Source organism: Arachis hypogaea, chromosome 17 (genome assembly GCF_003086295.3).
Source record: "Arachis hypogaea cultivar Tifrunner chromosome 17, arahy.Tifrunner.gnm2.J5K5, whole genome shotgun sequence".
NCBI classification, from domain to species: domain Eukaryota; kingdom Viridiplantae; phylum Streptophyta; class Magnoliopsida; order Fabales; family Fabaceae; genus Arachis; species Arachis hypogaea.
This window is the reverse complement of record NC_092052.1, coordinates 60,412,992-60,485,080: the sequence shown is the minus strand read 5'-3', so window position 1 is coordinate 60,485,080 and position 72,089 is coordinate 60,412,992. Positions and strand designations below refer to the sequence as shown.

Here is a 72,089-nt window from a genome sequence, read left to right as displayed (position 1 = left end):
GAGGGCGAGCAACATTCTAAGTTTGGTGTGGAAACAATTATGTGAAGGATCTATAGCTCAGTGGTAGAACATGTGACTGCAAATCAAGAGATACCTCAGGGGATGCACTTCCCTCCACATAATTATTGGAAGCAACTGAGGATAGAAATACCAAAAATCACTAGGAATCAAGCCACAAAGGCAAGGAAGAGACATAAAAGAGCTCAAGAACATCATTGGTGCCTCAAGAAGAAATGCCATCATCACTAAGGTGGACTCGTTCCTTGTTCTTACTTTCTCTGTTTTTCGTTTCTCTATGCTAAGTGCTTATCTATGTTTGTGTCTTCATTACATGATCATTAGTAGTAATTAGTGTCTAGTTTGATTTTATCCCCAATTAAGTTATAGTCTATTTTTCTATCATCACAAACATGAATAAAATAGTAGATCTTTTGAATAAGAGGTAATAAAATTTGAGTTTTTAATAAGAAAAATTCTAATTAGTAACATGTGGTGGCAATGCTTTCTGTCTTCTGAATGAATGCTTGAACAGTGCATATGTCTTTTGAATTTGTTGTTTAAGACTGTTAAATATGTTGGCTCTTGAAAGAATGATGAACATGAGACATGTTATTGATAATCTGAAAAATAAAAAATGATTCTTGAAGCAAGAAAAAGCAGCAAAGAACAAAGCTTGCAGAAAAAAAAATAATATAGAAAGAAAAAGAAAAGCAAGCAGAAAAAGCCAAAAGCTCTTAAAACCAAGAGGCAAGAGCAAACAGCCAATAACCCTTAAAACCAAAAGGCAAGGGCAAATAAAAAGGATCCCAAGGCTTTGAGCATCAGTGGATAGGAGGGCCTAAAGGAATAAAATCCTGGTCTAAGCGGCTAAACCAAGCTGTCCCTAACCATGTGCTTGTGGCGTGAAGGTGTCAAGTGAAAACTTGAGACTGAGCGGTTAAAGTCAAGGTCCAAAGCAAAAAGAAGAGTGGCTTAAGAACTCTGGACACCTCTAATTGGGGACTTTAGCAAAGCTGAGTCACAATCTAAAAGGTTCACCCAATTATGTGTCTGTGGCATTTATGTATCCGGTGGTAATACTGGACAACAAAGTGCTTAGGGCCACGGCCAAGACTCATAGAATAGCTGTGTTCAAGAATCATCACACTGAAATAGGAGAATCAATAACACTATCTGATTATAAGTTCTATAGATGCCAATCACTCTGAGCTTCAATGGATAAAGTGAGATGCCAAAACTGTTCAGAAGCAAAAAGCTACTAGTCCCGCTCATCTAATTAGAATCTGAGCTTCAATAAAAACTCTGAGATATTATTGCTTCTCAACCTATTAGTCTTCTATTTTATTTGTCTAGTTGCTTGAGGACAAGCAACAGTTTAAGTTTGGTGTTGTGATGAGCGGATATTTTATACGCTTTTTGGGGTAATTTCATATAGTTTGAGTATGTTTTAGTTAGTTTTTAGTCTATTTCCATTAGTTTTTAGGAAAAATTCATATTTCTGGACTTTACTATGAGTTGTGTGTTTTTTCTGTAATTTCAGGTATTTTTCTGGCTGAAATTGAAGGAGCTGAGCAAAAATCTGATTCAGGCTGAAAAAGGACTGCTGATGCTGTTGGATTCTGACCTCCCTGCACTTAAAGTGGATTTTCTGGAGCTACAGAACTTGAAATGGCATGCTTCAATTCATTGGAAAGTAGACATCCAGGGCTTTCAAATAAATAATAGTCCATACTTTGCACAAGGATAGACGAGTAAACTGGCGTTCAACGCCAGTCCTCTGCCCAATTCTGGCATCCAGCGCCAGAAAAGGATCAAAAGCTGGAGTTGAACGCCCAAACTGGCACAAAAACTAGAGTTCAACTCCACAAATGGCCTCTGCACGTGAATCTTAATCTCAGCCCCGCCCAGCCCCAGCACACACCAAGTGGGCCCCAGAAGTGGATCTCTGCATCATCCATCATAGTCCATCCATATTTTGTAACCTAGGCTACTAGTTTCTATTTAAACAACTTTTAGAACTTATTTTGTATCTCATGACATTTCAGATCTAAACTTTGTATTCTCTGATGGCATGAGTCTCTAAACCCCATTGTTGGGGGTGAGGAGCTCTGCTGTGTCTCGATGAATTAATGCAAGTATTTCTGTTTTTCATTCAAACACGCTTGTTCCTATCTAAGATGTTCATTCGCGCTTAACTGTGATGGAGTGATGAGCTGTGACACTCATCACCTTCCTCAAATCATGAACGTGTGCCTGACAACCACCTCCGTTCTATATACGATTGAATGAGTATCTCTTAGATTCCTTAATCAGAATCTCCGTGGTATAAGCTAGAACTGATGGCAGCATTCATGAGAATCCGGAAAGTCTAAACCTTGTCTGTGGTATTCCGAGTAGGATTCAAGGATTGAATGACTGTGACGAGCTTCAAACTCCTGAAGGCTGGGCGTTAGTGACAGATGCAAAAGGATAGTAAATCCTATTCCAACCGGATCGAGAACCAACCGGTGATTAGCCGTGCTGTGCCAGAGCACGTGAGCGTAGTTTTCACTGGAAGGATGGAAGGTAGCCATTGACAATGGTGATCCACCAACACACAGCTTGCCATAGAAGGTCGTGCGTGCGTCAATCAGAAGATAGAGGAAAGCAGAGATTCAGAAGACAAAGCATCTCCAAAACTCCAACATATTCTCCATTACTGCACAACAAGTAACCTTTAATTTATGCTCTCTTGGTTATTCACAATTCAACTGATAAACATAATTGACCTCCTGACTAAGATTTACAAGATAACCATAGATTGCTTCAAACCAACAATCTCCGTGGGATTCGACCCTTACTCACGTAAGGTATTACTTGGACGACCCAGTGCACTTGCTGGTTAGTGGTACGAGTTGTGAAAAGTGTGATTCATAATTCGTGCACCAAAGCGACACGTCGTCCATAGGGAGGACACCATAAGGGCCGATTTGTTGATCTACAAACTCGACCGCATCAAAGTTAGGAGCATCAAGGTTGAAAGGCTCAATTGTTTTTTGCTTCTTACTAGGAGGGGCACCAGAAGCTGCAGCAGAAGATTGTGGAGGATCGACCAGACGAACCCGAGGAATAGGAATTGCTCTCCTCAGTTTGGGAGAACTCGGCACAGGAGGCATCACTAGAACCTGAGAAGATCCCTCTCCGGCCGCCTTGGCCGAGATGTTTAGAGCAGTAGTTGTCTTCTTCGCCTTTTTGTAGGCCTTCATAGAATCATTATTTTTCGACATCTCTGAAAAAATAGAATCAACCACAAAAGACAAGTTACAACATAGGAGAAGAAAAGCTCAGAAGCAAGTATAAAAACAAGTCAGACAGTACCCAAAGCAGTTCGAACCAAAGATAGATCACTCAAGAATCTCTTCGTATCTAGATGGGGAGGTTTCCCCCACAAATCTTCAAGAACAACTACAAAGGCCCGCTCAACCTCATTAAGCATCTCCCATGTATAACGCGGCACTCTCACATTCTTTTGCCACTCTAGAGGAAAAGCGGGCTCATCATTTTTATCAAGAAAAAAGGGGCGGACCCCCTCAACAGCACGAACTCGGAAGAAATAGTTCTTAAAATTTTTAAACGACTCATCATACATGGCAAAAGCTTTATGCCCCTGGGCCGGTCTGAAAGAGACCCAGGAAGCTTTCTTTTTGGAGGAACCTCCGGGCTTGGCCGAGACAAAAAGATAAAGAAAAAGAGTTTCAGAAGGTGTTATGCCTAACTCTTGGCAAAGCAGTTGAAATATTTTGATAAAACCCCAGGAATTCGGGTGAAGCTGGGACGGAGCAATGTTACATGACCACAACAGGTCAGTTTCAAAAGCAGTAAAAGGAAAAGTAACGTTTAATTGGCTGAAGAAGTATTCATAAGCATAGAAGAAGGGACGCTCCCCCTCGATGGAAGTCGGAAAACAAACTCTCTCATCAGAATCAGGGGCAACAAGCTCATAATCCCCCTCACGGGCACTGTTACCACAAATCCTATGGTGCTTCCTCAGCTCTGTGCAAAATTCAGCATCCACAACAGAAACACACAACAAGACAAGGGAGTCCAGCCAATCGGACATCGCCTCAGGAACTCTGGAAGACATCTCTACAATGTTATTGCGAGAAGACATGAGACCAACTAATCCTACAAGTAAGAAAAGAAGATGGGATTACTAAAAACATCTCGAACAAGGGAGAAAACAACTCAATACGATACAGGCGAACACACAGAAAAGGAAAACCCCAAGACTCAAACCAAAGTCCTGGGGTATCCTTTGGAGGCAATAATAAAATAAGGTTCCTAGTAAAAATCTACTTCTCGCACCCCATCACCTCTCAAAACAAGAAAAAAAGGCTCTAAACAGTAAGCATTTTCCATCAGATTAAAACACAAAAGTCTTCAAAAATATTGCCTTTCAGTCTAAGCCAGCAAAAACCATCCCCAAACATCAAGCACGCCAAACAGAAACCATTAAAGATACAACCTTTTTCAGAATCAGACAAAAGCAACCGTCAAATAAAGCAAGGAACAGATGCGGATAGCAATACCAGAACAGAAACAACAAGGAACATGCAAAGCCTTAAAAGCATCAAGCAAAAACAAAAAGGATCATGCAGAAGGTGGAGAAACCCCCAGAACGCACATTTCAACAACAATAAGGCACGATGGAAACAGAAAGATCCAAACTTTGGTGAAAGGAAAATCAAAATCAAAACCTCATCACAAAAACAAAGACAAAGCACGAAATGGGACTAACCTGGAGACGAAAGAAGCTTCGAGGAAGAAAAATAGAGGCGCAGAAATAAAAGCTGCCCAGAAAATCGCCAAACAAACGCCAAAACACAAGAAAGCAGAAAGTGCAAACGAAAAATAGAGAGCGAAGAGAGCGGAGAAAAGAAGTTACGAAAAGGGCGAAGGAGAGAAACCGTTTCTGGGTTTTCAAAATCAAAAATAAAAAAGGAGAAACGGGGCAATTAATGTTAAAATTAATGAAAACATTAAACCCTCGCATGTTCTCGAAGCGCCGATATAAAAGCGCGCGCATTTAGAGGAAAAATGTTCTGCATTCAAAAGCTTCTACAAAGAAAGCGACAAAATGCTTGAGTTCGACTTCAAAGGACCAAAGTCAAAGACTTGACCTCGACAAAAGACCGAGCTCAAGCAGGGGCACTGTTCATACCCTGGGTCGCGCTACCCGACCTGGGATGATTGGTGACAAAGCGACCGACCTCTTCAGGTCAGGCTATCCGACCTCTTCTCAAAGAGGTCGGCCAAATCGACAAGAAAGCCCAACAAAGGGCCCAAATAGAGGAACACGACCCACATCCACAGGCAATCCAAGCCTATAAAGATAAAAGGTGGTTTCCTTGAAGATAAGCTGACTTCACCCCAAATAAGATAAGATAAGATAAGATAACTAACTTATCTTATCAGAAAGGTCAGCACACACTACTATAAATACACTGGAGCACCCAGGTATAACTCTTACTCTGATTCTACAATAAACCTGCTTAATACCCGTGCTAACTTAAGCATCAGAGTCTCTTGCAGGTACCCTCCACCCTCCGGTGGCCAAGGATCAGCAGTGCAGCAAGTCCAACAAGTCGGACACAACAGCTCCGGCAGCCACCTACCAGCCGGACACGCCATCTCTGACCAGTACAGAAGATCTCATCCGAGATCGACCTACAGTTTCAGGTAACCCTCGGAACATCGGGTATAATGCAAAAGGACCAAGAGAGTTTGTATGAGTATTAGACTCAGTTCAAGAGGCTATTGGAGTCTTGTCCACACCATGGATTGGATACTCAGTTGCTCATTAGTTACTTCACCGGAGGTCTTTGTGCGGATGATAGAAGATTGCTCACCGCCGCTAGTGGTTGTTCCCTTTCCAAAAACAAAACGGTGGGAGAAGCTTGGAGCTTGATAAATGATGTTTCCGAGGCTACACAACATGTAAGGGTAAGAAGCAATCCCTTCAAGGGTGTGGTAGAACCATCACCTTCCGAAGCAAGCTTGACCAAAGTGCTTGGAGATATGACCACCATCCTTACGAAAATGCATAAAGAGAAAAAAGCATTCTATTTGATCCAAGCCATCCAAGCCCCACCCCAAGTTGCCCAACTTGAAGGCCCTCCTAGAATTTGTGGCTTGTGCTCTAGCACCACACATTACACCGATCAATGTCACCAAATTCAAGAGGAGTATGCCTGGTATGCGAAATTGTTACTCTGAGGTTGTAAAATTTGTTGTTCGTTCTTTCCCTAACAATGGCGCCAATAACTGGTGCACAATACCATGGTCCAAACATAACTTCACAACTTCGCACAACTAATCAGCAAGTGCACTGGGTTATCCAAGTAATAAAACTTTATGTGAGTAAAGCTCGATCCCACGGATATTTTGTTGGTATGAAGCAAGCTATGGTCATCTTGTAAATCTCAGTTAGGCGGATATCAAATGGTTATGGAGTTTTCGAATAATAATAATAAATAAACAAAAAATAAAGATAAAAATACTTATGTAATTTATTGGTGAGAATTTCAGACAAGCGTATAGAGATGCTTTTGTTCTTCTGAATCTCTGCTTTCCTGCTGTCTTCATCCAATCAATCTTACTCCTTTCCATGGCAAGCTTTCTGTAAGGGCATTACCATTGTCAATAGCTACATCCCATCCTCTCTGTGAAAATGGTCCAAATGCTCTGTCACGGCATGGCTAATCATCTGGAGGTTCTCGATCATACTGGAATAGGATTTACTATCCTTTTGCGTCTGTCACTACGCCCAGCACTCGCGAGTTTGAAGTTCGTCACAGCCATCCCTTCCCAGATCCTACTCGGAATACCACAGACAAGGTTTAGACTTTCCGGATCTCAGGAATGGCCATCCATGGGTTCTAACTTATACCACGAAGATACTAATAACTCGGACTCGGTCCCCTGTATTAGATATCTAAGAGATATTCACTCTAGCTTGTTTGCATGTAGCACGGAAGTGTTTTTCAGGCACGCGTTCATAAGTGAGAATGATGATGAGCATCACATAATCATCACCTTCATCATGTTCTTGGGTGTGAATGGATATCTTAGAAGCGGAATAAGTTGAATTGAATAGAAAAACAGTAGTACTTTGCATTAAATCATGAGGAACAGCAGAGCTCCACACCTTAATCTATGGAGTGCAGAAACTCTACCATTGAAAAATACATAAGTGAAAGGTTCAGGCATGGCCGAATGGCCAGCCCCCATGATCTAAGAACTAGACGTCCCCAGATGTCTAATACAATAGTAAAAAGTCCTATTTATACTAAACTAGCTACTAGGGTTTACAAAAGTAAGTAATTGATGCATAAATCCACTTCTGGGGTCCACTTGGTGTGTGCTTGGGCTGAGCTTGAAGTTTAAACGTACAGAGGCTTCTTTTGGAGTTGAACGCCAAGTTGTAACGTGTTTTTGGCGTTCAACTCTGGTTCGTGACGTGTTTCTGGCGTTTAACTCCAGACTGCAGCGTAGAACTAGCGTTCAACGCCCTTTTGCATCGTCTAAACTCGGCCAAAGTATGGACTATTATATATTACTGGAAAGCCCTGGATGTCTACTTTCAAACGCAATTGGAAGCGCGCCATTTTGAGTTCTGTAGCTCCAGAAAATCCACTTTGAGTGCAGAGAGGTCAGAATCCAACAGCATCAGCAGTCCTTCTTCAACCTCTGAATCTGATTTTTGCTCAAATCCCTCAATTTCAGCCAGAAAATATCTGAAATCACAGAAAAACACACAAACTCATAGTAAAGTCCAGAAATATGAATTTAACATAAAAACTAATAAAAACATCCCTAAAAGTAACTAGATCCTACTAAAAACATACTAGAAATAATGCCAAAAAGCGTATAAATTATCCGCTCATCACAACACCAAACTTAAATTGTTGCTTGTCCCCAAGCAACTAAAAATCAAATAGGATAAAAAGAAGAGAATATACTATAAATTCCAAACTATCAATGAAACATAGCTCCAGTCAGATGAGCTGGACTTGTAGCTTTTTGCCTCTTGAATAGTTTTGGCATCTCACTTTATCCATTGAGGTTCAAAATGATTGGCATCTATAGGAACTCAGAGTTCAGATAGTGTTATTGATTCTCCTAGTTCAGTAAGTTGATTCTTGAACACAGCTACTTTATGAGTCTTGGCCGTGGCCCTAAGCACTTTGTTTTCCAGTATTACCACCGGATACATAAATGCCACAGACAGATAATTGGGTGAACCTTTTCAGATTGTGACTCAGCTTTGTTAAAGTCCCCAATTAGAGGTGTCCAGGGTTCTCAAGCACACTCTTCTTTTGCTTTGGACCTTGACTTTAACCGCTCAGTCTCAAGTTTTCACTTGACACCTTCACGCCACAAGCACATGGTTAGGGACAACTTGGTTTAGCCGCTTAGGCCAAGATTTTATTCCTTTAGGCCCTCCTATCCACTGATGCTCAAAGCCTTGGGATCCTTTTTATTACCCTTGCCTTTTGGTTTTAAGGGTTATTGGCTCTTTGCTCTTGCCTTTTGGTTTTAAGAGCTTTTGGCTTTTTCTGCTTACTTTTTCTTTTTCTATTTTTTTTTCTCCATTTTATTTTCTTTCTCTCTTTTTTTTTCAAGCTTTTGTATTCACTGCTTTTTCTTGCTTTAAGAATCATTTTTATGATTTTTCAGATTATCAAATAACATGTCTCCTGTTCATCATTCTTTCAAGAGCCAACATATTTAACATTCTAAAACACCAACTTCAAAAGACATATGCACTGTTCAAGCATTCATTCAGAAAACAAAAATTATTGTCTCCACATCAATATAATTAAACTAAGTTCAAGGATAAATTCGAAACTCATGTACTTCTTGTTCTTTTGTTTTTAAAACATTTTTTCATTTAAGAGAGGTGATGGATTCATATTCACTACTTTAAGGCATAGACACTTAGACACTAATGATCATGTAATAAAGACACAAACATAGATAAACATTTAACATAAGAAAACGAAAAACAGAAAATTTAAGAACAAGGAATGAGTCCACCTTAGTGATGGTGGCGTTTTCTTCTTGAGGAACCAGTGATGTCCTTGAGCTCTTCTATGTCTCTTCCTTGTCTTTGTTGCTCCTCCCTCATAGCTCTTTGATCTTCTCTAATTTCATGGAGTATGATGGAGTGCTCTTGATGTTCCACCCTTAGTTGTCCTATGTTGGAACTTAGTTCTCCTAGGGAGGTGTTGATTTGCTCCGAATAGTTCTGTGGAGGAAAGTGCATCCCTTGAGGTATCTCAGGGATCTCTTGATTTGCAGTCAAATGTTCTACTACTGAGCTATAGACCCTTGAGATGAATCTCTCCATCTCCTATGACTTGGAGGTGGAAGCTTTTGTCTTCTCTTTTCTCTTTCTAGAGGTTTCTCTGGCCTTAGGTGCCATCAATGGTTATGGAAAAACAAAAGAGCTATGCTTTTACCACACCAAACTTAGAATATTACTCGCCCTCGAGCAAAAGAAGAAAGAATAGTAGAAGAAGAAGAAGATATGGAGGTGAGTTGATGGTTTGAATTTGAGTGGGTGGGTGTAGGTGGGTTGTATGATGGTTTTAGGGGAGTAATGGATGTGAGTGGTGAAGGGTTCTTGGGAAAGGGTGATATAGGATTATAAGGAGGTAAGGTGAGTGGAGGTATGTGGGGATTCTGTGGGGTCCACAGATCCTGAGGTGTCAAGGATTTGCATCCCTGCACCAATTAGGCATGTAAAACACCTTTGCATGCAATTCTGGCGTTTAAACGCCAAACTGATGCTTGTTCTGGGCGTTCAACGCCCAGATGTAGCATGTTTCTGGCGTTGAATGCCAGCTCCATACTTGTTTCTGGCATTCAGCGCCAGCTCCATGCTCTGTTCTGGCGTTGAACGCCAGCCAGATGCTCCTTACTGGCGTTTAAACGCCAGTAAGTCCTTCCTCCAGGGTGTGATTTTCCTTCTGCTGTTTTTTATTCTGTTTTTAATTTTTGTAATTATTTTGCGACTCCACATGATCATGAACCTAATAAAACATGAAAGAACAATAAAAATAAAAATAAAATTAGATAAATAAAAATTGGGTTGCCTCTCAACAAGCGCTTCTTTAATGTCAATAGCTTGACAGTGGGCTCTCATGGAGCCTCACAGATGTTTAGAGCATTGTTGAGACTTTCCAACACCGAACTTAGAGTTTGGATGTGGGAGTTCAACACCAAACTTAGAGTTTGGTTGTGGCCTCCCAACACCAAACTTAGAGTTTGATTGTGGGGGCTCTGTATGACTCTATTTTGAGAGAAGCTTACTGTGCCTCTTTTCCATGTTTACAGAAGGATGACCTTGAGTTTTAAACACAAGGGAGTCCTCATTCAATTGAAGGACTAGTTCACCTCTATCTACATCAATCACAGCTCTTGCTGTGGCTAGGAAGGGTCTTCTAAGGATGATGGATTCATCCTCATCCTTCCCAGTATCTAGGATTATTAAATCAATAGGGATGTAAAGGCCTTCAACCTTTACTAATATGTCCTCTACTTGTCCATAAGCCTATTTTCCAGAATTGTCTGCCATCTCTAATGAGATTTTAGCAGCTTGTACTCAAAGATTCCCAGTTTCTCCATTACAGAGAGTGGCATGAGGTTTATTCCTGACCCAAGGTCACATAGAGCCTTCTCAAAGGTCATGGTGCCTATGGTGCAAGGTATTAGGAACTTTCCAGGATCCTGTTCCTTCTGAGGCAATCTCAGTTGATCTAATACATTTAGTTCATTGGTGAATAGGGGAGGTTCATCTCCCCAAGTTTCATTACCAAATAAATTGGTATTCAGCTTCATGATCGCACCAAGGAACTTGGCAACTTGCTCTTCAGTAATATCCTCATTCTCTTCAGAAGAAGAATACTCTTCAGAGCTCATGAATGGCATAAGGAGGTTCAATGGAATCTCTATGGTCTCTAGATGAGTTTCAGATTCCTTTGGTTCCTCAGAGGAAAACTCCTTATTGATCACTGGACGTCGCAGGAGGTCTTCCTCCTTGGGATTCACGTCCTCCCCTTCCTCCTTGGATTCGGCCATGATGGTTATATCAATGGCCTTGCACTCTCCTTTTGGATTTTCTTCTGTATTGCTTGGGAGAGCACTAGGAGGGGTTTCAATGATCTTCTTACTCAGCTGGCCCACTTGTGCCTCCAAATTTCTAATGGAGGACCTTGTTTCATTCATGAAACTCAGAGTGGCCTTAGATAGATCAGAGACTAAGTTTGCTAAATTAGAGGTATTTTGTTCAGAGTTCTCTGTCTGTTGCTGAGTGGATGATGGAAAAGGCTTTCTATTGCTAAACCTGTTTCTTCCACCATTATTAAAGCCTTGTTGAGGCTTTTGTTGATCCTTCCATGAGAAATTTGGGTGATTTCTCCATGAGGGGTTATAGGTGTTTCCATAAGGTTCACCCATATAATTTACCTCTGCTATTTCAGGGTTCTTAGGATCATAAGCTTCTTCTTCAGAAGATGCCTCTTGAGTACTGTTGGATGCAGCTTGCATTCCATTCAGACTCTGAGAAATTATATTGACTTTCTGAGTTAATATTTTATTCTGAGCCAATATGGCATTCAGAGTATCAATTTCAAGAACTCCCTTCTTCTGAGGCGTCCCATTACTCACAGGATTCCTCTTAGAAGTGTACATAAATTGGTTGTTAGCAACCATGTCAATGAGTTTTTGAGCTTCTGCAGGCGTTTTCTTTAGGTGAATGGATCTACCTGCAGAAGTATCCAATGACATCTTAGCTAATTCAGACAGACCATCATATAATATATCCAGGATGGTCCATTCTGAAAGCATGTTAGAAGGACACTTTTTGGTCAGTTCCTTGTATCTCTCCCAAGCTTCATAGAGGGATTCACCTTCTTTCTGTCTGAAGGTTTGAACATCCACTCTAAGCTTACTAAGCTTTTGAGGAGGAAAAAACTTGGCTAAGAAAGTCGTGACCAGCTTATCCCAAGAGTTCAGGCTGTCTTTGGGTTGAGAGTCCAACCACACTCTAGCTCTGTCTCTTACAGCAAACGGGAAAAGCATGAGCCTGTAGACTTCAGGATCTACTCCATTAGTCTTAACAGTATCACATATCTGCAAGAATTCAGTCAAGAACTGAAAAGGATCTTCAGATGGAAGTCCATGAAACTTGTAGTTCTGCTGCATCAGAGAAACTAATTGAGATTTCAGCTCAAAGTTGTTTGCTCCAATGGCAGGAATGGAGATGCATCTTCCATGTAAATTGGAATTAGGTGCAGTAAAGTCACCAAGCATTCTCCTTGCATTATTATTATTTTTGGCTGCCATCTCCTCTTCCTTTTCAAAAATTTTTGTAAGGTTGTCTCTGGATTGTTGTATTTTAGCTTCTCTCAGTTTCCTCTTCAGAGTCCTTTTAGGTTCAGGGTCTGCCTCAACAAGAATGTTCTTGTCCTTGCTCCTGCTCATGTGAAAAAGAAGAGAACAGAAAATAATAATAGGGATCCTTTTTAACAGAGCATAGAGGTTCCCTTGTTGTTAGAAGAAAAGGGAATAAGAGTGAAGAAGAATGGATAATCCAAACTCAAGGGTGAGGATAAGAGCAATGGTTTGAGATGGAGAGAAGTGTTAGTAAATGAATAAATAAATAGAAGGAGATGAGGGAGAGGAAATTTCGAAAATAATTTTTCAAAAGGAGTTAATGATTTTCGAAAATTAAAGGAGAATTAAAATTAAAATTTATACAATTAATTAATTAAAAATAATTTTTTGAAAAACAGGGAGGTATTTTCGAAAATTAGAGAGGAAAAGTTAGTTAGGTAGTTTTGAAAGAGATAAGAAACAAACAAAAAGTTAGTTAGTTAGTTGAAACAAATTTTGAAAATCAAATTTTTAAAAGATAAGAAAATAAGAAGTTAGAAAAGATATTTGAAAATGATAAGATAAAAAGATATTTTTGGAAAGATATGATTGAAATTAGTTTTGAAAAAGATTTGATTTTTAAAATCACAATTAATGACTTGATTCACAAGAAATCACAAGATATGATTCTAGAATTTAAAGTTTGAATCTTTCTTAACAAGTAAGTAACAAACTTAAAATTTTTGAATCAAAACATTAATTGTTGATGATATTTTCGAAAATATGATGTAAAATTAAGAAAAATAATTTTAAAAAATATTTTTAAAATTTTTGAAAATAAATAAGAAAAATGAAAAAGATTTGATTTTTGAAAAAGATTTTGAAAAAGATAAGATTTTTAAATTGAAAATTTGATTTGACTCATAAAAACAACTAGATTTTAAAAATTTTTGAAAAAGTCAACTCAAATTTTTGAAAATTTATGAGTGAAAAAGGGAAAGATATTTTTTTTATTTTTGAATTTTTAATGAAGAAAGAGAAAAACATGAAAAAGACTCAATACATGAGAATTTTTAGATCAAAACAATGAATGCATGCAAGAACACTATGAATGTCAAGATGAACACCAAGAACACTTTGAATGTCAAGATGAACATCAAGAACTTATTTTTGAAAAATTTTCAAGAAAAGAAAAGATGCAAGACACCAAACTTAGAGATTTTTCATGTATAGACACTATGAATGCAATAATGCATATGAAAAACAAGAAAGGACACAAAACAAGAAAATATGAAGATCAAACAAGAAGACTGGCCATGAACAACTTGAAGATCATGATGAATGCAATGCATGAATGCAATTTTTGAAAAATGCAAGATGAGTATGCAAGCGACACCAAACTTAAAAATTGACTCAAGACTCAAACAAGAAACACAAAATATTTTTGATTTTTATGATTTTATTAATTTTTTTGGATTTTTGTATATTATTTTCGAAAAACATATAGAAAAAAGAAAATAAGGATTTCAAAATTTTTAATATGAATTCTAGGAATCTTGTACTCTTAGTCTAAAGCTCCAATCTGAGGGTTAGGCATGGCTTAATAGCCAGCCAAGCTTTAGAAGATACAAATCAGGCATACAACAGCTGAAACTTCATCCAACTTCATATACTTATAAGTGGAAGCCTCAGTCTAAAAGAATTAGACATGGCTTTACAGCCAGCCAGGCTTCTACATGCTTCATGAAACACTAGAATTCATTCTTAAAAATTCTGAAGAAAAATATAAATTTTTTTTAAAATATTATTATTTTTTTTTCGAATATTAATTGGAAAAAACGAAAAAAGAAGAAAATATTTTTGAAAAATTTTTGAAAACTTTTTGAAAATAAAATAAGAAGAAAATTACCCAATCTGAGCAACACGATGAACCGTCAGTTGTCCAAACTCAAACAATCCCCAGCAACGATGCCAAAAACTTGGTATGCAAAATTGTTACTCTGAGGTTGTAAAATTTGTTGTTCGTTCTTTCCCTGGAAATGGCGCCAATAACTGGTGCACAATACCATGGTCTAAACATAACTTCACAACTTTGCACAACTAACCAGCAAGTGCACTGGGTCGTCCAAGTAATAAAACCTTACGTGAGTAAGGGTCGATCCCACGGAGATTGTTGGTATGAAGCAAGCTATGGTCATCTTGTAAATCTCAGTCAGGCGGATATCAAATGGTTATGGAGTTTTCAATAATAATAATAAATAAACAGAAAATAAAGATAGAAATACTTATGTAATTTATTGGTGAGAATTTCAGACAAGCGTATAGAGATGCTTTTGTTCCTCTGAATCTCTGCTTTCCTGCTGTCTTCATCCAATCAATCTTACTCCTTTCCATGGCAAGCTTTTTGTAAGGGCATCACCGTTGTCAATGGCTACATCCCATCCTCTCTGTGAAAATGGTCCAAATGCTCTGTCACGGCATGGCTAATCATCTGGAGGTTCTCGATCATACTGGAATAGGATTTACTATCCTTTTGCGTCTGTCACTATGCCCAGCACTCGCGAGTTTGAAGTTCGTCACAGCGATCCCTTCCCAGATCCTACTCGGAATACCACAGACAAGGTTTAGACTTTTCGGATCTCAGGAATGGCCATCCATGGGTTCTAACTTATACCACGAAGATACTAATAACTCGGACTCGGTCCCCTGTATTAGATATCTAAGAGATATTCACTCTAGCTTGTTTGCATGTAGAACGGAAGTGTTTGTCAGGCACGCATTCATAAGTGAGAATGATGATGAGTGTCACATAATCATCACCTTCATCATGTTCTTGGGTTCGAATGGATATCCTAGAAGCGGAATAAGTTGAATTGAATAGAAAAACAGTAGTACTTTGCATTAAATCATGAGGAACAGCAGAGCTCCACACCTTAATCTATGGAGTGCAGAAACTCTACCGTTGAAAAATATATAAGTGAAAGGTTCAGGCATGGCCAAATGGCCAGCCCCCATGATCTAAGAACTAGACGTCCCCAGATGTCTAATACAATAGTAAAAAGTCCTATTTATACTAAACTAGCTACTAGGGTTTACAGAAGTAAGTAATTGATGTATAAATCCACTTCCGGGGCCCACTTGATGTGTGATTTCTTGAAGTTTACACGTGCAGAGGCTTCTTTTGGAGTTGAACGCCAAGTTGTAACGTGTTTTTGGCGTTCAACTCTGGTTCATGACGTGTTTCTGGCGTTTAACTCTAGACTGCAGCGTAGAACTGGCATTCAACGCCCTTTTGAATCATCTAAACTCAGCCAAAGTATGGACTATTATAAATTTCTGGAAAGCCCTGGATGTCTACTTTCCAACGCAATTGGAAGCGCGCCATTTTGAGTTCTGTAGCTCGAGAAAATCCACTTTGAGTGCAGGGAGGTCAGAATCCAACAGCATCAGAACTCCTTCTTCAACCTCTGAATATGATTTTTGCTAAAGTCCCTCAATTTCAGCCAGAAAATACCTGAAATCACAGAAAAACACACAAACTCATAGTAAAGTCCAGAAATGTGAATTTAACATAAAAACTAATAAAAACATCCCTAAAAGTAACTAGATCCTACTAAAAACATACTAGAAACAATGCCAAAAAGTGTATAAATTATCCGCTCATCAATGCCCTTGCCGTAGCCAATGCGAATTACAACAACCGTCCACCCTATCCCTCTCAAGGCCAAAACAACTACTCTCATGGCAATAATCATAATCAAGGGTGGAGAGATAATGCACAAGGGAGCAATCAAAACCAAAGATGCAATAACTCTTCTTCTCACCACAACAACAACTACCAATCCTCATCCCAATACCACCATAATAACAACAACCGTCAAGCCAACCAAGATTACCACAACCAAGCTTCCCATCAAAACCAAAATAACTACACAAAGTATCAAGCACCACATCAAAGACAACAATCCAACCAATCCTCTTCCTCCTCTACCCACCAAATTGAAGATTCTAACCATGCAATTACCCAAGAGCAAGAGAGGCTTAAGGGTGTGGTTGAGAAACATGAGACTCAATTTGGTGCTATAACGGCATAATTATCCAACATTCAAGAGTTGCTCTCAAGGATGGCCCTACCTTCCTCCAACAACTCCAACAACCCTCAAGTTCTTCTAACCTTCCATCCCAATCCATTCCAAACCCAAAGGGCGGTCTCACCGCCATCACTCTACGGTCGGAAACTACATTGGAGGAGATACCTCCTAGGGTCATGGATGACATTCATGAGGAAGAAGTGGTTGTTGAAACTTCACATGAGGAAGAGGAGGTAGAAAAAAGGCGTGAGGAAGAAGAAGCAAGCCTTAAGGAACCCAAAAGGAAAGCTATAGTGGACGAATCCATTCCTATCCCATTCTCTTCCATGGTGAAGAAGGCAAAGAAGACTCCGGAGTTTGATTTAAATATGCTTCAAGTGTTCAAGAAGGTTGAGGTAACCATACCCCTTCTTGATGCTATCCAACAAATTTCGAAGTATGCAAAATTTTTAAAGGACTTGTGTACACACAAGGATAGGATAGGAGAGTTGGAGACATTATCCTTGGGTAGTTTAATTTCTTCCTTAATGAAGCCTATTCCAGAAAAATATGGTGACCCTGGACCGTGTTTGGTGTCTTGTCGTATTGGTGGGCATACTTTTCACGACTCTGTGTGTGACCTAGGGGCTTGCGTAAGCATCATGCCGCTTTCCATCTTTGTGCGGTTGAATTTAGCTCCATTAAAGAAGTCGGCGGCAAAATTTGCCTTAGCCGATAAGAGTGTGATTACTGTGATGAGAATAGCAAAAGATGTACTTGTGGCGATCAAGGATTTGGTATTTCCAGTTGACTTTTACATCCTTGAAATGCCCCCAACAGAGAATGGAAGCACCTCCTCTGTTCTACTTGGTAGACCCTTCCTCAAGACCTCTAAATTCAAGCTAGATGCCTTCACCGGCACATATTCCTTTGAGGTCGGAGACAAGACTATCAAGTTCAATTTGGAATAAGTCATGAAACACCCTCCCGAAGAGCATTCCATTCTCCAATGTGATGTAATCGATGAAGTGGTAGCGGAAGTATGAAGAGAAGACCACAACAAGTTGTGCTACCCTATTGTTGAAGGGACGGATGACCAAGAGGGTGAACAAGAGGAAGTTGTTGAGAATGAAATCCATGAGCTTGATGAAAAGGAACCTCAACTTGAGGCAAAGAATGAACTAAAGCCTCTTCCATCTCATTTGAAGTATGCTTTCTTAGAGGACAACCAAAGATTTCTGGTCATTATTGCTAGTGAGCTTTCTAGTGAGGAAGAAGGAAAGCTCCTAGATGTTCTAAGAAAGTACAAGAAGGCAATTGGTTGGAGCTTGGCCGATATTGTGGGGATTGACCCCCGCAAGTGCATACATCGTATCTTTCTCCAAGAGGGAGCTCGGCCAGTTAGGTAACCACAAAGAAGGCTCAACCCAACTATCCTTGATGTGGTAAAGAAGGAGGTCACTAGGCTACTTGATGCGGGTATCATATACCCGATTTCTGACAATGAGTGGGTGAGCCCCGTCCAGGTTGTTCCCAAGAAATCGGGCATCACTGCGGTTAAAAAGGATGATGGTAAAGTGGTCACCAAGAGAGTACAAAATGCTTGGCGAGTGTGCATCAATTATAGAAGGTTGAACGCCGCTACAAGGAAGGACCACTACCCTTTACCCTTTATTGATCAGATGTTGGACCGGTTGGCGGGTAAATCCCATTATTGCTTGCTTGATGGATTTACTGGTTACTTCCAGATTCACATTGCTCCCGAGGATTAGGAAAAGACCGTTCACTTGTCGATTTGGCACCTTTGCTTACAAAAGGATGCCATTTGGACTATGCAACGCACCTGCTACCTTTAAGCGGTGTATGACCAGTGTCTTTTCCGATCTGATGGAGAATTGTCTGGAAGTCTTTATGGATGACTTCAGTGTTTATGGAACTTCATTTGATTGTTGCTTAGAGAACTTGGCCAAAGTCTTAGCTAGATGTATTGACACTAACCTTGTCTTAAATTTTGAAAAATATCACTTCATGGTAAGGCAAGGTATAGTGTTAGGACATGTAGTATCTCATGAAGGCATTTCTGTAGACCCGGCCAAGGTCGATGTTATCACCAATTTACCTCACCCCTCATCTGTGAGGGAGGTCCGCTCATTTTTGGGATATGCAGGATTTTACAAGCGCTTTATTAAGGATTTTAGCAAGATCGCTTTGCCATTGTCGCGCCTGCTCCAAAAAGATGTGGACTTTGAGTTTGACAGTGCATGTGTGAGTGCGTTTGAGGAGTTAAAGAGAGTTCTTACCACAGCACCGATTGTGCGAGGCCCCAACTGGACGCAGCCATTCGAGATAATGTGCGATGCATCAAACCATGCTGTAGGTGTCGCGCTTGCACAGCGCGATGGTAAACTCCCTTATGTCATTGCTTATTATTCTAAAACATTGGATGTGGCACAATCTAACTATACCACTACTGAAAAGGAACTTCTAGTTATTGTTCATGCTTTAGACAAATTCAGATCTTATTTGCTAGGGTCCAAGATAGTGGTATACACGGATCATGCAGCTTTAAAGTACTTATTGACAAAGAATGAGTCGAAACCTAGGCTCATACGTTGGATCTTGCTCTTGCAAGAGTTCGACATTGAGATTAGGGATCGAAGTGGGTATCAAAATTTAGTTGCGGATCATTTAAGCCGCCTTGAAAATTTAAAATATGACCCATTTCCGATCGATGACTCATTCCCATTGGATAGTTTGCATGCTGTATCGGATAGTGTTCCGAGAGTTACCTGAAACTGTAGGCCGATCTCGGATGAGATCTTCTGTACTGGTCAGAGATGACGTGTCCAGCTGGCTGGTGACGGCCGGAGCTGTTGTGTCCGACTTGTTGGACTGGCTTCACTCCTGATCCGTGGTCACCGGAGGGTGGGGGGTACCTGCAAGAGACTCCGATGCTTAAGTTAGCACGGGTATTAAGCAGATTTATTGTAGAATCAGAGTATGAGTTATACCTGGGTGCTCCAGTGTATTTATAATGGTGTGGAGTGACCTTTTTAGATAAGATATGTTAGTTATCTTATCTTATCTTTATCTTTGAGTTGGGGTCAGCGTATCTTCAAGGGAACCGCCCTTATCTCTATAGGCTTGAACTGCCTTTGGATTTGGGTCGTGTTCCTCTATTTGGGCCCTTTATTGGGCTTTCCTGTCGATTTGGCCGACCTCTTTTGAGAAGAGGTCGGATATCCTGACCTGAAGAGGTCGGTCGCTTTGTTACTGAACATCCCGGGTCGGATAGCTCGACCCAGGGTGTGAACAGTGCCCCTGCTTGAGCTCGGTCTTCTGCTTTGAGGTTGAGTCCTTGACTTCGATCTTTCTCTAGTGAAGCCGAACTCGAGCATTTTGTCGATTCCCTTCTTTGTAGAACCTCTTTTGAATGTAGAACGCTTTCCCGTAAGAGCGCGCGCTTTTATATCAGCGCTTTGTTCTTGGGAACGTGCGAGGGTTTAATACCTTCATTAATTGATATTAATTGTCCCATTTCCCTTGGCTTTATTTTGAATTTTTGCAATCAAAAAATGGTTTCTCTTCTTTGTCTTTCTTCGTAACTTCTCCCTTTACTTTCTCACTTTTGTCTTCACCTGCATTTTGCTTTTCTCGCGTTGCAGCATCATTTGGCGATTCTGGGTGATTCTATTTTTCCCTCTTCAATCTCCTTCGAAGCTTCTTTCTTCGTTCAGGTTGGTGTTTCTTCCTTTCTCTTTTCCACGTCATTTTCTTATATGATATTGAGAAAGTTTTGATTTTGGAGAAAGTTTGGATCTTTCTGCTTCTGCCGTGCCTGATTGCTGTTGTAATGTGTGTTCTGGGAGTTTCTTTGTCTTTTGCATTATCCTTTTTGCCTTTCCTGTTGTTTGATGCTTTTAGGGCTTTTGCATGTTATCACTATTTTCTGTTTTGATGATGGTTTTGTTTGATTCTGAAAAAGGTTACGCCTTTGACGATTTCCGCTTGGCATGTTTGATGTTGGCGATGCTTTTTGCTGATAGACTGTAAAAAGATAGTGGCTTTGATGACCTTTTATGTTTTATCTTTCTCCTATGAAAATGTTTGCTATTTGAAATCTTCTTTTCTTGTTTGAGAGATGCCGGGACGTAAGCTGTAGATTTTTCCTGAAACTTTGTTTTGTTACTGCCTCCAAAGGATGCCCCAGGACTTTGGTTTGAGTCTTGGGGTTTTCCTTTTCTGTTTGTTCTTCTAGTCGAGTTATTTTACCCCTCGTCCGAGATGTTTTTTGGTAATCCCATCTTCTTTTCTTATTGTAGGATTAGTTGGCCTCATGTCTTCTCGCAATAACATTGTAGAGATGTCTTCTAAAGTTCCCGAGGGGATGTCTGATTGGCTTGACTCCCTTGTCTTGATGTGTGTCTTTGTGGTGGACGCTGATTTTTGTGTAGAGCTGAGGAAACGTCATAGGATTTGTGGTAGCAGCGCCCGGGAGAGGGATTATGAGCTTGTAGTGCCTGATTCTGATGAGAGGGTTTGTTTTCCTACTTCGGTCGAGGGGGAGCGTCCCTTTTTTCTATGCCTATGAATATTTCTTTAGCCAGTTGGACATTACCTTTCCTTTTACTGCTTTCGAAACCGATTTGTTGTGGTCTTGTAATATTGCCCCATCCCAGCTTCATCATAATTCCTAGGGTTTTATCAAGATTTTTCAACTGCTTTGCCAAGAGTTAGGCATAACACCTTCTCAGACTATTTTCCTCTATCTTTTTGTTTCTGCCAAGCCCGGAGGGTCTTCCAAAAAGAAAGCTTCCTGGGTTTCTTTCAGGTCGGCCCAAGGGCATAAAGTTTTTGCCATGTATGATGAGTCTTTTAAAGATTTTAAGAATTATTTCTTCCGAGTCCGTGCTGTTGAGGGGGCCCGCCCCTTTTTTCTTGATGAAAATGATGAGCCTTGCTTTTCTCTAGAATGGCAAAAGAATGTGAGAGTGTCTCGCTATACCTGGGAGATGCTTGACGAGGTTGAACGAGCTTTTGTAGTTGTTCTTGAAGATTTATGGGGGAAACCACCCCATCTTGATACAAAAATGTTTTTGAGTGACCCGTCTTTGGTTCGAACTGTTTTAGGTACTGTCTGACTTGTTTATATACTTGCTTTTTAGTTTTACTTCTTCTTTTTGTGATTGTAACCCATTGCTGTGGTCGATTCTGTATTTTCAGAGATATCAAAAAACAACGATTCTATGAAGGCCTACAAGAAGGCAAAGAAGGCTGCAGCTGCTCAAAATATCTCGGCCAAGGTGGCGGGAGAGGGATCTTCCCAAGTTCCGGTGAAGCCGCCTGTGCCGAGTTCTCCTGGCCCGAGGAGGGTAATTCCCACTCCTAGGGTTCGCCTGGCCGAGCCTCCGCAGTCTTTCGCTGCTACTTCTGGTGCTCCTCCCAACAAGAAACAAAAAACAATTGAGCCTTTCAACCATGATGCCCCTGATTTTGACGCGGTCGAGTTTGTAGATCAGCAGATCGGTCCATACGGTGTCCTTCCTATGGATGATGTATCACTTCTTCATCATTTGGACTTTATAACTCAGAGTAGTGTAAAAATGGCACATATGGGAGCTGCCTTGTACCGAACTGCTCAAAATCTTCCTCTCCATGCCACCAAAGCCTTCATGGAGGAGGCAAAATAGGAATCCGACCGGATGAAGGGCTTGAAGAAGGAGCTTGAGGTAAAAGTAGCCAAACTGGAGAAGGATCTGGAGAACGAAAAGGCTAGTTCTCTTGCTCTGGCGACTTCTGTGAGATTGGCCGAGGACACTGCGTTGAGGCATAAAGATAGTTATGTCACGTCTTATCGGGAGGTGATACGTCTGAGAGAGGAGTTGGAGTCTGCCTGAGTTGACTATTCTGAGCTCCAAGGTCACCTTGTCGGCAGTGTAAACGCTGCTTATGATAATTTGAAGGAGCAGGTTCAAGTTCTCGCTCCTGAGGTTGATCTTACTCTTTTTAGCTTGGACAATATTGTGAGTGATGGAAAGATAGTTCCCGACGACCAAGATGATGATGATGTCGAACCTCCCTCTGCGCCTGCTGCTAAAGTGTCGACCTCTATAGTTCCTCCTGCTGGGATTGCTCGTCCAGAATTAGATACTGATTGTCAAATTCTGAATAGGGACGACGGTACGGTGGATGCAGTGCCTCTCCAAACTTGCCCTCCTTCACCCCAGACTGATGCTACCGAGAAGGCTCCCGATCTTAACTAATTTTTCTTGGATGTTTGTGGAGATAGCCTGACTTCTGGGCTTTTTAAACTCTTTATTTCTGTAATTTGAATATTTTGCTGACTGTTGCTACTCCTTTTGGTTGCTTGTTTAGCAACTTTTTATTTTGAAAAAACAACAAGTAGCTTTCAAGCTTTGGGCCTGATCTTGAAGCTTGTTTATAATATTGCATTTTATATCATGCTTGTTTGCACTTGTTTTTGGCACCTTTCTGGGTTTTGAGAATGCCGAAGCCTTGCTGCTCGGCCTCTTTGGATTGCTTTGTACTTATTGCTTGTAGCTTGGATCCTTTGCGGATGTGTGGATCTAACTCGTGTTTCGGTTTTCTGGCTCTTACTTGTATTTATTTCTGGCCATCCGTAACCGATTTCTTTACATTGGTCCTCTTTCCAGTTATTTTTGTAGTCCTCTTTTTTGGACCTTTGTCAGGTCTCTTTCAGGGACGACTTTTATAACTTGTCTGTTGTAGGAGACCGACTTCTCTGCGTCGTCCTTTTCTAAGTTATTTTTGTAATCCTCTTGTTTGGATCTTTGTCAGGTCTCTTTCAGGGATTACTTTTATAACTTGTTTGTTGTAGGAGACCGACTTCTTTATGTCGATCTCTTCTAAGTTATTTTGTAATCCTCTTTCTTGGACCTTTGTCAGGTCTCTTTCATGGATTACTTTTATAACTTGTTTGTTGTAGGAGACTGACTTCTTTATGTCGATCTCTTCTAAGTTATTTTGTAATCCTCTTTCTTGGACCTTTGTCAGGTCTCTTTCAGGGATTACTTTTATAACTTGTTTTTCGTAGGAGACCGACTTCTTTATGTCGATCTCTTCTAAGTTATAGCAATTCCTCTTTTATAGGGTTGGCCAGACCTCTTTCCAGGGATTTGCTGATAACTTGGGTTGACTTGGTCCGACTTCTCAACATCGGCCAGTCTTTAAGTTATTATTTAGCAATCCATAAGACCTTGTCAGGTTCTTTTTTCGGATCACTTTCGATAACTTCTTGCATTATTATGTGTTCATCTTTGCCGATTTGTAGAAGGTGGTTTCTGTCTTTCTTTGGTCGACCTTTAGATGAAACGCATTTTCATCTTTATTGGTCTTTTATTGTGATCGTGCAGTGAATCTATTTTTCACTTTCTGCCGATCTGTTGCTTTATAATCGGACGATGAATGCTTCAGATTAATGCGTCTTGAGAATTTGTAGAATATCTAAAATATATTTTATTCAAAAGAAAGTGCAAATATATACATGTTGGAGTTTTTCATCCTTTTAAGTCGGATAATATCTGGATCTCAACTTGGTGCCTCATTAAAAAACCTTTTCAGGAAAAAGAGTGCATCCTATGATGAGATCTTTTACCTTCTCTAGCCATCGAGATTGGACAGTCTGTAGTAGCCCTTCCCAAGTACTTCTATGACTCGGTAGGGTTCTTTCCAGTTTGCTGCCTCATGAGCGGATAATTTATACACTTTTTGGCATTGTTTTTACATAGTTTTCAGTATGATTTAGTTAGATTTTAGTATATTTTTATTAGTTTTTAATTAAAAATCACATTTCTGGACTTTACTATGAGTTTATGTGTTTTTCTGTGATTTCAGATATTTTCTGGCTGAAATTGAGGGACCTGAGCAAAAATCAGATTCAGAGGTTGAAGAAGGACTGCTGATGCTGTTGGATTCTGACCTCCCTGCACTCAAAGTGAATTTTCTACAGCTATTGAACTTCAAGTGGCGCGCTTCCAATTGCGTTGGAAAGTATACATCCAGGGCTTTCCAGCAATATATAATAGTTCATACTTTGAATAAGGATTGATGACGTAAACTGGCGTTCAACGCCAGTTCCATGCTGCAGTCCGGCGTCCAGCGCCAGAAACAAGTTGCAAAGTGGAGTTCAACGCCAGAAACACGTTACAAACTGGTGTTCAACTCCAAGAATGACCTCTCCACGTGTAAACTTCAAGCTCAGCCCAAGCACACACCAAGTGGGCCCCAGAAGTGGATTTATGCATCAATTACTTACTTCTGTAAACCCTAGTAACTAGTTTAGTATAAATAGGACTTTTTACGATTGTATTAGACATCTTGGGACGTTTAGTTCTTAGATCATAGGGGCTGGCCATTCGGCCATGCCTGGACCTTATCACTTATGTATTTTCAACGGTAGAGTTTCTACACACCATAGATTAAGGTGTGGAGCTCTGCTGTTCCTCAAAGATTAATGCAGAGTACTATTGTTTTTCTATTCAATTCAATTTATTCCACTTCTAAGATATTCATTCGCACTTCAATATGGTGGATGTGATGATCGTGACAGTCATCATCATTCTCAACTTATGAACGCGTGCCTGACAACCACTTCGGTTCTACCTTAGATTGAATGGATATCTAATACAGGGGACCGAGTCCGAGTTATTAGTGCCTTCGTGGTATAAGTTAGAACCCATGGATGGCCATTCCTGAGATCCGGAAAGTCTAAACCTTGTCTGTGGTATTCCGAGTAGGATCTGGGAAGGGATGGCTGTGACGAGCTTCAAACTCGCGAGTGCTGGGCGTAGTGACAGACGCAAAAGGATCAATGGATCCTATTCCAGTATGATCGAGAACCGACAGATGATTAGCCGTGTCGTGACAGAGCATTTGGACCTTTTTCACTGAGAGGATGGGATGTAGCCATTGACAACGGTGATGCCCTACATAAAGCTTGCCATGGAAAGGAGTAGGATTGATTGGATGAAGACAGCAGGAAAGCAGAGATCAGAGGAACGAAAGCATCTCTATACGCTTATCTGAAATTCTCACCAATGAATTACATAAGTACCACTATCCTATTCTATATTTTATTTATTTTCATCCACTATAATTTCTTAAAACAATTTAATCCGCCTGACTGAGATTTACAAGGTGACCATAGCTTACTTCAAGCCGACAATCTCTGTGGGATCGACCCTTACTCACGTAAGGTTTATTACTTGGACGACCCAGTGTACTTGCTGGTTAGTTGTACAAAGTTGTGAAACAGATATAAGATCATAAACGTGCGTATTGAGTTTTTAGCACCGTTACCAAGGAATGGAATGATCACGATTTTGCACACCAAGTTTTTGGCGCCGTTGCCGGGGATTGTTCGAGTTTGGACAACTGACGGTTCATCTTGTTGCTCAGATTAGGTAATTTTCTTTTTCGTTTTATTTTAAAAAAAAATTGTTTTCAAAAATCTTTCAAAAAAGTTCTTTTCCTTTTGTTTTCGAAAATTATTCTAAATTTTTAAGAATGAATTCTAAAGTTTCAAAATGGTATGCTGAAGTTGGCTGGCCATCAAGCTTTAGACTAACCTGGTATGATTCCTGGAATCTTAATTGAGGACTTTGAATTTATTGCTTCCTTTTCCCTATATGTTTTCAAAAAAATAAAAATATACAAAAATCCAAAAAAATTAATAAAATCATAAAAATCAAAAATATTTTATGTTGTTTGTTTGAGTCTTGAGTCAATTTTTAAGTTTGGTGTCAATTGCATTTTTTCTAAAAATTTATGCATTTTTCGAAAAATTCATGCATTCATAGTGTTCTTCATGATCTTCAAGTTGTTCTTGGTAAATCTTCTTGTTTGATCTTGATGTTTTCTTGTTTTGTATCTTTTCTTGTTTTACATGTGCATTTTTGCATTCATGGTGTCTGAACATTAAAAATTTCTAAGTTTGGTGTCTTGCATGTTTTCTTTGCATCAAAAATTTTTCAAAAATATATTCTTGATGTTCATCATAATCTTCAAAGTATTCTTGGTGTTCATCTTGACATTCATAGTGTTCTTGCATGCATCATGTGTTTTGATTCATAATTTTCATGTTGTGAGTCATTTTTTATGTTTTTCTCTCTCATCATTAAAATTCAAAAATCAAAAATATATCTTTCCCTTTTTCTCTCATAAATTTTCAAAAATTTGAGTTGACTTTTTCAAAATTTTTAAAATCTAGTTGTTTCTTATGAGTCAAATCAAATTTTCAATTTGAAAATCTTATCTTTTTCAAAATCTTTTTCAAAAATCAAATCATTTTCATTTTTCTTATTTATTTTCAAAAATTATAAAAATATTTTTCAAAAATATTTTTCTTAATTTTATCTCATAATTTTCGAAAATATTATCAACAATTAATGTTTTGATTCAAAAATTTCAAGTTTGCTACTTTCTTGGTAAGAAAGATTCAAACTTTAAGTTCTAGAATCATATCTTGTGATTACTTGTGAGTCAAGTCATTAATTTTGATTTTAAAATTCAAATCTTTTTCAAACTAATTTTAAATCATATCTTTTTAAATCATATCTTTTTCAAAAATTTGATTTTAAAATATCTTTTCTAACCTCTTTTCTAACTTCCTATCTTTTCAAAATTTGACTTTCAAATCTTTTTCAATCAATCTTATCTTTTTGTTTCAATCACATCTTTTTCAAATTTCAATCTTATCTTTCCAAAATTTGATTTTCAAAATCTCTTAACCACTTAACTTTTTGTTTGATTCTTATCTTTTTCAAAACTGCCCAACTAACTTTCTACCTTTAATTTTCGAAAATCCCTCCCTCTTTTTCAAAATTTCTTTTTAATTAACTAATTGTTTTAAATTTTAATCTTTAATTTAATTTCAAACTTTAATTTTCAAAATTTAACTTTAAATTTTAATTTTTATTTTAATTAATTTTCGAAATTCTCTCATCTCTCTCCTCTCCTTCTATTTATTTATTCATCTACTAACACTTCTCTCCCATCCAAAAATTCGAACACCACCTCCCTCTCTATGTTCGAGTTTTTCCTCTTCTCTTCTTTACATTACATTCTTTTCTTCTTCTACTCACACAAAGGAATCTTTATACTGTGACATAGAGGATTCCATATTTTCTTTGTTATTCCATTCTTTGTCATATGAGCAGGAGCAAGGACAAGAACATTCTTGTTGAAGCAGATCCTGAACCTAAAAGGACTCTAAAAAGGAAATTAAGAGAAGCTAAAATACAACAATCCAGAGACAACCTTATAGGAATTTTCGAACAAGAACAGGAGATGGCAGCTGAAAATAATAATAATGCAAGGAGGATGCTTGGTGACTTTACTGCACCTAATTCCAATTTACATGGAAGAAGCATCTCCATTCCTGCCATTAGAGCAAACAATTTTGAGCTAAAACCTCAATTAGTTTCTCTGATGCAGCAGAACTGCAAGTTTCATGGACTTTCATCTGAAGATCCTTTTCAGTTCTTAACTGAATTCTTGCAGATCTGTGATACTGTTAAGACCAATGGGGTTGATCCCGAGGTCTACAGGCTTATGCTTTTCCCGTTTGTTGTAAGAGACAGAGCTAGAGTATGGTTGGACTCTCAACCTAAGGATAGCCTGAATTCTTGGGATAAGCTGGTCAAACCTTCAGACAGAAAGAAGGTGAATCCCTCTATGAAGCTTGGGAGAGATACAAGCAACTGACCAAAAAGTGTCCTTCTAACATGCTTTCAGAATGGACCATCCTGGATATATTCTATGATGGTCTGTCTGAATTAGCTAAGATGTCATTGGATATTTCTGTAGGTGGATCCATTCACCTAAAGAAAATGCCTGCAGAAGCTCAAGAACTCATTGACATGGTTGCTAATAACCAGTTCATGTACACTTCTGAGAGGAATCCTGTAAGTAATGGGACGCCTCAGAAGAAGGAAGTTCTTGAAATTGACACTCTGAATGCTATATTGGCTCATAATAAAATATTGACTTAGCAAGTCAATATGATTTCTCAGAGTCTGAATGGAATGCAAGCTGCATCCAACAGTACTCAAGAGGCATCTTCTAAAGAAGAAGCTTATGATCCTGAGAACCCTGCAATAGCAGAGGTAAATTATATGGGTGAACCTTATGGAAACACCTATAACCCCTCATGGAGAAATCACCCAAATTTCTCATGGAAGGATTAACAAAAGCCTCAACAAGGTTTTACTAATGGTGGAAGAAACAGGTTTAACAATAGTAAACCTTTTCCATCATCCACTCAGCAACAGACAGAGAATTCTGAGCAGAATCCATCTAGCTTAGCAAATTTAGTCTTTGATTTATCAAAGGCCACTCTGAGTTTCATGAATGAAACAAGGTCCTCCATTAGAAATTTGGAGGCACAAGTGGGCCAGCTAAGTAAAAGGGTCACTGAAATCCCTCCTAGTACTCTCCCAAGCAATACAGAAGAAAATCCAAAAGGAGAGTGCAAGGCCATTGAATTAACAATCATGGCCGAACCTACAGGGGAGGAAGAGGACGTGAATCCCAGTGAGGAAGACCTCCTGGGACGTCCAATGATCAACAAGGAGTTTCCCTTTGAGGAACCAAAGGACTCTGAGGCTCATCTGGAGACCATAGAGATCCCATTGAACCTCCTTATGCCCTTCATGAGCTCTGATGAATATTCTTCTTCTGAAGAAAATGAGGATGTTACTGCATAGCAAGTTGTCAAGTACCTTGGTGCAATCATGAAGCTGAATGCCAAATTATTTGGTAATGAGACTTGGGAAGATGAACCTCCCTTGCTCATCAATGAACTGAGTGATCTGGATCAACTAACATTGCCTCAAAAGAAACAGGATCCTGGAAAGTTCTTAATACCTTGTACCATAGGCACCATGCCCTTTGAGAAAGCTCTATGTGACCTTGGGTCAGGGATAAACCTCATGCCACTCTCTGTAATAGAGAAACTGGGAATCTTTGAGGTGCAAGCAGCCAGAATCTCACTAGAGATGGCAGACAACTCAAGAAAGCAGGCTTATGGACTAGTAGAGGACATGTTAGTAAAGGTTGAAGGCCTTTACATCCCTGCTGATTTCATAATCCTAGACACTGGGAAGGAAGATGATGAATCCATCATCCTTGGAAGACCATTCCTAGCCACAGCAAGAGCTGTGATTGATGTGGACAAAGGAGAGTTGGTCCTTCAACTGAATGAGGACTACCTTGTGTTTAAAACTCAAGGATCTCCTTCTGTAACCATGGAGAGGAAGCATGAAAAGCTTCTCTCACTGCAGAGTCAAACAAAGCCCCCACAATCAAACTCTAAGTTTGGTGTTGAACTCCCATATCCAAACTCTAAGTTTGGTGTTGGGAGTCTATAAAATTGATCTGATCACCTGTGTGGCTCCATAAGAGCCCATTGTCAAGCTATTGACATTAAAGAAGCGCTTGTTGGGAGGCAACCCAATTTTTATTTATCTAATTTTATTTTTATTTTTATTGTTCTTTCATGTTTTATTAGGTTCATGATCATGTGGAGTCACAAAATAAATCCAAAAATTAAAAACAGAATCAAAAACAGCAGAAGAAAAATCACACCCTGGAGGAAGGACTTACTGGCGTTTAAACGCCAGTAAGGAGCATCTGGCTAGCGTTCAACGGCAGAACAGAGCATGGAGCTGGCGTTGAACGCCAGAAACAAGCATGAAGCTGGCGTTCAACGCCAGAAATATGCTGCATATGGGCGTTGAACGCCCAGAACAAGCATCACTTCGGCGTCTAAACGCCAGAAATGCATGCAAAGGCATTTTACATGCCTAATTAGTGCAAGGATGTAAATTCTTGACACCTCAGGATCTGTGGATCCCACAGGATCACCTCAGGATCTGTAGACCCCACAGGATCCCCACATACCTCCACTCACCTTCCCTCCTCATAATCCTATATCACCCTATCTCTCTTCATTCACAGTCATCCCTTCTGTTTTCCATTCACCACTCACATCCATACACCCCACCTACCTTCAAAATTCAAAATCTCTTTCCCACCCAAGCCCACCCATATAGCCGAATACACACATCCCTCCATCTCTTCCATATCTTCTTCTTCTTCTTCTTCTTCTTTTTCTATTCTGTCTTCTTTTGCTCTAAGGCGAGCAACATTCTAAGTTTGGTGTGGTAAAGACATAGCTTTTTTACATAGCAACATTCTAAGTTTCAGTTGCTTGGGGACAAGCAACAATTTAAGTTTGGTGTTGTGATGAGCGGATAATTTATACACTTTTTGGCATTGTTTTTACATAGTTTTCAGTATGATTTAGTTAGTTTTTAGTATATTTTTATTAGTTTTTAATTAAAAATCACATTTCTGGACTTTACAATGAGTTTGTGTGTTTTTCTATGATTTTAGGTATTTTCTGGCTGAAATTGAGGGACCTGAGCAAAAATCAGATTCAGAGTTTGAAGAAGGACTGCTGATGCTGTTGGATTCTGACCTCCCTACACTCAAAGTAAATTTTATGGAGCTACAGAACTCCAAATGGTGCGCTTCCAATTGCGTTGGAAAGTAGACATTTAGGGCTTTCCAGAAATATATAATAGTCCATACTTTGAATAAGGATTGATGATGTAAACTGGCGTTCAACGCCAGTTTCCTGCTGCAGTCTGGTGTCCAGCGCCAGAAACAAGTTGCAAAGTGGAGTTCAACGCCAGAAACACGTTACAAACTGGCGTTCAACTCCAAGAATGACTCTCCACGTGTAAACTTCAAGCTCAGCCCAAGCACACACCAAGTGGGCCCCGGAAGTGGATTTATGCATCAATTCTGTAAACCCTAGTAACTAGTTTAGTATAAATAGGACTTTTTACTATTGTATTAGACATCTTGGGACGTTTAGTTCTTAGATCATGGGGGCTGGCCATTCAGCCATGCCTGGACCTTATCACTTATGTACTTTCAACGGTAGAGTTTCTACACACCATAGATTAAGGTGTGGAGCTCTGCTGTTCCTCAAAGATTAATGCAAAGTACTACTATTTTTCTATTCAATTCAACTTATTCCGCTTCTAAGATATTCATTCGCACTTCAATATGGTGGATGTGATGATCGTGACAGTTATCATCATTCTCAACTTATGAACGCGTGCCTGACAACCACTTCCGTTCTACCTTAGATTGAATGGATATCTCTTGGATATCTAATACAGGGGACCGAGTCCGAGTTATTAGTGTCTTCGTGGTATAAGTTAGAACCCATGGATGGCCATTCCTGAGATCCAAAAAGTCTAAACCTTGTCTGTGGTATTCCGAGTAGGATCTGGGAAGGGATGGTTGTGACGAGCTTTAAACTCGCGAGTGCTGGGCGTAGTGACAGACGCAAAAGGATCAATGGATCCTATTCCAGTATGATCGAGAACCGACAGATGATTAGCCGTGCCGTGACAGAGCATTTGGACCTTTTTCACTGAGAGGATGGGATGTAGCCATTGACAACGGTGATGCCCTACATAAAGCTTGCCATGGAAATGAGTAGGATTGATTGGATAAAGACAGCAGGAAAGCAAAGATCAGAGGAACGAAAGCATCTCTATACGCTTATCTGAAATTCTCACCAATGAATTACATAAGTACCACTATCCTATTCTATATTTTATTTATTTTCATCCACTATAATTTCTTAAAACAATTTAATTCGCCTGACTGAGATTTACAAGGCGACCATAGCTTGCTTCAAGCCGACAATCTCCGTGGGATCGACCCTTACTCACGTAAGGTTTATTACTTGGACGACCTAGTGCACTTGCTGGTTAGTTGTACGAAGTTGTGAAACAGATATAAGATCATAAACGTGCGTATTGAGTTTTTAGTGCCGTTACCAAGGAATGGAATGATCACGATTTCGTACACCACTGCCAACTTTCCTTCTCCGGGTCGAGTTGTTCCAATATCATTTCGGATTAGGATGAGATCATTCTCCACGAAACCTCTTGGCACTACCTTTTGATTATATCTTGAAGCCATTCGACGCTTTAGCGCTTCTTCCCTGATCCGAGCTCTTTCTTGGATTTCCGGAAGTAGGTCGAGTTCTTCTCTTAGAAGTTGAAAGTTGGCTTCTTCATTGTAGTGGACTACTCTAGGCGACCCTTCTTCGACCTCTACTGGGATTATTGTCTCCACTCCATACGCTAATCAGAACGGTGATTCGTTTGTGGTGGAATATGGCGTAGTTCGATATGCCCATAGGACCTGTGGAAGTTCTTCAGCCCAAGCTCTCTTTGCATCTTGCAGTCTCCATTTCAACCCAGCCAATATGACTTTGTTGGCAGTTTCGGCTTGCCCATTGGCTTGAGGACGTTCGACGGAGGTGAACTGGTGCTTTATGTTCAAGTCGGCTACTAATTTTCTGAAGCCTGCATCTGTGAATTGAGTGCCATTGTCTGTGGTGATAGAGTATGGAACCCCGAACCTCGTGACAATGTTCCTATATAAGAATTTCTGGCTTCTTTGAGTAGTGGCGTTGGCTAGGGGCTCTGCCTCAATCCACTTTGTGAAATAGTCTACTCCGACTATGAGGAATTTGTCTTGTCCTGATCCCTGGGGAAAGGGTCCGAGAAGATCGAGTCCCCATTTTGCAAATGGCCAAGGCGAAGTTATGTTGATGAGCTCTTCTGGCGGGGCGATGTGAAAGTTGGCATGTTTCTGGCTTGGGGGACATATCTTTACAAATTCTGTAGCTTCCTTTTGTAGAATTGGCCAGTAAAATCCCGCCCGAAGAACCTCTTTGGTGAGAGCTTGTGCCCCGAGATGATTACCACAAATGCCGCTGTGTACTTCCTCTAAAACTTCCCTTGTGTTAGAGGTCGGCACACATTTTAACAATGGTATTGAAATCCCTCTTTTGTAAAGGGTGTTGTTTATGATGGTGTAGTACTGAGCCTCCCGTTTTAACCTCTTTGCTTCCTTCTCATTTATGGGGAGTGTTTCTTTTTTGAGGTAATTAATTATGGGGGTCATCCATCCTTGATCCTGACTTGTTATAGCTAGGAATTTTTCTCCTTCCGAGTTTGACGGGTTCTGTAGCATTTCCTGGATGAGGCTTCTATTGTTGCCCCCTGGTTTGGTGCTGGCTAGCTTTGAGAGTGCATCAGCTCGGGCATTTTGTTCGCGGGGTATGTGGCAGATCTTATATTCCCCGAGTTGACCGAGCTATTCCTTGGTTATATCCAAATACTTTTTCATGGTGGGATCTTTGGCTTGGTAACTCCCTGTTATCTGTGAGGTGACTACTTGTGAGTCACTGAAGATGTTGAGTTTTTGCGCTCCAACCTCCTTAGTCAGCTTCAAACCAGCTAGTAATGCTTTATATTCTGCCTGGTTGTTTGAGGCCGAGAACCCAAATTTGAGGGAAAGCTCAACTTGGGTTCCTTGGTTGCTTTCTATTACCACACCTGTGCCGCTTCTAGTCTTATTTGAAGACCCATCCATGTAGAGATTCCATTCTGTGGGGGTTTCCAGGATATCTGTGAATTCTGCAATGAAGTCGGCCAAGTATTGTGATTTGATGGCTATCCGAGCTTCATATTGGAGGTCGAACTCGGATAACTCGACTGCCTGGTGCACGAAATTGTGATCATCAATAATAGCGCCAAAGGACTTGGAGCTCTTAAACATGAATCACACTTTGTCACAATTCTGCACAACTAACCAGCAAGTGCACTGGGTCGTCCAAGTAATACCTTACGTGAGTAAGGGTCGATCCCACGGAGACTGTCGGCTTAAAGCAAGCTATGGTCACCTTGTAAATCTCAGTCAGGCGAATTCAGATGGCGATGGAGAATTGATAATTAAAAGATAAATAAAACATAAAATAAAGATAGAGATATTTATGTAATTCTTCGGTTGGAATTTCAAATAACCGTATGAAGATGCTTTGTTCCTCCTGAACCTCTGCTTTCCTATTGCCTTCTTCCAATCATTCATACTCCTTTCCATGGCAAGCTTTATGTTGGGTATCACTGTTGTCAGTGGCTACTTCCCGTCCTCTCAGTGAAAACGTTCCAAATGCGCTGTCACCGCACAGCTAATCATCTGTCGGTTCTTAATCATGTCGGAATAGGATCCATTGATCCTTTTGCATCTGTTACACACTCAACAATCGCGACTTTGAAGCTCGTCACAGTCATCCCTTCCTAGATTCTACTCAGAATACCACAGACAAGGTTTAGACGTTTCGGATCTCAGGAATGGCCGCCAATAATTCTAGCCTATACCACGAAGGTTCCAATCTTAGATTAGAAACCCAAGAGATACGCATTCAAGCCATTGCTAGTAGAACAGAGGTGGTTGTCAGGAACATGTTCATAGGTGAGAATGATGATGAGTGTCACGGATCATCACATTCATCAAGTTGAAGAACGAATGAATATCTTGGAGAAGAAATAGACTTGAGTTGAATAGAAAAACAATAGTACTTATATTAATTCATAAAGAATAGCAGAGCTCCACACCTTAATCTATGGTGTATAGAAACTCCACCATTGAAAATACATCAGAACAAGGTCTAGGCATGGCCATGAGGCCAGCCCCCAAACGTGAAAAGGTCTATCCAAGTTTAAAAATACAATAGCAAAAGGTCCTATTTATAGAAAACTAGTAACCTAGGGTTACAGAAATAAGTAATTAATGCAGAAATATTCTTCCGGGCCCACTTCGTGTGTGCTTGGGCTGAGCATTGGAGCTTCCATGTGTAGAGACTTTTCTTGGAGTTAAACGCCAGCTTTTGTGCCAGTTTGGGCGTTTAACTCCAGCTTTTGTGCCAGTTTTGGAGTTAAATGCCAGAATTCTTGAGCTGACTTAAAATGCCTGTTTGGGCCATCAAATCTTGGGCAAAGTATGGACTATTATATATTTCTGGAAAGCTCAGGATGTCTAATTTCCAACGCAATTGAGAGCGAGCCAATTGGGCTTCTGTAGCTCCAGAAAATCCACTTTAAGTGCAGGGAGGTCAGAATCCAACAGCATCTGCAGTCCTTTTTCAGCCTCTGAATCAGATTTTTGCTCAGGTCCCTCAATTTTAGCCAGAAAATAGCTGAAATTACAGAAAAACACACAAACTCATAGTAAAGTCCAGAAAAGTGATTTTTATTTAAAAACTAATAAAAACATAATAAAAATTAACTAAAATATACTAAAACATACTAAAAATAATGCCAAAAAGCGTATAAATTATCCGCTCATCACAACACCAAACTTAAATTGTTGCTTGTCCCCAAGCAACTGAAAATCAAATAGGATAAAAAGAATAGAATATACAATGAATTCCAAAAACATCTATGAAGATCAGTATTAATTAGATGAGCGGGGCTTTTAGCTTTTTGCTTCTGAACAGTTTTTGGCATCTCACTTTATTCCTTGAAGTTCAGAATGATTGGCATCTATAGGAACTCAGAATCCAGATAGTGTTATTGATTCTCCTAGTTAAGTATGTTGATTCTTGAACACAGCTACTTTATGAGTCTTGGCCGTGGCCCTAAGCACTTTGTTTTCCAGTATTACCACCGGATACATAAATGCCACAGACACATAACTGGGTGAACCTTTTCAGATTATGACTCAGCTTTGCTAGAGTCCCCAATTAGAGGTGTCCAGGGTTCTTAAGCACACTCTTCTTTTTGCTTTGGACCTCGACTTTAACTGCTCAGTCTCAAGTTTTCACTTGACACCTTCACGCCACAAGCACATGGTTAGGGACAGCTTGGTTTAGCCGCTTAGGCCAGGATTTTATTCCTGTGGGCCCTCCTATCCACTGATGCTCAAAGCCTTGGATCCTTTTTATCACCCTTGCCTTTTGGTTTAAAGGGGTATTGGCTTTTTCTGCTTGCTTTTCTTTTTTTTTTCTCTTTTTTTTCCTCTTTTTTTTCTTCTTTTTTTTTTGCAAGCTTTTCACTGCTTTTTCTTGCTTCAAGAATCAATTTTATGATTTTTCAGATCATCAGATAACATTTCTCCTTTTCCCATCATTCTTTCAAGAGCCAACAATTTTAACATTCATAAACAATCAAATTCAAAAATATGCACTGTTCAAGCATTCATTCAGAAAAACAATAGTATTACCACCAAGATAATTAAACTGTTTTAAAATTTGAAATTCATGCACTTCTTTTTCTTTTTCAATTAAAAACATTTTTTATTTAAGAAAGGTGATGGATTCATTTTCATAGCTTTAAGGCATAGACACTTAGACACTAATGATCATGTAATAAAGACACAAACATAAATAAACATAAAGCACAATTTTCAAAAAAACAGAAAATAAAGAACAAGGAAATTAAAGAACGGGTCCACCTTAGTGATGGCGGCTTGTTCTTCCTCTTGAAGATCTTAGGGAGTGCTTGAGCTCCTCAATATCTCTTCCTTGCCTTTGTTGTTCCTCTCTCATGGTTCTTTGGTCTTCTCTAATTTCATGGAGGAGGATGGAATGCTCTTGGTGCTCCACCCTTAGTTGTTCCATGTTGGAACTTAATTCTCCTAGGGAGGTGTTGATTTGCTCCCAATAGTTTTGTGGAGGAAAATGCATCCCTTGTGGTATCTCAGGGATTTCATGAGGAGTTTCCTCATGCTCTTGTCCATGAGTGGGATCTCTTGTTTGCTCCATCCTTTTCTTAGTGATGGGCTTGTCCTCATCAATGAGGATGTCTTCCTCTATGTCAATTCTAGCTGAATTGCAAAGGTGACAAATGAGATGAGGGAAGGCTAACCATGCCACAGTGGAGGACTTGTCCGCCACTTTGTAGAGTTCTTGGGATATAACTTCATGAACTTCTACTTTCTCTCTAATCATGATGCTATGAATCATGATAGCCCGGTCTATAGTAACTTTAGACCGGTTGCTAGTGGGAATGATTGAGCGTTGAATGAACTCCAACCATCCCCTAGCCACGTGCTTAAGGTCATGCCTTCTTAGTTGAACCGGCTTTCCTCTTGAATCTCTCTTCCATTGAGCGCCCTCTTCACAGATGTCCATGAGGACTTGGTCCAACCTTTGATCAAAGTTGACCCTTCTAGTGTATGGGTGTGCATCTTCTTGCATCATGGGCAAGTTGAATGCCAACCTTATATTTTCCGGACTAAAGTCTAAGTATTTCCCTCGAACCATTGTAAGCCAATTCTTAGGATCTAGGTTCACACTTTGATCATGGTTCTTGGTGATCCATGCATTGGCATAGAACTCTTGAACCATTAAGATTCCGACTTGTTGAATGGGGTTGGTGAGGACTTCCCAACCTCTTCTTCGAATCTCATGTTGGATCTCTGGATATTTGCCCTTTTTGAGCTTAAAAGGGACCTCGGGGATCACCTTCTTCTTGGCCACAACTTCATAGAAGTGGTCTTGATGCACCCTTGAGAGGATTCTCTCCATCTTCCATGACTCGGAGGTGGAAGCTTTTGCCTTCCCTTTCCTCTTTCTAGAGGTTTCTCCGGCCTTTGGTGCCATTAATGGTTATGGAAAAACAAAAAAGCTTTAGCTTTTACCACACCAAACTTAGAAGGTTGCTCGTCCTCGAGCAAAAGAAGAAAGAAGAGAGTAGAAGAAGAAGAAATAGAGGAGATGGAGGGGGCTTAGTGTTTCGGCCAAGGAGGATGGGTGAGGTTGTGTGAAAATGAAGGAGTGAAGATGGGTTTATATATGAGTGGAGAGGGGGGTGTGGTTCGGCCATTATGGGTGGGTTTGGGTGGGAAAGTGGTTTGAATTTGAATGGTGAGGTAGGTGGGATTTTATGAAGGATGGATGTGAGTGGTGAAGAGAATGGTGGGATTTGATAGGTAAGGGGATCCTGTGGGGTCCACAGATCCTGAGGTGTCAAGGATTTCTCATCCCTGCACCATGTGGCGTGCAAAATGCCCCTTGCTGCCAATCCTGGCGTTAAACGCCAGGCTGCTGCCCATTTCTGGCGTTTAACGCCAGCTTCTTGCCCATTCCTGGCGTTAAACGCCAGTCTGGTGCCCATTTCTGGCGTTAAACACCCAGAATGGTGCCAGACTGGGCGTTTAACGTCCATTCTGCTACCCTTACTGGCGTTTAAACGCCAGTAAGTTTCTCCTCCAAGGTGTTCTGTTTTTCATTCTGTTTTTCCTTCTGTTTTCGATTTTTCAATTGTTTTTTGTGACTTCACATGATCATCAACCTATAAAAAACATAAAATAACAAAAGAAAATAGAAATTTAATATAGATAAGTAAAAATTGGGTTGCCTCCCAACAAGCGCTTCTTTAATGTCAATAGCTTGATAGTGGCTCTCATGGAGCCTCACAGATGTTCAGAGCAATGTTGGAACCTCCCAACACCAAACTTAGAGTTTGAATGTAGGGGTTCAACACCAAACTTAGAGTTTGGTTGTGGCCTCCCAACACCAAACATAGAGTTTGACTGTGGGGGCTCTGTTTGACTCTGTATTGAGAGAAGCTCTTCATGCTTCCTCTCCATGGTGACAGAGGGATATCCTTGAGCTTTAAACACAAGGGAGTCTTCATTCACTTGAATGATCAATTCTCCTCTGTCAACATCAATCATAGCTTTTGCTGTGGCTAGGAAGGGTCTGCCAAGGATGATGGATTCATCCACACACTTCCCAGTCTCTAGGATTATGAAATCAGCAGGGATGTAATGTTCTTCAACCTTTACCAACACATCCTCTACAAGTCCATAAGCCTATTTTTTTGAATTATCTGCCATCTCCAATGAGATTCTTGCAGCTTGTACCTCAATGATCCCTAGCTTCTCCATTACAGAGAGAGGCATAAGGTTTATACTTGATCCCAGGTCACACAGAGCCTTCTCAAAGATCATGGTGCCTATGGTACAAGGGATGGAGAATTTTCCAGGGTCTTGTCTCTTCAGAGGTAATTTCTGCCTAGTCAAGTCATCCAGTTCTTTGATGAGCAATGGAGGTTCATCCTCCCAAGTCTCATTACCAAACAACTTGGTATTTAGCTTCATGATTGCTCCAAGGTACTTAGCAACTTGCTCTTCAGTAACATCTTCATCCTTTTCAGTGGAAGAATACTCATCAGAGCTCATGAATGGCAGAAGTAAATTCAATGGAATCTCTATGGTCTCAGTCTGAGCCTCAGATTCCCATGGTTCCTCATTACGGAACTCCTTGGAGGTCAGTGGACGTCCATTAAGGTCTTCGTCAGTGGAGATTACTGCCTCTTCCTCCTCTCCAGGTTCGGCCATGTGAGACGTGTTTATGGCCTTGCACTCTCTCTTTGGATTCTCTTCTGTATTGCTTGGGAGAGTACTAGGAGGGAGTTCAGTAATTTTCTTACTCAGCTGACCCACTTGTGCCTCCAAATTTCTAATGGAGGACCTTGTTTCAGTCATGAAACTTTGAGTGGTTTTAATTAGATCAGAGATAATGGTTGCTAAGTCATAGTGGCTCTGCTTAGAATTCTCTGTCTGTTGCTGAGAAGATGATGGAAAAGGCTTGCTATTGCTAAACCTGTTTCTTCCACCATTATTGTTGTTGAAACCTTGTTGAGGTCTCTGTTGATCCTTCCATAGGGTTCTCCCATGTAATTCACCTCTTCCATTGCTGGGTTTTCATGATCATAAGCTTCTTCTTCAGAGGAAGCTTCCTTAGTACTGCCTGTTGCTGCTTGCATTCCAGACAGACTCTGAGAAATCATATTGACTTGTTGGGTCAATATTTTATTCTGAGACAATATGGCATTTAGAGTATCAATCTCAAGAACTCCTTTCTTCTGATTTGTCCCATTATTCACAGGATTCCTTTCAGAAGTGTACATGAATTGGTTATTTGTAACCATTTCAATGAGTTCTTGAGCTTCTGCAGGCGTCTTATTTAGATGAAGAGATCCTCCAGCAGAGCTATCCAATGACATCTTGGATAGTTCAGACAGACCATCATAGAAAATTCCTATGATGCTCCATTCAGAAAGCATGTCAGAAGGACATCTTCTGATTAATTGCTTGTATCTTTCCCAAGCTTCATAGAGGGATTCACCTTCCTTCTGTCTGAAGGTTTGAACTTCCACTCTAATCTTGCTCAATTTTTGAGGTGGAAAAAACTTTGCCAAGAAGGCATGGACTAGCTTTTCCCAAGAGTTTAGGCTTTCTTTAGGTTGTAAGTCCAACCATGTCCTAGCTCTGTCTCTTACAGCAAAAGAAAAAAGCATAAGTCTGTAGACTTCAGGGTCAACCCCATTGGTCTTGACAGTGTCACAGATTTGTAAGAATTCAGCTAAGAACTGATGAGGATCTTCCAATGGAAGTCCATGAAACTTGCAATTCTGTTGCATTAGAGAAACTAATTGAGGCTTAAGCTCAAAGTTGTTTGCTCCAATGGCAGGGATTGGGATGCTTCTCCGATAGAAGTCGGGAGTAGGTGCAGTAAAGTCACCAAGCACCTTCCTTGCATTGTTGGCATTGTTGTTTTTCGCTGCCATGGTTTCTTCTTCTTTGAAAAGCTCTGTTAGGTCCTCTAAAGAGAGATGTTCTTTAACTTCTCTTAGCTTTCTCTTCAAGGTCCTTTCAGGTTCAGGATCAGCTTGAACAAGTATGCCTTTATCTTTGTTCCTGCTCATATGAAAGAGAAGAGAACAAGAAAGTAGGAAATCCTCTATGTCACAGTATAGAGATTCCTTGAGGTGTCAGAGGAAAAGAAGAATAGAAGGAGGAGGTAGATGGAAGAGAATTCGAACATATAGAGAAGGAGGGAGTTTGAATTGTACCTTGAGGAGGAGTGTTAGTCCTTTAAATAGAAGGATGTGAGAAGAGGGGAAGAATTTTCGAAAATTAAAGTAAAAGATTTTGAAATAATTAGAAGAAATTTTGAAAAATTGATTGATGATTTTCGAAAACTAAAATTGGAAAAGAAATTAAGTGATTTTTGAAAAGGATTTTGAAATTAGAAATCAAAAAGATATGATTGAGAGTTAATTTTGAAAAAGATGTGATTGAGAAGATATGATTGAGAAGATATGATTGAAAATCAATTTAGAAAAAGAAAGTTTTTTTAAAATTAAAGTTGATTACTTGACTAACAAGAAATTAAAAGATATGATTCTAAAATTTAAAGTTTGATCCTTTCTTAATAGGCAAGTAACGACTTGAAAATTTTGAAGTAAATCTTTAATTATAACAAGGATTTTCAAAAATTAAAAAAAATGGAAAGAAATTGATTTTGAAGAGATATGATTGAAAAGATGTGATTTGAAAAATATTTGATTTTGAAAAATTATGAAGATTTGAAAAAAAAATTTGAATTAAAAACAAAATCTTTCCTCTTGTGTCCTTCTGGCGTTAAACGCCCAGCCAGGTACCCTAGCTAGCGTTTAAACGCCAGTTTTCCTTCTTCACTGGGCGTTTTGAACGCCTAGCTTTTTCTGTTTGATTCCTCTGCTGAATGTTCTGAATTTTCAATTCTCTGTATTATTGACTTGAAAAGACATAGTTTTGAAAAAAAAAATTTTTTTGAATTTTTAATGATGAGAAACAATAAAAATGCAACTAAGATCAAATAAACAATACATGCAAGACACCAAACTTAAGAATTTTCATATAAGAGACACTAAGAAATTGAGAATGCATATGAAAAACAATAAAACCCACAAAACAAGAGAATTTAAAGATCAGAGTAATGAAATCATCAAGAACAACTTGAAGATTAATGAAGAACATATTGCATGTTTTCGAAAAATGCAAGAAGAATGCAATTGACACCAAACTTAAAAATTGATACTAGACTCAAACAAGAAACATAAAATATTTTTGATTTTTATGATTTTATAAATTTTTTTGTGATTTTCGAAACTGTTCATACCCTGGGTCGAGCTGTCCGACCCGGGATGTTTAGCGACATGGCGACCGACCTCTTCAGGTCCGACTATCCGATCTCTTCTTAAAGAGATCGGCCAAATCAACAGTAAAGCCCAAAAAGGGCCCGAATAGAGGAACACGACCCAAATCCAAAGGCAATCCAAGCCTATAGAGATAAAGGCGGTTGATAAACCTCTATTTCATAGTTTATCTTGTGCTCATTTGAGTGGTTTTTATCTACTCTTTACCCACTTATTCATACTATTTGCATGGTTTTACATTTGCCTTCCTAATTATGTGCTTTGATTGAAATCATGCTTCTTTGGCCTTTATATTGCTAATATTAATCCTCTCTTATCACCATTAGATGCCTTGATATGTGTGTTAAGTGATTTTAGAGATTACAGGGCAGGAATGGCTCAGAGAATGGAAAGGAAGCATGCAAAAGTGGAAGGAATACAAGAAGTTGGAGAAATTGCTAAGCTGTCCAACCTGACCTCTTCGCACTCAAATGGCTATAACTTTAGCTACAGAGGTCCAAACGATGCGGTTCCAGTTGCATTGGAAAGCTAACGTCTGGGGCTTCGATTTGATATATAATATGCTATAGTTGCTCTGACGCTAGGTAACGCGACCGCGTGACCCATGCGGCCGCGTCGCAGTGACAGAAATCAGCGTGTTTGAATTCTTCTCCAGCGAATTCTGGGCTGTTTCTGACCCAGTTTGCGGCCCAGAAAACACAGATTAGAGGCTATAAAGTGGGGGAATGCATCCATACATGAGAGAGGCTCTTATAATTCACTTCTCATGATTTATATTAGTTTTGAGAGAGGTTCTCTCCTCTCTCTCTTAGGATTTAGGACTTCTCTTAGTTTTAGGAGTAACTCTCAATCCCAGGTTCTTTATTTTTATTTATTTTCCCAATTTAGTTTATGAACTGTTCCAGATTACTTGAATTAATGTTATTTGAGGTATTTCAGTTATTATTGCTCTCTTTTATTTACATGATTATTGCTTCCCATCTGAAGGCATTCTTATTCCAGTAGATTTACTTTTCCCCTTTTGGTCTTGGTTAAGAAATCAGTAACTCAGGAATTATCCAACTCAACAGCATAATTGATAACTGTTATCTTTGCTAATTGAATTGATCTTCAATCATCCCAACCTTTTCTTAGGAAATAAATATGATTCGAAGATCAAACTAATTAGTCCCTTGACTTTCCTTTATTTTAGTAAAGGTTGACTAAGTGGAATTAAGATTCGACTTTCATTGTTATTGATAAGGATAACTAAGTCTGGACTTCCAATTTCTTATACCTTGCCAAGAGATTTTATTATTATTGTTTTATTTTACTTTTCATATAACATATTCTCACCTTACTTCCAAAACCCCCAATTTACAATCTTCATAACCAATAATAAGAACATACTTCCCTGCAATTCCTTGAGAAGACGACCCGAGGTTTAAATACTCGGTTATCAATTTTATAGGGGTTTGTTACTTGTGACAACCAAAACGTTTGTACGAAGGGATTTCTGTCGGTTTAGAGACTATATCTACAACGCGACTGTTTTTATGAAATTCTTTACTGGCAAAAATCCCAACGTCAAAATGGCGCCGTTGCTGGGGAATTGCAAACGTGTGCCTTATTTTTGGTTATTGTAAATATTTGCTTTTTACTTGTTTTTATTTTTGTTTTTATTTTTGCTTTTTCTTAAGTTAAGAGGTTATTGATTTTTATTTTAAAATTTTTATCTTATCTTATCTTATTTCAAAAATCAAATTTCAAAATTCAAATTTAAAAATTTTCAAAATTCAAATTTAAAAATTTTCAAATTTCAAATTTCAAAAATTAAAAATTCAAAAATTTAAAATTCAAAATTTCAAAATTTAATTTTCAAAATTTAAATAACCTTTTAATTTAAATTTGTTTTTATTTTTATTTTTAATTTTTATTTGATACTATGAACTCTCACTCCTTTGGCTATGAGTCTGGTTACAATTATGTTGCAGGAAGAAGAAATTACAATGAGAACAGGCATCAAGGTTGGAACAATCAAAGATGGGAGGAGTCACAAGGATTTGATCAACCCTCATGGCAACAACCACCTCCAATGGACTATCAACAACCACCACCATATGCCTATGAACCCTTTCCTCAACACAACTTTGAACCACCACACTCACAAGCCAACTACAACCATTCACCTCCATATGACCCTAACCCTCAACCACCATACCAACCACCTTATGAGCCATATGAACCATATACAGAACCACCCCAATTCTAACCCAATTACTCACAAGAACCACCACTTCAATATTCACCATCTCCATATCCATCAATCCAAGAGCACTATGATCCTATTTATGAAAGCCGAGTGCATCAAGAGATAAAGAATCGTTTCAAGGAAATAGTGGATCGATTTCATGCAACCATTCGTCAATTGGAGAAAGTAATAATGAGTCAATTAGCTTCCCGACATTCGGACACTCAAGGAACTCCCATGGCTTTATGTGGACAATCTAATGAAGAACGTAGTATGAAGGAGATACTAGAAACTCCAGTGAACAGTACGGAGCATGACTTCGTACTGGAACAAGTAGAGGAAGCCGGAATTATTGAAGAAGAAGAATTGGTTGAAGACTTAGGAGATGCTGAACCTCCTTGGGAAGGTCAAAACATAGAGCCTCCTTCCAAGACGGTTGCAATTGATGCTGAGGAGGGTGTACAACCTCCAAGGCATATCACAGTTAAAGACTTGGAAGAGGTTGATCAAGAGATGGAGATTCAAGAAGAAGAAGCACAACCTCCCATGCCCTTGAAAAGCAATGAAGAGAAGATTAAATTGGAAGAAAGCTACCAAGAGGAAGAGGTTAAAATTGAAGAAGCTTGCAAAGAGGTGGTAATTATCAGAGAAGAGCACAAGGGAGTGGAGCTTGCAATTTCATTAAAACCACCTCCCCCTAAGTTGCCATCATCCTTCACAATATTCAAGTGGGTAAAATTCATATCCCTTAGCTTTCTAATTCCACTTGAATATAGGCTACTGGAGACGGATGATCAACTTAGAGCTCTTTGTGGCATAAAGAGTAAGAGGAAGATGGTCAGTGGAAAGAATTATCCTGCAAGGTTCATTATGGTTGGAAGCTTTAAGTTTAAACGCAAGGGTTGGTGTAAAGCTCAACTGAATGGGTCTAGGAAGTTGGTTGGATGCTTCAGTGAAAATTCTAAGGCTGAACCACCCGGATGGAATCATGATAATCAACTTGAAGACGGGTGTAGAAACAATATTTGGGATCCCGGAGGCTACTGGAATTACAAACATTGGTGGAGATTCCTGGATGAATACAAGCATAAGCCACCATAATAGGGAGCTCACCAATTGTCCAACTTAAGGACTTTAACTAAAAGTGCTAGGTGGGAGACAACCCACCATGGTATGATCGTTCCTTTTTCATTCTTTATTTAGTTTTATTTGTTTTTGAATTTTATTTTATTTTGTTATATTGAACCTGGAGTTTTGCATCACATTCATATTAATATTACATTCTGCAATTTTTTTCAGAATAATAAAAAAAAAAACGCACGCGACGCGGCAGCGTCGCTGACGCGTCCGCGTCACTAGTGCGTTGGGAAGAAAAGAATACGAACAGAGAGTTACGCAGGAGCAGGGCTGGAGGCGTGCCAATGGCACAAACCGTCCCACGCGACTGCGTCGCCGACGCGACCGCGTCATATGGGAATAATGGCCTCCCACGCGACCGCATGCCCCATGCGGCCGCGTGACCAGGATTTTGACGTAAAAAGGTGTATGGCCGAAAGTTGAGCTGGAATTGGGCTGGACTCGTGCTGGAAGCCCAAGCCCTCCCAAGCGGACGCATGGCTCACGCATCCGTGTCAAATCCTCGTAATGGCCACTCACGCGATCGCATGCCCCACGCGACCGCGTCACCCTGGATTTTGGCAATACTAAGTTTTGAACAGAGAGTTGTGCGACCGCGAGGCTGCACTCGCGCCACTAGCACAAATCGAGTCACGCGATCGCGTGCCCCACGCGTCCGCGTCACCCATGCGACCGCGTCGCCAGCGTCGCACAACCTATCTAGATTAGTGCCAATTTTCTTATCTTTTCTTTTCTAATCCTAATTTCTTCCTTCTCTCTCCTTTCTCACTTTCTTTTTCTTCTTCTTATCCTTTTTCCCTCTCATTCTATTTTATTTAATCTATTTGCATACTTTCATTCATTGCATATTTTTATTTTTTCTAAATTTCTTATTTTACCTTTGGTGTTGATTTTCTTATTTAACTGTTGCATCTTTTCTTGAATTATTTTGGGTGCTTCATGACTTGTTTTATTCTGATTGGGTATTATTATTTAAATCAATGCTAATTTTTATATTACTGATATTCTTTTTGCATTGACATGAACTTACATTGTCTTTCATTACCCACTCTCTTCCCCATTATTGCAATTTTGCACCACTGGTATGCCATGGCTTCTATTGTTTTCTCACTTGCATGTTGTAGCTACCATGTAATTGAGACCCTCATTATTTGGTATTAACCCACCCTTACTTCATTTATTTTCTTATCTTTACTTCTGGGTATTACTTTTCTTCTCTTTTCTTTCAGGATGGCCACCCGGAAGGAAACTGGAAGACGTTTACATGGGAAGATAAACAAGTCAATCTGCACAATCTATAGAGAAAATCATAAGTTGAAGCCACCCGTCCACTTGCACAACTTAGCATGCACCGAGGACAGTGCAATCTTTAAGTGTGGGGAGGTCGATACCGATCTCCATGGGTTAGTATTTTCTTATCAACACCAATATTTTATTTTCCTTGTTAGTTGTTGCATTTGCATGTTTGATTGCATATTTATTTGATTTTGTGCATTTAGTTACTACTTGGTTAAAGTAATAAATTTCTTTTTAAGACCCTATTTTTGAGAAATTTCACTAATTTAAATTGAAAAAAAAATAAAATTTTGTGTTAAATTTGTTTGAAGTTGTATTTGGAACATGGTTTCTGAGCCAAAGAACACACAACCTGTGAGATTTTGAGCTTATTTACATGGTTACATTATTTAACCATAAATTTTTATTCCTGTGTGTTTCCTTCTCAATGATTGTAATCTATATTTTGTTCCAATCTATATGTCCATTATTTAGTGTATTTACATGATTGCATATGATTGAGGCCATTGTTTGATTTTAGCTCACTTATCCCAAATAAGCCTACCCTTTACATCATCCTTGTTAGCCACCTTGAGCTTTTTAAATCCCCATTTATTCTATATCTTACCACATCACTAGCCTTAAGCGGAAAACAAATTAATTATCCCAATTGAATCTTTGGTTAACTTAAGATAGTGTGTTAATTAAGTATGGGGAAACTGTGAAAACATGGGTTAATAAAGGAATGTATCATGTTTTTAATTTATTTGAATATTGGGAATTTGGAAACCTACTTGTTCCGGGGGTTACCTGAAACTGGAGGTCGATCTCAGATAAGATCTTCTGTACTGGTCGGAGATGACGTGTCCGGCTGGCTGATGACGACCGGAGCTGTTGGGTCCGACTCGTTGGACTTGCTGCACTGCTGATCCTTGGCCACCGTAGGGTGGGGGGTACCTGCAAGAGACTCCGATGCTTAAGTTAGCACGGGTATTAAGCAGGTTTTTTATGTAGAATCAGAGTATGAGTTATACCTGGGTGCTCCAGTATATTTATAGTAGCGTGGGCTGACCTTTCTGATAAGATAAGTTAGTTATCTTATCTTATCTTATCTTATCTTGAGTGAAGTCAGCTTATCTTTCAAGGGAACCGCCTTTATCTCTATAGGCTGGGATTGCCTTTGGATTCTGGGTCGTGTTCCTCTATTTGGGCCCTTTTATTGGGCTCTACTGTCGGTATCACCGAACTCTTTATAACGAAGTCGGTCCTCTTTGACCTTAACAGGTCGGTCGCTTCATCGTTGATCATCCCAGGTCAGATAGCTCGACCCAGGGTATGAACAGTGCCCCTGCTTGAGCTCGGTCTTCTTTGTCGAGGCCGAGTTCCCTGACTTCGGTCTTTCTTGTAACGAAGCCGGACTCAAGCATTTTGTCGACTTCTTTTCTCAATACCTTTTGAATGTAGAACGTTTTCCTCTACAAGCGCGCGCTTTTATATCGGTGCTTTGGGAACGTGCGAGGGTTTAATGCCTTTTAATTTTAGCATTAATTGCCCCGTTTCCTTTTTTGGCTCTTTGTTTTAATTTTGAAAACCCAGAAATGGTTTCTCTTCTTTCGCCTTTTCCGTAACTCCTTCGTATTTCTCTCTTCATTCTCTCACTTTCAACTTTCTTTGTGTTGCGGCCTTTGTTTGATTTTTCTGAAGCCTCTGCCTGGAGTTCGTGGTTTCGCGTTTCTCTTCACCTTTCCTGAAGTCTTGCTGCCTTTTCAGGTTGGTACTAATTTTCTTGCTTTTTTCTCAGTTTCGTCTTCAGTCTTTTGGGTGAAGCTTTTGCCTTTGCATGTTTTGAAAGTTTGAACCTTTTCGTGACTCCGCATCAGTTCGTCGCTGTAAATGTATTTTTCTTGGCTTTCTTTTGTGCGTTCCTCTGGCGTTTCCGTCGAGGCTTTATATGGTTTTTGTTTGTTGCTTCTGATTTTTTACTATTCGATAGGCACTTCTTCATCCGTTCCTTGCTTTGCTTGATTGCTTTTTGTCTGATTTCTCAAAAGTTCGTACCTTTGATGATTTTCATTTGTCGTGTTTTGGTTTTGTATTTTTTTTTTGGGAATGCTTTTTGCTTGGTTGACTGTGATGACTTATGCTTCTGGGAAATCTTGCTTTGTTTGAAGTCTTTTGTTTGTAAGGTGCTGGGGTGAGAGCTGTAGATTTTCCTGGAAACCTTGCTTTATTACTGCCTCCAAAGGATTGCCCCAAGATTTTGGTTTGAGTCTTGGGGTTTTCCTTTTCTGTGTGATCTCCTGCATCGTATTGAGTTGTTTTCTCCCTTGTTTGAGATGTTTTTAGTAATCCCCTCTTCTTTTGTAGGATTTAGTTGGCCTCATGTCTTCTCGCAATAACATTGTAGAGATGTCTTCCAGAGTTCCCGAGGGGATGTCCGATTGGCTGGACTCCCTTGTTTTGTTGTGTGTTTCTATTGTGGATGCTGAATTTTGCACAGAGCTGAGGAAGCGCCATAGGATTTGTGCTAACAGTTCCTGCGAGGGTGATTATGAGCTTGTTGCTCCTGATTCTGATGAGAGAGTTTGTTTTCCGACTTCCGTTGAGGGGGAGCGTCCCTCTTTCTATGCTTATGAATACTTTTTCAGCCAATTGAACATTACTTTCCCTTTTACTGCCTTTGAAACTGATTTGTTGTGGTCCTGCAACATTGCCCCATCCCAGCTGCATCCAAACTCCTGGGGTTTTATCAAAATATTTCAACTTCTTTGTCAGGAGTTGGGTATAACACCTTCTGAAACTCTTTTCCTTTATCTTTTTGTTTTGGCCAAACCTGGGGGTTCCTCCAAAAAGAAAGCTTCCTGGGTTTCTTTCAGGTTGGCCCAGGGGCATAAAGTTTTTGCCATGTATGATGAGTCGTTTAAAGATTTTAAGAACCATTTCTTCCGAGTCCGTGCCATTGAGGGGGTTCGCCCCTTTTTTCTTGATGAAAATGATGAACCTGCTTTTCCTCTGGAGTGGCAAAAGACTGTAAGAGTGCCACGTTACACGTGAGAAATGCTTAGTGAGGTTGAGCGAGCCTTTGTGGTCGTTCTTGAAGATTTGTGGGGGAAGCCACCCCACCTGGACACGAAGAGATTTTTGAGTGATCCATCTTTGGTTCGGGCTGCTTTGGATACTGCCTGATTTGTTTTTATACTTGCTCCCGGGCTTTGTTTCTCCTGTGTTGTAACTTGTCTTTGTTTTTTTGTGTTTTTCAGAGATGTCGAAGAATAATGATTCTATGAGAGCCTATAAGAAAGCGAAGAAGGCGACCGCAGCACTAAACCTCTCGGCCAAAGCGGCCGGAGAGGGGTCTTCTCAGCCTCTGGTTAAACCTCTTATACCGAGTTCTCCCGGGCCGAGGAGAGCAATTCCTACTCCTCGGGTCCGTCAGGTCGATCCTCCACAATCTTCCGTTGCTGCTTCCAGTCCCCCTCCTAGTAAGAAGCAAAGAACAACTGAACCTTTCAACCTTGACGCTCCTGACTTTGATGCAGTTGAGTTTGTAGATCAACAAATCGGCCCTTATGGTGTTCTTCCTATGGACGACGTGTCGATTCTTCATCATTTTGATTATATCACCCGGAGTGGTATCAAGTTGGCACACATGGGGGCAGCCCTATATCGGACTGCTCAAAGTCTTCCTCTCCATGCCACTAAAGCTTTTATGGAGGAGGCCAAACAGGAGTTTGATCGGATGAAGGATTTGAAGGGGGAGCTTGAAGTAAGGGTGGCCAGGTTGGGGAAAGATTTGGAAAATGAAAAGGCTATTTCTACTTCCTTGGCTGGCTCTCTGAAACTGGCCAAGGACACGGCTATGCGGCATAAGGATAGTTATTTGACGTCTTACCGGGAGGTGTTGCGTCTAAGAGAAGAATTGGAGAATGCCCGAGAGAATTATTCCGAACTCCAAGGTCATCTTGTTGGCAGTGTAACTGCTGCCTATGAGAACCTGAAGGAACAAGTTCGGGTTATTGCTCCCGAGGCTGACCTGACCCTCTTTAGCTTAGAGAACGTTGTCAGGGATGGCAAAGTTGTCCCTGATGAAGAGGATGAGGATGATGTCGATCCTCCCCCTGTAACCTCTACCAAGGTGTCGACTTCTGCTGCCCCCACCGAGGTTGGTCCTCCTGTTTCTGATCCCGACTGCCAGATTTTGAATCGGGATGACGGTACTGTAGATGCCGTTCCTCTCCAGACTCGGCCTCCGTCTCCTCGGCCTAATGCTGCTAAAAAATCTTCTGACTCCTAGCTTTTTATTTTTATTCTGGACATGTAGTTGGCACGGCTTGTGGGCTTTTTTTTTAAAACTCTTTATGTTTTGCTGACACTTTCTTGTTGCTTGCCTAGCAACTTTGGTTTTTTATAAAAATAAATGGTAGCATGCTTCTACTTTTTTGCGGTAGGTTTTGGTTGCCTCCGAGGCTTTTTAACCTTGTGGATGATAACTTTGTCTTTTGTGCTTGACTTGGTATTTCTTTTTCTGTGAATGTTGGAACCCTACAGCTTAACCTCTTTTGGATTGCTTTTGTATTTTGTATTTTGAATCCTTTGTGGTTGTGGCTAGGTAGGTCTAACTAAGAATTTTTTGGTTCGTCCTTGCTCTGGTTTATTTCTGACGATTCGTAACCGATTCCTTCAAGTTGGTCTCCGGGTTGTTTTCGCAGTCCATTTCCAAGTTATATTTGTAATCCCTTTTCTGGATCTTTGTCAAATCTCTTTCAGGAACTATTTTGATAACTTGTTTGTAGTAGGAGTCTGACTTGGTTATATCGGTCTCCTTTAAGTTATTTGTAGTCCTCTTTCTTGGATCTTTGTCAGATCTCTTTCAGGGACTACTTTGATAACTTTTAGTAGTAGGAGTCTGACTTGGTTATATCGGTCTCCTTTAAGTTATTTGCAGTCCTCTTTCTTGGATCTTTGTCAGATCTCTTTCAGGGACTACTTTGATAACTTTTAGTAGTAGGAGGCCGACTTGGTTATATCGGTCTCCTTTAAGTTATTTGTAGTCCTCTTTCTTAGATCTTTGTCAGATCTCTTTCAGGGACTACTTTGATAACTTTTAGTAGTAGGAGTCCGACTTGGTTATATCGGTCTCCTTTAAGTTATTTGCAGTCCTCTTTCTTGGATCTTTGTCAGATCTCTTTCAGGGACTACTTTGATAACTTTTAGTAGTAGGAGTCCGACTTGGTTATATCGGTCTCCTTTAAGTTATTTGTAGTCTTCTTTCTTGGATCTTTATCAGATCTCTTTCAGGGACTACTTTGATAACTTTTAGTAGTAGGAGTCCGACTTGGTTATATCGGTCTCCTTTAAGTTATTTGTAGTCCTCTTTCTTGGATCTTTGTCAGATCTCTTTCAGGGACTACTTTGATAACTTTTAGTTTGGGCTGACTTTGTCATGTCGAGCCCTTCTGAGTTAAAGTAATTCTCTTTAATAGGGTTGGCCAGACCTCTTTCCAGGGTTTACTTATAACTCGGGTTGACTTGGTCCGACTTCTCAACGTCGGCCAGTCTTAAAGTTATTATTTTAGTGATCCGTAGGACCTCGTCAGGTTCTTTTTTAGATCACTTTCGATAACTTCTTACATTATTCTGTGTTCATCTTTGCCGATTTGTAGAAAGTGGTTGTCATCTCTAGGTCGTCCTTTGGGTGAATCGCGTTTTCACCTTTATCGGACGGTTTGTCTCTACCGTGATCGTGCAGTGAAATTGTTTTTCACTTTCTGCCGATCTGTCGCTTTATAATCGGACGATGAATGCTTCAGATTAATGCGTCTTGAAATCTTTGTAGAATATCTCAAATATATTTTATCAAAAGAAAAAGTAGAAATATATACATATGGGATTGTCTCAGTCTCAACTTGGTGCCTCATTAAAAAACCTTTTTTAGGAAAAAAAGTGCATCCAATTATGAGATCTTTTATATCCTTTTTTCTAACTGTAGTACCTTCTGAGGTTGCAGGCGTGCCATGACCTGAGAAGCTCTCGTCCGTCGAGTTCAGACAGTCTGTAGTAGCCCTTTCCAAGTACTTCTATAACTCGGTAGGGTCCTTTCCAGTTTGCCGCCAGCTTTCCTTCTCCCGGTCGAGTTGTTCCGATATCATTTCGGATTAGGATAAGATCATTCTCTGCAAAACTTCTCGGCACTACCTTTTGATTGTATCTGGAAGCCATTCGGCGCTTTAGGGCTTCTTCCTTGATCCGAACTCTTTCTTGGATTTCGGGTAACAAGTCGAGCTCTTCTCTTTGAAGTTGAGAGTTTGCTCCTTCATTGTAGTGAACTATTCTTGGCGATCCTTCCTCAATTTCTACTGGAATCATCGCTTCCGTTCCGTATGCTAATCGGAAGGGGGATTCCTTCGTGGTGGAATGTGGAGTTGTTCGATATGCCCATAGGACTTGTGGAAGCTCTTCTGCCCAGGCTCCCTTTGCATTTTGTAATCTCTGTTTTAGTCCAGCCAATATGACTTTGTTAGCCGCCTCGGCCTGTCCATTGGCTTGTGGATGCTCAACGGAGGAGTACTGGTGCTTTATATTCAAGTCGGCTACTAGTTTTCTGAAGCCTGCATCTGTGAATTGAGTGCCATTGTCTGTAGTTATCAAATATGGAATCCCGAATCTCGTGACAATGTTTCTCTATAAGAATTTCCGACTCCTTTGACCGGTGGCATTGGCTAGGGGTTCTGCCTCAATCCACTTTGTAAAGTAATCTACTCCCACTATGAGAAATTTAACTTGTCCTGATCCCTGTGGGAAGGGGCCGAGAAGATCGAGTCCCCATTTTGCAAATGGCCAAGGTGAAGTCACGCTGATGAGCTCTTCTGGCGGGGCGATGTGACAATTGGCATGTTTTTGACATGGTGGACATGTCTTTACAAATTCTGTGGCTTCTTTCTGTAGAGTTGGCCAATAAAATCCTGCCCGGAGTACTTTTTTGGCGAGAGCTCGCGCTCCGAGATGATTGCCACAAATGCCGCTATGTATTTCCTCTAGCACTTCCTTTGTGTTGGAGGTAGGCACGCATTTTAGTAAAGGTATTGAGATTCCTCTTTTGTACAGGATGTTGTTTATGATGGTGTAGTACTGTGCCTCCCTTTTTAACTTTTTTGCCTCCTTTTCTTCTGCGGGGAGTGTTCCTTCTTTGAGGTAGTTGATTATGGGGGTCATCCATCCTTGGTCCTGACTTGTTATGGCCAGGACTTGTTCTTCTTCCGAGATTGACGGGTTTTGCAACATTTCCTGGATGAGGCTTCTATTGTTGCCCCCTGGTTTGGTGCTGGCTAGTTTTGAGAGTGCATCAGCTCGGGCATTTTGTTCGCGGGGTATGTGGCAGATCTTATATTCCCCGACTAGTCCGAGTAGTTCCTTGGTTTTGTCTAAATATTTTTTCATGGTGGGGTCTTTGGCTTGGTAGCTCCCTATTATTTGTGATGTGATTACTTGTGAATCGCTGTAAATGTTGAGTTTTTGAGCTCCGACCTCTTTAGCCAGCTTCAAACCAGCTAATAGTGCTTCATATTCCGCTTGGTTATTGGAGGCCGGGAACCCGAACTTGAGGAAAAGCTCAACTTGGGTTCCTTGGTTGCTTTCTATTATCACGCCTGCGCCGCTTCCAGTTTTATTTGAAGAACCGTCCATGTAGAGATTCCATTCTGCGGGGGTTTCCGGGGTATCTGTGAATTCTGTGATGAAGTCGGCCAGATATTGTGATTTGATGGCCGTCCGAGCTTCATATTGGAGGTCGAACTCTGATAACTCGACTGCCCATTGTAGAATTCTGCCTGCTAAATCTGTTTTTTGCAGTATTCCTTTTATGGGCTGGTTAGTTCTAACCTTAATGGTATGAGCCTGAAAGTACGGGCGGAGTCGTCGAGATGTTAGGATGAGAGTATAGGCAAATTTTTCTATTTTGTGGTAGTTCAGCTCGGATCCCTGTAGTGCTTTGCTAATGAAGTAAACGGGTTGTTGCCCATTTTCGTCTTCTCTGACTAGCGCTGAGGCTATCGCCCGGCTTCCTACTGCGAGATATAATATAAGTGGTTCTCCTTCTTGTGGTCAAGATAGGATAGGTGGCCGTCCTAAGAACTCCTTGAAGTCTTGGAAAGCTTGTTCACATTCTGTCGTCCATTCGAATTGTTTTCCCTTTCTTAAAGTAGCATAGAAGGGGAGAGATCTTATCGCAGCTCCTGCTAAAAATCGGGATAGGGCGGCCAATCTCCCGTTGAGTTGCTGTACCTCTTTGACACAGGTTGGGCTCTTCATGTTGAGTATAGCTTGACATTTGTCTGGATTTGCTTCAATTTCCCTTTGTGTGAGCATGAAACCCAAGAATTTGCCTGCTTCAACTGCGAAGGTGTATTTTGCGGGGTTGAGTCGCATGTCATGCTTCCTTATAGTGTCGAATACTTGGGACAGGTCTGACAATAATGTATTTTCGTTCTGTGTTTTTATCAACATGTCGTCCACATAGACTTCCATGATTTTCCTGATGTGATCTGAGAAGACTTTATTCATTAGCCTTTGATAAGTAGCTCCCGCGTTCTTAAGGCCGAAAAGCATCACGATGTAGCAGTAGTTCACCTATGGTGTTAAGAACGACGTTTTTTCTTGATCTGGTGGATACATGGGGATTTGGTTGTATCCCGAATAGGCGTCCATAAACGAGAGGTATCTATATCCAGAGGAAGCATCTACCAGAGCGTCAATACTTGGGAGTGGATATGGATCTTTTGGGCAGGCTTTGTTGAGATCGGTGTAATCGGTACACATGCGCCACTTCCCGTTTGACTTTTTCACCGAAACGACGTTGGCTAGCCATAGTGGATACTTGACTTCTCTTATGAATCCTGCCTCCAATAACGCTTGTATTTGTTCTTCCACAGTTCGGGATCGTTCTGGTCTGAGTTTTCTTCGTTTCTGTTGCACCGGCCGAGATCCTGGATAGACCGCTAACTTGTGGCACATTAACTTGGGGTCTATGCCTGGCATGTCTGCGGCTTTTCATGCGAAGAGGTCGACATTATTTCACAGGAATTGTATCAGTGAGTCCTTTGAGTCTCCTCTTAGGACTGTACCGATATTAGTCGTTTTATCTGCGGTGTCTCCAATCTGGACCTTCTCTACCTTACCTTCTGGGTGCAGACGGAGTTCTTCTTGACGCTGAGCTCCGCCAAGCTCAATTGTATGAAACTCTTCTCCTCTGCCTTTGAGGTTTAAGCTCTCGTTATAACAGTGACGTGCCATCTTTTGATCTGCCTTTACCATGGCTATCCCCTCTGTAGTTGGGAATTTCATGCATAGATGTGGAGTTGAGACTATTGCGCCGAGTTGATTGAGTGTTGTCCATCCTATGAGAGCATTGTAGGCTGAACTTACGTCGACCACAATGTAGTCTATTTTGAGGGTCCTAGATTGGTTCCCCTTTCCAAAAGTAGTGTGTAGCGATACGTATCCCAACGGTTGTATCAGAGTGTCTCCTAGTCCAAACAGATTGTTCGGGTATGCTCTTAGTTCCCTTTCGTCTAAGCCGAGTTTGTTGAAAGCTGTTTTGAATAAGATGTCGGCAGAACTCCCTTGGTCTACTAGTGTGCGGTGTAGATTGGCGTTTGCCAGTATAATTGTGATGACCATGGGGTCGTCGTGTCCCGGGATGATGCCGGATGCGTCTTCTTTAGTAAATGTTATCGCCGGGATGTCGGGTGCTTCCTCCTTTCCCTCAACGTGGTATACTTCTTTAAGGTATCTCTTTCGGGATGATTTGGAGATCCTGCCTCCTGCGAATCCGCCATGTATCATGTGGACGTGTCTTTCTGGTGTCCGAGGTGACCGTTCAGTTCGTCCATCATCTTCGTCTCTCCATCTTTTTCTTTGGTCATCATCCCGGGTGGCCAGAAATCGATCTAATTTTCCTTCTCTTACCAATTTTTCTATGATGTTTTTCAAATCGAAACATTCGTTGGTAGAGTGTCCCCGAATTCGATGGTAGTCACAATATTCCTTCCGATTTCCTCCACCCCTTTTGCCTTTGAGTGGTCGCGCTGGGGGGATTTTCTCAGTATGGCAAACTTCTTTGTATATGTCGACCAGGGATACTTTGAGAGGAGTGTAGTTGTGGTATTTTTTGATTTTCTCACCCTGTCGGTCTTCTTTCCTTTTGGAGTCCTTGTCTTTGTCTCGGTAGGAGGTTCCAGATTTTGAGGTTTCTCCCAGCCGAGCATTTTCTTCCATGTTGATGTATTTTTCTGCTCGCTCCTGTACTTCGTCTAAGGAGGTAGGATACTTTTTTGATATGGATTGGCTAAAAGGTCCCTCTCGTAAGCCATTGATAAGCCCCATGATGGCGGCCTCTGTCGGTAAACTTTGTATGTCCATGCATGTTTTGTTGAATCTTTCCATGTAGTTGCGGAGGCTCTCCCGATCTCCTTGCTTGATTCCTAGTAAGCTGGGTGCGTGCTTGGCCTTATCTTTCTGGATGGAGAATCTGGCCAGGAACTTTTTGGCCAGATCGTCGAAGTTTGAGATAGACCTCGGAGGTAAGTTGTCGAACCATCTGATCGCCATTTTTGTGAGAGTTGTTGGAAAAGCTTTGTAGCGAACGGCATCCGAGGCATCGGTAAGGTACATCCTACTTCTGAAATTGCTAAGATGATGGTTGGAATCTGTAGTGCCATCATACAAAATCATATCCGGAAGCTTGAAGTCCTTTGGAATTTTGGTCTTCATGATTTCCCTGGTGAATGGGTCCTGTTCTTTGCGTGATTTTTCTTCAGGAGTGGTCCGAGGAGCTTTTGTTTTGAGGTCGGCCTCTAATTGCTGTAGTTTTTCGTCTAGTTCTCGACGTCGCCGTACTTCTCTTTGTAGATCTTTTCCGATCTCCCATTGTTGCTGGGTTTCTTTCTCTAGCTGCTTTAAACGATCTTGGAGTGCTTCCATGGCTCCCGGATTTTGTGAGTTTTTGTCCCCGTTGGATTCCGGGGTATCCTTTAGCGTAGTGTCTGCATTCTTGTGCGGCGTTCTGTTCTCCAGATCTGAATCGTGGTCGTTGTCATGGCCGTCCGCCATGGTTTTGGGACGACTTCCAGGTTCCTCGGCAACGGCGCCAATGTTCCGGGGGTTACCTGAAACTGGAGGTCGATCTCGGATGAGATCTTCTGTACTGGTCGGAGATGACGTGTTCGGCTGGCTAATGACGACCGGAGCTGTTGGGTCCGACTCGTTGGACTTGCTGCACTGCTGATCCTTGGCCACCGGAGGGTGGGGGGTACCTGCAAGAGACTCCGATGCTTAAGTTAGCACGGGTATTAAGCAGGTTTTTTTATGTAGAATCAGAGTATGAGTTATACCTGAGTGCTCCAGTGTATTTATAGTAGCGTGGGCTGACCTTTCTGATAAGATAAGTTAGTTATCTTATCTTATCTTATCTTATCTTGAGTGAAGTCAGCTTATCTTTCAAGGGAACCGCCTTTATATCTATAGGCTGGGATTGCCTTTGGATTCTGGGTCATGTTCCTCTATTTGGGCCCTTTTATTGGGCTCTGCTGTCGGTATGACCGAACTCTTTATAACGAAGTCGGTCCTCTTTGACCTTAACAGGTCGGTCGCTTCATCGTTGATCATCCCAGGTCGGATAGCTCGACCCAGGGTATGAACACTACTCATGAAAAAAAAAACCAAAATAGAAAAATAATAGAAAATCCATGTGCATTGATAAGTTATGTTTATTTCTCTATAAAAAAAAAAAGAGAAAGAAAGAAAAGAGAAAAATCCAAAAATATTCAATAAGTAAGTAAATAAATAAGGGAACAAAATTACCCCAATGATGAGTTAATGAAAAAAAATCAATGCACATGTGATAAATTAAAAAGAAAAAGTTGATACATGAGTATGTGATGTAAAAGTGGGAATCTTGGGTAGCTAGGCATGAATTAGAATTATATAGAGTATATGTATATTAGGTGAGAGCTTAGGTTAATTAAAGATTCAATTTATAAAGCTCACTTAGCCATATATATACCTTTACCCTTACCTTAGCCCCATTACAACCTTGAAAAAAACCTCATGATGTTTGCATTGGTATATTAAATATTGTTGATTGGTTAGATGAAGAACAAGGTTCATAAAGCATGACTAGAGAAGAGTAGAGTGAATAACCCTATACACTTGAGAGATTAGAGTGATACACACTACCAGTGAGGGTTCAATGCTTGATTCTATGTTCGCTGCTTTCATGAGCCGTCTTCTTACAAGTTTACTTGCTTTTTATTGTATGATTTGAATTAGTAAAATCTTGTTTATGTTTGTCTTGAAGAGCTTATTTACTTCTAACCAAGTAGTTAGAAACATTTTTTGCATGTAGTTACATTCATAGGTTGCATTTCATACATTCTATCATTTCTCTCCATCTTTATAGCTTCTCTTGAGCTTAGCATGAGGACATGCTAATGTTTAAGTGTGGGGAGGTTGATAAACCTCTATTTCATGGTTTATCTTGTGCTCATTTGAGTGGTTTTTATCTACTCTTTACCCACTTATTCATACTATTTGCATGGTTTTACATTTGCCTTCCTAATTATGTGCTTTGATTGAAAACATGCTTCTTTGGCCTTTATATTGCTAATATTAATCCTCTCTTATCACCATTAGATGCCTTGATATGTGTGTTAAGTGATTTCAGAGATTACAGGGCAGGAATGGCTCAGAGGATGGAAAGGAAGCATGCAAAAGTGGAAGGAATACAAGAAGTTGGAGAAATTGCTAAGCTGTCCAGCCTGACCTCTTTGCACTCAAACGGCTATAACTTTAGCGACAGAGGTCCAAACGACGCGGTTTCAGTTGCATTGGAAAGCTAACGTCTGGAGATTCGATTTGATATATAATATGCCATTGTTGCTCTGACGCTAGGTGACGCGATTGCATGACCCATGCGGCCGTGTCGCAGTGACGAAAATCAGCGTGTTTGAATTCTTCTCCAGCGAATTCTGGGCTGTTTCTGACCCAGTTTGCGGCCCAGAAAACACAGATTAGAGGCTATAAAGTGGGGGAATGTATCCATACATGAGAGAGGCCCTTATAATTTACTTCTCATGATTTAGATTAGTTTTGAGAGAGGTTCTCTCCTCTCTCTCTTAGGATTTAGGACTTCTCTTAGTTTTAGGAGTAACTCTCAATCCCAGGTTCTTTATTTTTATTTATTTTCCCAATTTAGTTTATGAACTGTTCCAGATTACTTGAATTAATGTTATTTGAGGTATTTCAGTTATTATTGCTCTCTTTTATTTACATGATTATTGCTTCCCATCTGAAGGCATTCTTATTCCAGTAGATTTACTTTTCCCCTTTTGGTCTTGGTTAAGAAATCAGTAACTCAAGAATTATCCAACTCAATAGCATAATTGATAACTGTTATCTTTGCTAATTAAATTGAGCTTCAATAATCCTAACCTTTTCTTAGGAAATAAATAGGATTCGAAGATCAAACTAATTAGTCCCTTGACTTTCCTTTATTTTAGTAAAGGTTGACTAAGTGGAATTAAGATTCGACTTTCATTGTTATTGATAAGGATAACTAAGTCTGGACTTCCAATTTCTTATACCTTGCCAAGAGATTTTATTATTATTGTTTTATTTTACTTGTCATATAACATATTCCCACCTTACTTCCAAAACCCCTAATTTACAATCTTCATAACCAATAATAAGAACATACTTTCCTGCAATTTCTTGAGAAGACGACCCGAGGTTTAAATACTCAGTTATCAATTTTATAGAGGTTTGTTACTTGTGACAACCAAAACGTTTGTACGAAGGGATTTCTGTTGGTTTAGAGACTATATCTACAACGCGACTGTTTTTATGAAATTCTTTACTGGCAAAAATCCCAACGTCAGCGGTTCCCTTGAAGATAAGCTGACCTCAACTCAAAGATAAAGATAAGATAAGATAACTAACTTATCTTATCTAGAAAGGTCACTCTACAACCATTATAAATACACTGGAGCACCCAGGTATAACTCATACTCTGATTCTACATAAAACCTGTTTAATACCCATGCTAACTTAATCATCAGAGTCTCTTGCAGGTACCCCCCACCATCCGGTGACGAAGGAATCAGCAGTGTAGCCAGCCAACTAGTCGGACACCATCGCTCTGGCCGCCCCCCGCCGGCCGGACACGTTGGCACCGGCTAGTACAGAAGATCTCGACCGAGATCGACCTCCAATTTCAGGTAACCGTCGGAACGTTGGCGCCTTTGCCGGGGAACCTGGAAGTCATCCCACCACCATGGCGGATGACCATGACAACGACCACGATTCAGATCTAGAAAACAGGACGCCGCACAAACACACGGACACCACACTGAAAGACACCCCGGAATCCAACGGAGACAAAAATTCATCAAATCCGGGAGCAATAGAGGCGCTTCAAGATTGCTTGAAACAACTTGAGAAAGAAACCCAACAACAACGAGAAATCGGAAAGGATCTACAAAGAGAGGTACGACGACGTCGAGAATTGGAAGAAAAAACTACAGCAATTAGAAGCCGATCTCAAATCGAAAACTCCTCGGACTACTCCTGCGGAAAATTCATGCAAAGAACAAGATCCATTCACCAGGGAAATCATGAAAACCAAAATTCCAAAAGACTTCAAACTCCCGGATATGATTTTGTACGACGGCACCACAGATCCCAACCATCATCTCAGTAATTTCAGAAGCAGAATGTACCTTACCGACGCCTCAGATGCCGTTCGCTGCAAAGCTTTTCCAACAACCCTCACGAAGACAGCGATCAGATGGTTCGACAACTTACCTCCAAAGTCCATCTCAAACTTTAACGACCTGGCCAAAAAGTTCCTGGCCAGATTCTCCATCCAGAAGGATAAGGCCAAGCACGCACCCAGTTTACTAGGGATCAAGCAAGGAGATCGGGAAAGCCTCCACAACTACATGGAAAGATTCAACAAAACATGCATGGACATACAAAGTTTACCAACAGAGGCCACCATCATGGGACTCATCAATGGCCTACGAGAGGGACCTTTTAGCCAATCTATATCAAAGAAGTACCCCACCTCCTTAGACGAAGTACAGGAGCGAGCAAAAAAATACATCAACATGGAAGAGAATGCTCGACTGGGAGAAACCTCAAAATTCGGGGCCTTCTACCGAGACAAAGACAAGGAATCCAAAAAGAAAGAAGATCGACAAGGGGAGAAAATCAAAAAATACCATAATTACACTCCTCTCAGAGTATCCCTGGTCGATGTATACAAAGAGGTCTGCCATAAGGAGAAAATTCCCCCAGCACGGCCACTCAAAGGCAAAAGAGGAGGAGAAAACTGGAAGGAATATTGTGAATACCACCGAGTTCAAGGGCACTCCACCAACGAGTGCTTCGACTTAAAGAATATCATAGAAAAATTGGTGAGAGAAGGAAGATTAGATAGCTTTCTGGCTACCCGAGATGATGACCAAAGAAAGAGACGAAGGGACGAAGATGACGGACGAGCTGAGCTATCACCTCAAACACCAGAAAGACACATCCACATGATACACGGGGGATTCGCAGGAGGCGGGATCTCCAAATCATCCCGAAAAAGATATCTCAAAGAAGTATATCATGTCGAGGGAAAGGAGGAAGCACCCGACATACCTGCGATAACATTCACTAAAGAGGATGCATTTGGCATCATTTCGGGACACCACGACCCCATGGTCATCACTATCATACTGGAAAGCACCAATCTACACCGCACATTAGTAGACCAAGGGAGTTCTGCCGACATCTTATTCAAAACAGCCTTCGACAAACTCGGCTTAGACGAAAAGGAGCTTAGAGCATACCCGAATAGTCTGTTCAGATTATGAGATACCCCGGTACAACCACTGGGATACGTATCGCTACACACGACCTTCGGAAAAGGGAACCAATCCAGGACCCTCAAGGTAGACTACATCGTGGTCGACGTAAGTTCAGCTTACAATGCCCTAATAGGTCGACAACACTCAATCAACTCGGCGCAATAGTCTCAACTCCACATCTATGCATGAAATTCCCAACTACAGAAGGGATAGCCACGGTAAAAGTAGATCAAAAGTTAGCACGCCACTGTTATAACGAAAGTCTAAACCTCAGAGGCAAAGGAGAAGAGTTTCATACAATTGAGCTTGGCGGAGTTCAGCGACGAGAAGAACTCCGTCCGCAGCCGGAAGGCGAGATAGAGAAGGTTCAAATCGGAGACACCTCGGACAAAACAACTAATATTGGAACGATCCTAAGAGGAGACTCAAAAGAATTACTGATACAATTCTTATGCAATAATGTCGACCTCTTCGCATGGAAAGCCGCAGATATGCCAGGTATAGACCCTAAGCTAATGTGCCACAAGTTGGCGGTCTATTCGGGATCTCGGCCAGTCCAGCAGAAACGAAAAAACTTGGGCCAGAGCGATCCCAAGCGGTGGAAGAGCAAGTACAGGCACTACTGGAGGCAGGATTCATAAGAAAAATCAAGTATCCATTATGGCTAGCCAACGTCGTCTTGGTGAAAAAATCAAATGGGAAGTGGCGAATGTGTACCGATTACACCGATCTCAACAAAGCCTGCCCAAAAGATCCTTACCCACTCCCAAGTATCGACGCTCTGGTAGATGTTTCCTCCGGATATAGATACCTCTCATTTATGGACGCATACTCGGGATACAACCAAATCCCCATGTATCCACCAGATCAAGAAAAGACCTCGTTTTTAACACCAAAAGCAAATTACTGCTACATCGTAATGCCCTTCGGTCTCAAGAACGCAGGAGCTACTTATCAAAGACTGATGAATAAAGTCTTCTCAGACCACATTGGAAAGATCATGGAAGTCTATGTGGACGACATGTTAATAAAGACACAAAGCGAAGATACATTATTGTCCGACCTGGCTCGAGTGTTCGACACCATAAGGAAGCACGACATGCGACTTAATCCGGCAAAATGCACCTTTGTGGTAGAAGCAGGCAAATTCCTAGGTTTCATGCTCACACAAAGAGGAATTGAAGCAAACCTGGATAAATGCCAAGCCATACTCAGCATGAAGAGCCCGACCTGTGTCAAAGAAGTGCAGCAACTCAACGGGAGATTGGCCGCCCTATCTAGATTCTTAGCAGGGGCAGCGATAAGATCTCTCCCCTTCTATGCTACTTTAAGGAAGGGAAAACCGTTCGAATGGATGACAGAGTGCGAACAAGCCTTCCAAGACTTCAAGGAGTTCTTAGGACGACCGCCTATCTTATCTCGACCACGAGAAGGAGAACCACTCGTACTATATCTCGCAGTAGGAAGCCGGGCAATTGCCTCAGCACTAGTCAGAGAAGACGAAAGTGGGCAACAACCTGTCTACTTCATTAGCAAAGCACTACAGGGATCCAAGCTGAACTACCAGAAAATAGAAAAGTTTGCCTATACTCTCATTCTAACATCTCGACGACTTCGCCCGTACTTCTAGGCTCACACCATTAAGGTTCGAACCAACCAGCCCACAAAAGGAATATTGCAGAAAACAGATTTAGGAGGCAGAATTTTACAATGGGCAGTCGAGTTATTAGAATTCGACCTCCAATATGAAGCTCGGACGGCCGTTAAATCACAGTACCTAGCCGATTTTATTGTAGAATTCACAGATGCCTTGGAAACTCCCACAGAATGGAATCTCTACATAGACGGTTCTTCAAATAAGACTGGAAGCGGTGCAGGTGTGATAATAGAAAGCAACCAAGGAACCCAAGTTGAGCTCTCCCTCAAGTTTGGGTTCCCGACCTCAAACAACCAGGCGGAATACGAAGCATTATTAGCCGGTTTGAAGCTGGCTACAGAGGTTGGAGCTAAAAAACTCAACATTTATAGCGATTCACAAGTAGTCACCTCGCAGATAACAAGGAGCTATCAAGCCAAAGATCCCACCATGAAAAAGTATTTGGATAAAACCAAGGAACAGCTCGGACAACTCGGGGAATATAAAATCTCCCACATACCCCGCGAGCAAAATGCCCGAGCTGACGCACTCTCAAAATTAGCCAGCACCAAACCAGGGGGCAACAGTAGAAGCCTCATCCAGGAAATGCTACAGAACCCGTCAATATCGGAAGCAGAAAAATCCTAGCCATCACAAGTCAGGACCAAGGATGGATGACCCCCATAATTAACTACCTCAAGGCAGAGACACTCCCCACGGAGGAAAAAGAGGCGAAAAAATTAAAAAGGGAGGCACAGTACTACACTATTATAAACAACATCCTGTACAAAAGAGGGATCTCAATACCACTACTTAAATGCGTGCCGACCAATAACACAAAGGAAGTGTTAGAAGAAGTACATGGTGGCATGTGTGGCAATCATCTCGGAGCACGAGCTCTTGCCAAAAAAGTACTTCGAGCGGAATTTTATTGGCCAACCCTACAAAAGGAAGCTATAGAATTTGTAAAGACATGTCCACCATGTCAAAAACATGCCAACTTCCACATCGCCCCGCCAGAAGAGCTCATCAGTGTAAGCTCGCCCTGGCCATTTGCAAAATGGGGACTTGATCTTCTCGGACCCTTTCCCCAGGGATCAGGACAAGTAAAATTCCTCATAGTCGGAGTAGACTATTTTACAAAATGGATTGAGGCAGAGCCCCTAGCCAGCGCCACCGCTCAAAGAAGTCGGAAATTCCCATACAGGAACATTGTCACGAGGTTCGGGGTTCCATACTCCATAACCACAGACAATGGCACTCAATTCACAGACGCAGGCTTCAGGAGACTAGTAGCCGACTTGAATATAAAGCAGCAGTTCACCTCCGTCGAACACCCTCAAGCCAATGGACAGGCCGAAGCTGCCAACAAAGTCATATTGGCAGGGTTAAAACGGAGACTACAAGATGCAAAGGGAGCTTGGGCCGAAGAACTTCCGCAAGTCCTATGGGCATATCGAACAACGCCACACTCCACGACAAATGAATCACCCTTTCGACTAGCATACGGAGTGGAGGCAATGATCCCAGTCGAAATCGAGGAAGGGTCACCCAGAGTAGCCCACTACAATGAAAAGGTCAACTCTCAACTTCAGAAGGAAGAACTCGACCTATTATCTGAAATTCAGGCAAGAGCTCGGATCAGGGAAGAAGCACTAAAACGTCGAATGGCTTCCAGATATAATCAAAAGGTAGTGCTAAGAAGTTTCACGGAGAACGACCTCATCCTAATCTGGAATGATATTAGAACAACTCGGCCAGGAGAAGGAAAATCGGCAGCAAACTGGAAAGGACCCTACCGAGTTGTAAAAGTACTCGGAAAGGGCTACTACAGACTGTCCGAACTCGATGGATGAGAGCTTCCCAGATCATGGCACGCCTGCAACCTAAGAAGGTACTACAGCTAGAAAAGTAAAAGATCTCACCATTGGATGCACTCTTTTTCCTGAAAAGGTTTTTTAATGAGGCACCAAGTTGAGACTCAAACACTATTCGACATAAAGGGATGAAAAATTCCCACATGTACATATTTGCACTTTTCTTTGAATAAATATATATTTTAGATATTCTACAAGATTTTAAGACGCATTAATCTAAAGTATTCATCGTCCGATTATAAAGCAACAGATCGGCAGAAAGTGAAAAAATAATTTCACTGTACGATCACGATAAAGATAACCGTCCGATAAAGGTGAAAATGCGATTCACCCAAAGGATGATCTAGAGATGACAACCACTTTCTACAAATCGGCAAAGATGAACACAGAATAATGTAAGAAGTTATCGAAAGTGATCTAAAAAAGAACCTGATGAGGTCTTACGGATTGCTAAAATAATAACTTAAAGACTGGACGACAGGAAGAAGTCGGACCAAGTCAACCCAAGTTATAAGTAAACCTTGGAAAGAGGTCTGGCCAACCCTATTAAAGAGGATTACTTTAACTTAGAAGGGCCCGACATGACAAAGTCAGCCCAAAATGAAAAAGTTATACAAGTAGTCCCTGAAAGAGACCCGACAAAGGTCCAAAAAAGAGGACTACAAAATAACTTAGAGGAGACCGACATAACGAAGTCGGACTCCTACTACTAAAAAGTTATAAAAGTAATCTCTGAAAGAGATCTGACAAAGATCCAAGAAAGAGGATTACAAAAATAACTTAGAAGAGACCGACATAACGAAGTCGGACTCCTACTACTAAAAAGTTATAAAAGTAATCCCTGAAAGAGACCTGACGAAGGTCCAAAAAAGAGGACTACAAAAATAACTTAAAGGAGACCGACATAACGAAGTCGGACTCCTACTACTAAGAAGTTATAAAAGTAATCCCTGAAAGAGACCTGACGAAGGTCCAAAAAAGAGGACTACAAAAATAACTTAAAGGAGACCGACATGACGAAGTCGGACTCCTACTACAAAGTTATAAAAACAAATCCTGAAAGAGATCGGACGAAGATCCAAGAAAGAGGATTACAAAACAACTTGGATGACCAACTTGAAGAAATCGGTTATAAATCGTCGGAAATACGAGCAAGAGCGAGAAAACCGAAAAACAAGTCGGACCCACATAGCCATAACCTCAAAAAATCCAAGTTACAAACAATAAAGCAAATCCGAAGAGGACGAGCAGCTGGGTTCCAACATCCTCAGAAAACAAAAAGATACCAAGTTAAGTGCAAAAGCATGATATAATCTACAAAGTTATAAAGCTTCAGAGGCCACCAAAATCTACCTCAAAAGCTGGAAAGTTACTTTTGTTGGTCAAAACAAATGTTGCTAGGCAAGCAACGAGAAAGTACCAGCAGTTAACAAAACATAAAGAGTTTAAAAAGCCCACAAGCCGAGCCAACTATGTAAATATCCAGAATAAATGGGCTAAGGGTCAGAAGACTTTCTAGCAGCATCAGTCCGAGGAGACGGAGGACGAGTCTGGAGAGGAACAACATCTACAGTACCATCATCCCAGTTTAAGATCTGACAGTCAGGATCGGAAGCGGGAGGGCCGACCTCGGCAGGAACAGCAGGAATTGACACCTTGGCAGAGGACATAAGGGGAGGTTCAACATCATCATCATCGTCATCATCAGGGACAATCTTGCCATCCCTGACGACGTTATCTAGGCTAAAGAGGGTCAGGTCATCCTCGGGAGCAATAACCCGAACATGTTCCTTCAGGTTCTCATAGGCAGCAGTTACACTACCAACAAGATGACCTTGGAATTCGGAGTAATTAGCTCGGGCATTCTCCAACTCCTCCCTCAGGCACAACACCTCCCGGTAAGATGTCACATAACTATCCTTATGTCTCATAGCCATGTCCTCGGCCAGCCTCACAGAAGCCGCCAAAGAGATGGAACTCGCCTTCTCATTCTCCAAATCTTTTTCTAACTTGGCCACCTTCACTTCAAGCTCCTCCTTCAAGCCTTTCATCCGATCAAACTCCTATTTGTCCTCCTCTATAAAAGCTTTAGTGGCATGGAGAGAAAGACTTTGAGCAGTTCGATATAGGGCCGCTCCCATGTGGGCCATCTTGATACTACTCCGAGTTATATAATCAAAATGATGAAGAAGCGACACGTCGTCCATGGGGAGGACACCATAAGGGCCGATTTGTTGATCTACAAACTCGACCGCGTCAAAGTTAGGAGCATCAAGGTTGAAAGGCTCAATTGTTTTTTGCTTCTTACTAGGGGGAGCACCAGAGGCTGCAGCAGAAGATTGTGGAGGATCGACCAGACGAACCCAAGGGATGGGAATTGCTTTCCTCGGTCCGGGAGAACTCAGCACAGGAGGCATCACTGGAACCTGAGAAGATCCCTCTCCGGCCGCCTTGGCCGAGATGTTTAGAGCAGCAGTTGCCTTCTTCGCCTTCTTGTAAGCCTTCATAGAATCATTATTTTTCGACATCTCTGAAAATACAGAATCAACCACAAAAGACAAGTTACAACATAGGAAGAGAAAAGCTCAGAAGCAAGTATAAAAACAAGTCAGACAGTACCCAAAGCAGTTCGAACCAAAGATAGATCACTCAAGAATCTCTTCGTATCCAGATGGGGAGGTTTCCCCCACAGATCTTCAAGAACAACTACAAAGGCCCGCTCAACCTCACTAAGCATATCTCATGTATAACGTGGCACTCTCACATTCTTTTGCCACTCCAGAGGAAAAGTGGGCTCATCATTTTCATCAAGAAAAAAGGGGCGGACCCCCTCAACAGCACGAACTCAGAAGAAATAGTTCTTAAAATCTTTAAACGACTCATCATACATGGCAAAAACTTTATGACCCTGGGCCGATCTGAAAGAGACCCAGGAAGCTTTCTTTTTAGAGGAACCTCCGGGCTTGGCCGAGACGAAAAGATAAAGGAAAAGAGTTTCAGAAGATGTTATGCCTAACTCTTGGCAAAGCAGTTGAAATATTTTGATAAAACCCCAAGAATTCGGGTGAAGCTGGGACGGAGCAATGTTACATGACCACAATAGGTCGGTTTCAAAAGCAGTAAAAGGAAAAATAACGTTTAATTGGCTAAAGAAGTATTCATAAGCATAGAAGAAGGGACGCTCCCCCTTGATGGAAGTCGGAAAACAAACTCTTTCATCAGAATCAGGGGCAACAAGCTCATAATCCCCCTCACGAGCACTGTTACCACAAATCCTATGGCGCTTCCTCAGCTCTGTGCAAAATTCAGCATCCACAACAGAAACACACAACAAGACAAGGGAGTCCAGCCAATCGGACATCTCCTCGGGAACTCTGGAAGACATCTCTACATTGTTATTGTGAGAAGACATGAGGCCAACTAATCCTACAAGTAAGAAAAGAAGATGGGATTACTAAAAACATCTCGGACAAGGGAGAAAACAACTCAATACGATACAGACGAACACACAAAAAAGGAAAAACCCCAAGACTCAAACCAAAGTCCTGGGACATCCTTTGGAGGCAATAATAAAGCAAGGTTTCTAGTAAAAATCTACTTCTCGCACCCCAGCATCTCTCAAAACAATAAAAGAAAGCTTCAAATAGCAAGCATTTTCCATCAGAATAAAACACAAAAATCTTCAAAAATATTGCCTTACAGAAACCATCCCCAAACGTCAAGTACACCAAGAAGAAACCATAAAAAATGCAAACTTTTTTGGAATCAGGAAAAGCAACCGTCAAATAAAACAAGAAACAGATACGGATTCTTCTAGATAAACGGTATCAGAACAGAAACAACAAAGAACATGCAAAGCATTAAAGCAAAAGCAAAAAAGGATCATGTAGAAGATGAAGAAAACTCCCAGAAACACACATTTCAACAACAACAGGACACAATGAAAACAGAAAGTTCCAAACTTTTCTCTAAAGGAGGATCAAAATCAAAACCTCATCACAAAAGACAAAAGCAAAGCGCGAAACGGGACTAACCTGGAGGCGAAAGAAGCTTCGAGGAGAAAAATGGAGGTGCAAAAACGGAAGCTGCCCAGAAAACCACCGAGCGACGCCGCAATGCAAGAAAAGTAGAAATACGGGCGAAAGGCAGAGAGCGAGAGAACAACGGAAGAAATTGCGGAGAAGTTACGAAAAGAGTGAAGGAGAGAAACCGTTTCTGGGTTTTCAAAAATTAAAATAAAGAGCCAAAGGGAAACAGGGCAATTAATGTTAAAATTAATGAAAACATTAAACCCTCGCACGTTCCCAAAGCGCCGATATAAAAGCGCGCGCTTTTAGAGGAAAAACGTTCTACATTCAAAAAGCTCTACAAAGAAAGGAATCGACAAAAGTGCTCGAGTTCGGCTTCAAGGAGTTCGAAGTCAAAAAACTCGACCTCAAAGCAGAAGACCGAGCTCAAGCAGGGGTACTGTTCATACCCTGGGTCGAGCTGTCCGACCCGGGATGTTTAGCGACATGGCAACCGACCTCTTCAGGTCCGACTATCCGATCTCTTCTTAAAGAGATCGGCCAAATCAACAGGAAAGCCCAATAAAGGGCCCGAATAGAGGAACACGACCCAAATCCAAAGGCAATCCAAGCCTATAGAGATAAAGGCGGTTCCCTTGAAGATAAGCTGACCTCAACTCAAAGATAAAGATAAGATAAGATAACTAACTTATCTTATCTAGAAAGGTCACTCTACAACCATTATGAATACACTGGAGCACCCAGGTATAACTCATACTCTGATTCTACATAAAACCTGTTTAATACCCATGCTAACTTAAGCATCGGAGTCTATTGCAGGTACCCCACCGTCCGGTGACGAAGGAATCAGCAGTGCAGCCAGCCAACTAGTTGGACACCATCGCTCCGGCCGCCCTCCGCCGGCCGGACACGTCGGCACCGGCCAGTACGGAAGATCTCGACCGAGATCGACCTCCAGTTTCAGGTAACCCTCGGAACAGAAACTTATATGGAAAAGAAAATAAAGAGGTTCAAAACTTTTAATGAGAATTCCAGGAATCATGCAATGTTAGTCTAAAGCTTCAGTCTAAAAAGATTAGACATGTTTGGCCAAGCTTCAGCAGGACATTACATTTAGCAGCTAAATTGATGAGAATCAATCAGCTTTTGTGATGCTAAGAACATTACCTTGAAACTCTAGAATTCATTCTTAAAAATTCTGAAAAGTACCAAATCTAAGCAACAAGATGAACCGTCAGTTGTCCAAACTGGAACAATCCCCGAAAACGGCGCCAAAAACTTGGTGCACGAAATTGTGATCATCAATAATGGCGCCAAAGGACTTGGAGCTCTTAAACATGAATCACACTTTCTCACAATTCCGCACAACTAACCAGCAAGTGCACTGGGTCGTCCAAGTAATACCTTACGTGAGTAAGGGTCGATCCCACGGAGACTGTCGGCTTGAAGCAAGCTATGGTCACCTTGTAAATCTCAGTCAGGCGGATTCAGATGGTGATGGAGAATTGATAATTAAAAGATAAATAAAACATAAAATAAAGATAGAGATACTTATGTAATTCTTCGGTTGGAATTTCAGATAAGCGTATGAAGATGCTTTG

The 72,089-nt window shown here is 40.8% G+C and overlaps 2 non-coding genes across 2 annotated transcripts; both read left to right on the top strand.

The window, feature by feature from the left end:
• Nucleotides 1–11,886: 11,886 nt before the first annotated feature.
• LOC112767871 (small nucleolar RNA R71) lies at nt 11,887–11,994 on the top strand. Its single transcript, XR_003185312.1, has one exon. It is a non-coding gene; the product is annotated as a small nucleolar RNA R71 (small nucleolar RNA).
• Nucleotides 11,995–40,475: 28,481 nt separating this feature from the next.
• On the top strand, nt 40,476–40,582 carry LOC112767809 (small nucleolar RNA R71). Its single transcript, XR_003185249.1, has one exon. It is a non-coding gene; the product is annotated as a small nucleolar RNA R71 (small nucleolar RNA).
• The last annotated feature ends 31,507 nt before the right edge of the window (nt 40,583–72,089 follow it).